At 38.5% G+C, this 70,250-nt stretch overlaps 6 protein-coding genes and 2 long non-coding RNA genes across 13 annotated transcripts; 5 read left to right on the top strand and 3 right to left on the bottom strand.

The window, feature by feature from the left end:
• The first annotated feature begins 17 nt into the window (after positions 1-17).
• On the top strand, positions 18-16,586 carry frmd5b (FERM domain containing 5b). Its single transcript, XM_060885773.1, has 14 exons — positions 18-479; positions 5,376-5,480; positions 5,881-5,923; positions 6,110-6,188; positions 7,301-7,398; positions 8,247-8,370; positions 8,597-8,684; positions 8,829-8,917; positions 9,003-9,066; positions 9,873-9,964; positions 11,487-11,561; positions 12,109-12,177; positions 12,329-12,435; positions 13,649-16,586. Exons 1-14 carry the CDS (start codon positions 378-380, stop codon positions 14,215-14,217), a joined length of 1,704 nt encoding a protein of 567 aa, XP_060741756.1. The 5' UTR covers positions 18-377; the 3' UTR covers positions 14,218-16,586.
• Positions 16,587-18,434: 1,848 nt separating this feature from the next.
• Positions 18,435-20,398, top strand: serf2b (small EDRK-rich factor 2b). Its single transcript, XM_060885763.1, has 3 exons — positions 18,435-18,593; positions 19,608-19,713; positions 19,807-20,398. Exons 1-3 carry the CDS (start codon positions 18,587-18,589, stop codon positions 19,871-19,873), a joined length of 180 nt encoding a protein of 59 aa, XP_060741746.1. The 5' UTR covers positions 18,435-18,586; the 3' UTR covers positions 19,874-20,398.
• Positions 20,399-30,806: 10,408 nt separating this feature from the next.
• On the bottom strand, positions 30,807-31,778 carry LOC132842518 (uncharacterized). Its single transcript, XR_009648038.1, has 3 exons — positions 31,690-31,778; positions 31,147-31,197; positions 30,807-30,932 (listed from the first exon to the last, which is right to left on the bottom strand). It is a non-coding gene; the product is annotated as an uncharacterized LOC132842518 (long non-coding RNA).
• Positions 31,779-31,812: 34 nt separating this feature from the next.
• LOC132855102 (serine/threonine-protein kinase pim-1-like) lies at positions 31,813-35,870 on the bottom strand. The gene is made up of 14 exons (XM_060883877.1): positions 35,736-35,870; positions 35,501-35,563; positions 35,235-35,346; positions 35,017-35,119; positions 34,834-34,936; positions 34,588-34,728; positions 34,327-34,498; positions 33,765-33,859; positions 33,590-33,640; positions 32,999-33,377; positions 32,732-32,908; positions 32,470-32,579; positions 31,915-31,954; positions 31,813-31,817 (listed from the first exon to the last, which is right to left on the bottom strand). Exons 1-14 carry the CDS (start codon positions 35,847-35,849, stop codon positions 31,813-31,815), a joined length of 1,665 nt encoding a protein of 554 aa, XP_060739860.1. The 5' UTR covers positions 35,850-35,870.
• A 13,517-nt stretch (positions 35,871-49,387) lies between these two features.
• On the top strand, positions 49,388-51,261 carry LOC132855017 (protein transport protein Sec16B-like). The gene is made up of 8 exons (XM_060883758.1): positions 49,388-49,676; positions 49,817-49,955; positions 50,128-50,190; positions 50,345-50,456; positions 50,572-50,674; positions 50,755-50,857; positions 50,980-51,120; positions 51,217-51,261. Exons 1-8 carry the CDS (start codon positions 49,582-49,584, stop codon positions 51,259-51,261), a joined length of 801 nt encoding a protein of 266 aa, XP_060739741.1. The 5' UTR covers positions 49,388-49,581.
• On the top strand, positions 51,208-54,890 carry LOC132856228 (serine/threonine-protein kinase pim-1-like). Its single transcript, XM_060885741.1, has 10 exons — positions 51,208-51,381; positions 51,789-51,883; positions 52,008-52,058; positions 52,276-52,654; positions 52,744-52,920; positions 53,073-53,182; positions 53,692-53,731; positions 53,862-53,956; positions 54,449-54,499; positions 54,714-54,890. Exons 1-10 carry the CDS (start codon positions 51,294-51,296, stop codon positions 54,807-54,809), a joined length of 1,182 nt encoding a protein of 393 aa, XP_060741724.1. The 5' UTR covers positions 51,208-51,293; the 3' UTR covers positions 54,810-54,890.
• On the bottom strand, positions 54,333-57,609 carry LOC132856237 (uncharacterized). 2 transcript variants are annotated; one of them, XR_009649406.1, is made up of 3 exons: positions 57,475-57,609; positions 55,737-55,849; positions 54,333-55,494 (listed from the first exon to the last, which is right to left on the bottom strand). It is a non-coding gene; the product is annotated as an uncharacterized LOC132856237 (long non-coding RNA). The 2 variants fall into 2 exon arrangements; XR_009649405.1 differs by having other exon boundaries at positions 54,333-55,849.
• Positions 57,610-57,846: 237 nt separating this feature from the next.
• Positions 57,847-67,235, top strand: LOC132856203 (NACHT, LRR and PYD domains-containing protein 3-like). Of its 5 annotated transcripts, none has more exons than XM_060885722.1 (11): positions 57,847-57,974; positions 58,279-58,359; positions 59,082-59,198; positions 59,356-59,472; positions 60,029-60,077; positions 60,301-60,499; positions 60,725-62,498; positions 64,343-64,516; positions 65,434-65,607; positions 65,817-65,993; positions 66,150-67,235. In XM_060885722.1, the coding sequence occupies exons 3-11, from the start codon at positions 59,083-59,085 to the stop codon at positions 66,283-66,285; spliced, it is 2,916 nt and encodes a 971-aa protein (XP_060741705.1). In that variant the 5' UTR covers positions 57,847-57,974; positions 58,279-58,359; position 59,082; the 3' UTR covers positions 66,286-67,235. The 5 variants fall into 5 exon arrangements, with proteins under 5 accessions (XP_060741705.1, XP_060741713.1, XP_060741687.1 ...); XM_060885704.1 differs by having other exon boundaries at positions 57,858-57,974; positions 58,274-58,359; XM_060885696.1 differs by having other exon boundaries at positions 57,859-57,974; positions 58,270-58,359.
• The last annotated feature ends 3,015 nt before the right edge of the window (positions 67,236-70,250 follow it).

Raw genomic sequence — 70,250 nt, 5'->3', positions numbered from 1 at the left:
GTGACGCGTGACGCACACTGGAGAGCGCTGCGAAGCAGACGGAGGAACACTTACCCTGCAACGTCGTTAAACGTTTGTTGTTTTGTTTTATTTGGTCCAATAATCTCAATACATTAGACGTATTTTCATGCACTGCTTTTTGATGTGCTTATAGTACCAATAGTCTCAAAGCAGTCTCAAGGAATTACCCTCTCGTATAAATATGAACAGGCTGCGTTTGCGTGTCCTGTGTGTGCAACCATCAGCGTCACATCGCGGCTACTCCAAACGCTTTGTGTCACGCAGCAGGTTGACCAGAGAGATGCGATACTGATCCGTATCCACTGACATGTTGCGTCCAGCTTAATGTTTGCTCCAGCATCCAGTGAGAGGGCAGGATGTTGAGTCGAGTGTTGAGCGGCAGTGTTCGGAGTCTGGACAGAGAATTCAACTGCACTGTCCGGCTGCTGGACGACACGGAATACACCTGCACGGTACAGGTCAGTTTCGACATGTTTTCATGACGCCACACGTGTTTGACACGCTGCTGGCTTGTTTCCTGATGTTGCGCATCAAACGATGCGAAATCCCTGCACTTGCTTGTGCGCGTGCATGTAGATGATTTGTCAAGCGGTTCGAACGCACAGTCTGTCTGTCTGTCTGTCTGTCTGTCAGTCTGTTTTTCCGTGCATATCGTAGTCGTGCTTTGGCTACTTGCTCGAGGTGTGGTCAGGCAAACGCAAAGATCGTATTTAAAGTTCTTAAAGCTTAGATGCATCGACGCATGCAGCATTAGACTGAGATTTCTGTTCACACACGCACACACACACACACACACACACACACACACACGATGTCCCTGGGATATCTGGGATTCTGCTTTCTTCTTAAAAAAAACAATGAACAAAAGATTCACATCAGGATAGATTTTGGATCAGTTTTAGAGCTGAACCTGAACCTGAACCTGAGTTCATACTTGCTGTAATACCTGCAACTCATACTGATACTGGGTGTTACTATGTAATTGAGCAGGAGGTTTACATCAAGCCATTTTAGTTCTTAGACCAATTCACCCTTTGATGAAGGTGGAACTAGGGTTATGAGACCTTGGCTATGAAGCGCTGGAAACCATTCTATGGAAAACTGTATATCTTCCATGATCCAAATGTACCCTTGACGTACCCTTAACTATAAACATCTAGAGAATTGGGGAGAAAGGGCGACGGAGGTCCTTCTTGCGGAGGGTGGAGGGCAATATGCAGGGCTAAACATTGTTCCAAAGCCCTTGAAAGGTGCTATATTTCATTTTCATGTCATTTTCATGTTATTAATAATCATTATGGCTCTATATGCTTCTTATCTTATTTTGAATAAATTATTGTATCGTGCCTTTTCCTGACTCTCCATTTTCTTCCATTATCTATGAATATTCATAAGAAAAGACTCAATGTTGATGAATATTTATTACTAGACTTGGGATACTTCCAACATACTGATGCAGAATGTGAGGGAAAAGAGGAGCAGCAAGAAGTTTTAGAGTGGTAAGTTTTGGCTACAGTAAATGAGTAAATAGCTGATTTAACTGAAGGAGTTTAGAGTCACCAAATTGAGATTAGCGTACTCTGGTAAATTAGTTAGCACGGAGAAAATAAGTCAATCCACAGAAACATCAGAATTTGTTTATTCATGAAATTGATTTCAGCCATGCAAGTACTTATTGGAAGTTTTGTCTTTGGGAAGCAGGAAATTGAATTCATTTACATCCCATTTCACTTTACACATGTCATGATGAGGAAGAGTTAAAATGTTCTTAAGTGTCTATATTAGCATGAGCTACAAAACTGTGTGTATTTCAAAGATTTTAGGCTAGTGTACCAAACAATATGTTTGAAGAATAAGGAAGGATTTAAAAAAATAATAATTTGAGTAGCCTAAATCTTGCTTTGCTTCACGCTCACCACTTTATTATTAACACTTATACATTCTATGCAATTATTCCATTAACCAAATTTCTGAAATTATGCAGATACAGATGAAGAGATTTTAATGTTCACATCAAACAGCAGAATGGGGCAAAACATTTTATCTCAGTGACTGTAAGTGTGGCATGGGTTTTAGTGTCAGACATGCTACTTTGAGTGTTTCAGAATCTGCTGATTTTCTGGGATTTTCTCTCACAACAGTCTCTTGAGTTTACACAGAATGGTGTAAAAAAAACAAAACAAACAAACATTCAGTTCTGTGGGTAGAAATGACTTGTTTATTATAGAGACACCAGAGGAGAATAGCTAGTTCGGTTTGAGCTACGCTAACTCAATTAGCCACTCTTTACAACTATGGTGACCAGAAAAGCCTCTCAGAATACACAGCAACTCTGAGGCAGGTTGACTATAGCGGTAGATGTCCATAGCAGGTTCCATTCATGTCAGCCAAGCACATCAAATTTAAGCTAGAGACTTCACAGTTCTTCACACTTATTTCTTTTTGATTTTCTCTCCAGCCACATGATCGACTGATTTGATAATAATAAAAAAAAAAAAAAATGAGCATATGACCATACACTGAGTTAGAGACTGAACCTGATGATAACTTCTGAGAAATTTATATATGTGGCAAAAGGGAAATAAAATGTTTTGTTTGTTTCTAATAAAGATTTAGGTTCAATGGAAAATATTTGTAGGGAAATGGATCAGCTAAAGCTTTGTAGTGGCCTACAACTTACAAAATGTACTAGTGACTATTGTATTTGAATTGTGTTGTATGCTTTGTACTATGGTGCTGTGTTAGAGTGTTACTGTCAGATTCACTTAAAATATACAGTCTATTATGAAACAGCATCTAATGTGTGTTGTTCCCTCTACATTATCATTGGGCCTCTTTGTGTATGTTCTTTTATGCCATCACGTTCAGGTTCATACATACAAATCTATATATTTATATATGTTTTATTTCATTGTAATTTTATATGGAACAATCCAATAACTGCTGCTCATGCTGTGTCACACTCGGAGGAAAGCGCAGTCAGCCCTTATCCACATACACAAGCTCACGGATGCCTACAATTGACTAGTATGTACGTCACACCAATGCTTTGCCACATTTACTTGTACTTTACTTTGTTTCAAGACATTTAAGACAAAAAATGCAGTATTGACTGCATTTTCCAGTATCAAACAAATACACTGAACATCCAAGTGACATTTTTTATGGCACTGTTGAGTAAATGCGTCTGAGATGAATCAGTTTGAGTGCTTGTGCTTGCTGGTGACATCATATATTTGATGCTGTTGGGAATTCCATTCTCCAACCATGACATTCCACTGTCCTTGGAATTCAAGGTGAGCTTGTGGTCTCCATAGCAACAGACAGATTCCATCATCGGTCTCCAGCAGCTCCTGCTTTTCTCTGACTCAAAAAAAGTCATCTAGACATGGAGACATTTTGCTGAGGAAAGAGGGATTTGATGGAGAAAGCATGAGCATGGAGAGCAGAGATTTATATATATATATATATATATATATATATATATATATATATATATATATATATATATAAAAAAAATCACAGGGGGAGGTCTGTCCTCTGTTTTCCTCTCCTTTTCCTCTGTCCTCTGTTCTCCTCCACTCTTCATTCCCTCAAGCACTGTCCTGTCCTCATTAAGCTATTGAGGAGGTCAGAGAGGTGCAGCTAGACATAAAATGCTTATTAGTGTAAAGTGACACTTTTTCTTTTGAAGGATTGCTGACTGTATGTGGCTCCTGTCTGCACTGTTGGAAGGGATATCAATCCCTGTCTTTCAAAATGCGCCCACCCACACACACATACACGTATATATACACACACACACATGCTGAGACAGTCAAGTTGTCATTTAAAAAAAGCAGATAAACTATCATATATGAAATAATATATATTATTTGGATTCAACTCAAAACTACCTTTTATCACTTGCATAAGTCCCAGTGACTAATATCTAAAAAAATCAAAGTAGCTTTGTTTATTATAAGAAACTAGAAGGAGTTACATCTTTGCACAAAGTGTCCCACCGACATTTGGCTGATTTAGCATAAATTTAAGCATCGCACGCAAAGTCACAAGAGAAACAGGATGTTTCGGACAAAAGTCCTTCATCAACTGTGCAGGCAAGGTGCATATCTATATGTGTGTATATATATATACACTACCAAAGGGCCACATGCAATAAAAACACTATAGCTGACTCTCATTCAGTATGCTCCTATAAAATTTGTGTTGTGTTTGTTGTCAGTTTAAAATAAAAAATAAAAATAAGAACAGTGTAAATATATATAAAAAATGTTTTTATGCTGCATTAATCATTCTATATTTTTGCTGTTAAAATGTTTTACATAACAGTTGTGTGCGAATGTGTAATTGAACAGTTTCGAAAAAATGTAGCTTAAATGTCTGTGTGTTGTCAGAGCCTCAAGGGGATTATTGTGGTGTGTGTGTGTGTATGGTGGTGGTGGTGGTGGTGGGGGGTATTACAAAACATTGGTTAAGAGATTAAATAAATAGAGATCATGGTGGTTCATTCTAAAATGATGCTGCTGGACTGGCTAATGTAAATTGCCTCTGTATGTGTGTGTTTAGTACTGTAATGGACAGTGTTTTCTTGTCTTATACCCGTTGTTCCTGGGAAAGGTTCTGGATCCAGCACATGAAATAATCAAGTAATGCTTTAATGGAAAATCTGATACATTAAACACATTAACGTTTATATTGAAACATCTGACATGTGTGTAGTGATTCTTGTGTAAATCTGATGGTTTGTGTTGTACTTTCATAATTCTTGTGGGAAATAGGCGATTGTCTGCCTCACCTCTATAACAGAAAGTTGTAGGAGGAAAGGTTACAACTGATAACAGTCAGGTTTTTGCTGTTAGCTTTTAAAAACAAAAGCGTTGCTTTACTGACTCCAGCAATTATCCAGCAACATGTCACATTATATTAATAAGAAATTCAACCAGCAATATTTTAATTATGACCCAAAGTTTTAGAGGGTAGTGCAGCTATTTGATGCATGATTGAAGCTTTGGAAGCTGATCTAAGTGTACAGATGAGAGGTGAGAGAGTTGGACATACTAAAGGACTGAAGTGCCACTGCATTGCTCTCATTAGCTAGAGATGAAGTGAGGGCTAAATCCCACTGGTAATGTAGCAGCCCGTGGGTAATGTAGCAACCCATTAACCAAAGTGAAAATAGACCAACACGTCACAGTAAGAAGTTAAAAAAAAAAATACTCAGAATTTCATTACAAACTAAATCTTATACATCATCGATCTACATTTTATTTATGAAGAATAATGTGCAAATCATTCAAGGTACATTTTAATTCATTATACTCAAAACACCAATTGTTTTGTCCGTGTCACAGAGGGACGCAAAGGGTCGATGGCTTTTTGAGCAGATTTGTCGTCATTTGAGCCTGTTAGAGAAAGACTACTTTGGCATCAGATATGTCGACCCAGAGAAACAGAGGGTAAGTTACAGTGAAAGAAATGTCAATGCTACATTTTTTTTATTCATCATGTTTAAAGACATCACATTGTGTATAATAGAAATAAATTGATTCGTTTTCTTTGATTGTCATTCATGATTTAGTTTTCAGCTAAAATTACTAAAAAATATTTTATTAAGAAAGCAAATAAATAAAATGTGTGTATTTGACAAATAGTTTTGATTTACTGTGATAACATTCTGTCTATTGTTTATGCTGATTTTTTTGTGATTACACAACAAAATTGTTGGAATATGAAAAAACACATTAACTTCATGCTTACTGATTAAGTGCAAGAAATAAATGATAGCAAGGGTAAATCAATACTTTTCTACATTCAAACACGCAGTATGACTCATTTTATTTAACTTTGTCATTTCAGCATTGGCTAGAGTTAAACAAGCCAATTGCCAAACAGATGAGATGTAAGTTTTACTTTTCACTGTACTGTAATTTCCAAAGTTCTTCTACTTCCTGATATGTATTGGCCTTGCAGGACTGTGAAAGACAATATGTTAGTTCTGTGATATCAATTGTTCTGCAAAATCTGATCATGTCAGAAATTCTAGATATAACTCCGTTATTCAGTTTCGCTCTTTTTTGTACTCTAGCGCAACCACCGTTTATCATGTGTTTACGGGTGAAGTTCTATCCCCCTGATCCTGCTGCTCTCAAAGAGGAGATCACCAGGTGCTTCAGTCCACTGTGACCTAAATCATCATCATCATCATCATCAACATCATCATCATCATTAAAAACTCGATCCATATTTTCCATATTTGAAGTACTTTTTTTTTCACTTTTTTATTCCATTATATTAACATAAACATACAGCTTTACATTATGGTTGCCTTAACATAGTAAGGAGCAAACAACTTTGGGACATGCTGATATATGGAAAATAATCAGTGACGAGGATATAAAATAATGTGTCCCAACACAAAGCTTTGATGATTTTTACAATGATGGCATATTCTGGAGTATTTTATTCCTCTTATACCACAGCAGTATACCAACAATGGTGATTTATTTATGAATGTATTCAGTCTTAATTTGTAAATAATAAAAAAAAAAAAAAAGCCTTGTCGAGAAGAAAACAAAGTGGAAAACTCACCGATTCAAAGCACTGACACTGGAGATTCCTTCCTTCTTTGAAATATAAATCCCCAGAAACCTTCATATATATTTCTTTAACAAGTTTATTATTATTATGCTTAGATTATCAGCAGTGTCTGTTACACAAGTCTCTGTGGTATAATATAAGCATATGTTTTAAATTATACTATTTAACCAATCACTTTAGAGAATTCAAGAGGACTGGGGTATAATTAACATCAGCAAGCCATGAACCTTAACGTTAGTGAAATTTAAATGATGTTTTAACATATTTAACATGAATTAATGTTTGTGTAAATGTTGAAGTTTAACTAAAAATCACACAAATAAGTAAAAATTCACTGGAAGGAATTCAAGTCTCCAGGCGTAATGATTAGAATTTTGCCCATTGATGGTATAAACGTTGGTTACTACAGACATTGATTATTTGTCTTATTTGGTTTATTTATTTTTTTTTAAGTGTTTGTGTTTCTATTGAACTTCATGGTTTGTTCATGTTAACTAGTGACAAATAATATCAGTTAAAGAAGCACTAACCTAACCCTAATGTAAAGTTGTTGCCAGCTGTTAGTATAAATCATGGCACAATCTCAGCTGAATGTAACATTTCTATAATAATTGGGACCAGAAGTACAGTATGTGCACTAAACTGATCTAACAATGTTTTTTATTGATGTTGTTTTCAGATATTTGGTCTTTTTACAGATTAAGCGAGATTTGTACCATGGCCGACTGCTATGCAAGAGCTCTGACGCTGCCCTGCTAGCTGCTCATATTCTACAAGGTAATGACATCCAGGGACAGGTTTTGAAGTTTGCTGTACTACCTGGGACATGTTGCTGGTGCTGAAATACCTTTCATAAAAGACCTGGGTATAAAAGAATACATCTATTAAGTACATGTGTATAAATGTATTAATTTAGTATTCTGGATTTTGTGATGAAGAAAAGGTGATATTCACAATTCGACTTTGAATTTGACTTGGGGTTTATTCTACACTAACATGGTTTAACAAACGTGAATTGCAAGAACCTTAATTAAAAACACAAAGATATAGAAGGATATCTCTAATTACAATGGTTTAAAATTCTTATTATGGGTCTCTAAGTACTGATTTTGGGGATCTGTCCATTAATTATACTCCATGTACAGGGAAATTAACACTTTTTAGCAAAATGTCACAGATTCTGTCTGTCTATATGTCTATCTATATGTCTATGTCTGTCTGTCTGTTTGCCTGTTTGTCTGTCTGTCTGTCTGTCTATCTTTTTTGCCAGTTTGCCTTTAACAAATGAAACACATATTCAAATAATCAGGAAGTTTTCGCAATGTTGCATTCAAAGTGCAATTAAATGCTTAATGCATAACACCAGATGTGTTAATACAGGATCATCATGAGTGGGCGAGACAGCTCTGTGTATGTTTATAAAGAAACAGCCATAGTGTAGCGGATGTTTTATATGAAGTAATTTTTCTGCTAAAAAAGTGTTCATTTCCTTTATGTGGAGAGACTATTGGGAGACCCTGTAGTTTGCCAGAATATGTCATGGTCTGAGGTGGAAGCAAACAATACTGTGTAGAAATACTATGTATTAGTAGGAGATTTTTCTGAGGCTTTTCTTCCTCATCTAGCTGAAACTGGAGACTACACTCCAGAGAAGCATCCAGAAGGCTACAGCTCCAAATTCCAGTTCTTCCCCAAGCACTCTGAACGCCTTGAACGCCGCATTGCTGAAATTCACAAAACCGAGCTAATGTAAGAACATAATTATGGTTATAATTAAGCTCTATATTTGTCTTTTGATAAGCCCTGCTCATTAATAGAATGGTGTTCATAAAATAAAAGACTCCAGATGGTTCTCCAGAGACTAGTGTCTCGCTGAGGCAGTGCTATGAGGATGAATTTATTTTGCCACTTAAAATGTATGTCTTTTTTTTTTGGCTATATCTGATGTGAACATATCACTCTTTTCTTTTAATAGTGGCCAGACTCCTGAGATTTCTGAGATGAATTTCTTAAGGAAGGCTCAGACATTGGAGATGTACGGAGTTGATCCACACCCTTGTAAGGTCAATATCATGCACATTTTATCGGAAATGTTTCCTAACACACTCTCAAGTCTATCTTGGGAATAAACAGTTGCAGTTTGAAACACATAACAAAATAGTAACCCTCACTGAGTCTTTAGACTATTTTTCCTTTCTTTGATGCAGGATGTGTCGGGAAATGCTGCTTTTTTGGGTTTCACTCCGTCTGGCTTTGTGGTGCTTCAAGGGAACCGGCGAGTTCATTTCCTCAAATGGTCAGTTGGAGAAATATGTCATATTGCATTTACATGATCGGTGTGTGTGTGTCACTGTAGATAACTGTCCGCTGTTCATCAACAGGAATGAGGTCACCAAAATGAAGTTTGAGGGGAAGACCTTCCATATTTATGCAAACCAACAGGAAGTATGTACATATAAGAATGATAACATCATGTAAAAATCATATGATAAGAATTTCCATTTCCAAAATGTGATTTTCAGTTACATTTTTTCAATAGGAAGAATTAGCTACAGTCCTGCAGGCACAGAATCCATCACAGTTTAATGGTCTCACTGTATAATAAAAATCTAACTCAGCTTAATTACCAGGTTTAGTAGTTATTTAAATGTGAAAATCACCAAATTATGCCTGCCCTACTGGACTGAAGTACTAATGAACCTTTTTTATTTATGAGCTCATAATGTTTGCCATATAACAGGCAGGTCTAATCTTATCCACAATGGGCCGATGTGGCTGTGGGTGTTCATTTCAGCCAAATCGTATCCAAATAATAGCTGGTTATTACTGGTTCAGTCTAGTGTGGCTTCTGCTTGCTTGGATAAAAACCTTCAGACAAACTGCTTGTTTACAATCAGATGCCTTTGCCTTTTAATTTTCACTATAAGACACGTATATACGTCTACCAAGCCCACTTAATTGCAACCATAATTGCAGCCAATTCTAAAATACTAGTGTCTTCCTTTTAACTTGTGCACACTGTCAGTTGTCTGATGGAATACATGAGAGATGTGATGGCTGAAAGTCTTTTCTGGTGAAAAAAAAAGAAGATATTTCCCATGTTTAGTGTGTCAGTCCACATCATTTTATGCAGATAAAAAATGATTCAGAAATGTGTCACATCTGCTACAATCTGTCCAGAGTTTCAGTCCAAAATTGGAACGGTTCATCCCTATTCACGTCTTGATCTGTTTCCTTTTTCTTTCACTTAGGATCAGAAAATCATCCTGACCTACTTTGCACCAACGCCAGAAGCCTGTAAGCACCTGTGGAAGTGTGGCGTGGAGAACCAGGCTTTCTACCAGTGAGTCACCGCTGAGCATGGTCATCTTTCCAAAGACCTAAATTAAGCCTTTTGGCTTAAGATGTAAACACTAAATAATAAAAAATAAGGCTAACATGCAGCACTGTGCAAAAGTCTTGGCCACTCTATTTTTCCTTACAAATTTTGGCTATAGATGTTTATTAATCCTCCAAATATCTGACTTATTTCCAAACATTTCCTTTTGAAAAAACAAAGGAAAATGTACATCAGTGAAAAGCATGTGTACCCATGCAAGTCTTCAAAGCAGCCAACATCCTTATAAAACTTTACCTGAGACAACTGTTTATTAAAATCAAAGAGTTGTCTTTGATTAGTTTTTTTACTATTACCTTTTTTTTTTATTTTTTTTTTTTAGAATTTTATAATGTAGTAATATATATTTAATATTTTTTGAAGGAGTCTTTGCTTCATAGGATTCCTTTGCATTCTTTTAAGACTTTTATACATTTCTGTAAGTAGTTATATCCAAATTCATTATATCCACACTTGTAGAATGTATTTTTCATTTTTAGAATGCTTTTTCCAGTACAGCAATTTTTACAAATAATCTGTGCCTTAACCCTAAACAAGCAGGTTGTGATTGACAGCGGTGAGGAAATAAGATGGACCTTATGAGAAAAAACCTTTAGGAGGAATAGGACAGAGTGTATTTACAAACGATCGTCGTTAAACAGTTGTCAATCAGTCATAGAATATGTAGCAGGTGGTTGTAGTCACCACAATATAGTCAGAATATGTAGCAGGTGGTTGTAGTCACCACAATGTAGTCAGAATATGTAGCAGGTGGTTGTAGTCACCAGAATGTAGTCAGAATATGTAGCAGGTGGTTGTAGTCACCACAATGTAGTCAGAATATGTAGCAGGTGGTTGTAGTCACCACAATGGAAGACACCTGCAGAAAGCTAGTGTGGTTCTATGAACCTAAGTTAACCTCCAGGTGATGAGAAAACAGTGGGGTTTGCAGTGGGGTTTGGGTCAGACCTTTCTTGTTCTTCCACATCAGCCATGGCAAACCATGTCTTGATAGACACGGGGGCATTTTCATTATGAAACAGGTTTGGGCCTTTTAGAAGAAACCTTTATTTGTACCCTAAACATGACAATTCATTTCTTTGCAAATCCCAAAAATTGTTAGGAGGTTGGAGTGGGGCACAGGGTTAGCCATATAACATTGGTTGCTTAGCTTGAATCCTTGACCTTCTGATCTCTAACTTAACTGAGACACCTCTACGCTACCCTTTTACTGAAGGAAAATCATAAAGCTACAGCATACATAGAGATTCTTGACAATTGTTTGTGATAGTCTAGTGTCCACAAACCTTTGGCCGTATATTTTATATAGAGTTAATTGAAATACAGTTATATATGTAACTAGCAGTCTGTTTTGCCCCTCTTATCTCCCACCTATATAAGATACGCCAAGTATGTGTTGAGGAACAAGACTCGCCACAAATGATACTATAATCTGAACTAAACTGTATCCAACATGTTCTTTTTCTAGGTTTGAGAAATCCAGTCAAGTACGGACTGTGTCCAGCAGTAATCTCTTCTTTAAAGGGAGTCGTTTCAGATACAGGTAAATGATCTTCGGGTGATTTTATGTCTGTTACACTGCTTCAATACACTCCATTTGATGTGAACTGATATTAACTGCGTCCCAGAACCTACCATGACCTACAAACATAGACGCCCAAGAATACGCACCCAAACAACCACAGACTTTGTCATGTCCAGTCACCTGATTACTAATCATCCCACACAACAGTAGACAATCACCACACCCCATATACAGACCTTACAGTCTATTACTCACTGTGAAGTAATGCTCACTGTATCCCTACCTGAACTTATACAAGCAGTATTTCCTTGTGTATTGTTATTCTTTTGTTATAATGTGTATTTTTTATTTTTTGGAATACATTTTTAGACACTGTTTTGAAATTGTGTGTCAGTTTCTTCAATAAAACATTTTGCACTTGGATTCGTATCAGCAATCCTTACCTGTCACTGTGATAGACTTTCTCCTCTTCCTTCTGTCACATACTAAGAAATGTTTCTTATGTTCAGTTTAAATAAACCAATGTTAATTCAGTTATTTAGGTTCGAATTTTCTTCTCTCACAGTGGGAAGGTGGCTAAGGAGGTCATGGAGCAAAGTGCCAAAATCAGACGAGAGCCACCTGAAATCCACCGGTGGGTTCATACTGAAGGCTTGAGAGGTTTCTTGTATGTTTGCAGAAGTTTCTTTCTAAATTTGTAATCCCGTCTGATACATAGCCCCTAGGAATTCATTTTCATTTACACATTGCACAAGTGACAGATTAACACTGCTTGTGTTCCTCAGGGCTGGGATGGTCCCTAGCAGGAGTTGTCCTTCCATCGCTCACGGCCCAAGACAGAGTAGTGTTCCACGAACATGCAGAAGAGCAGTCCATATGTCTATAATGGAGGGTAAAGACAAACACAGTTTTTGAGTCTTTGAGAATGGAATGTTTCATATTTTTATAAATTGAAATGTTATCCGCATATGAGTTACACACCGTGTTTTCCTTGTAAAATAAATACATCCATTATACTATACAGATACAAATTATACAATAGTTCCATTCAGTCCACTAATTTGAACAGAGAAGCGGAATTCAGAGAGTGCTGATATTTAGTGTAGCAGCACTGGAACATTTCTCTGTTTGCATCGTTCTGCTTATCTGTGCTCGCTACATGAAATGTGAATACTAGCAATAGTTCATTACAATGAAACCGTTACTACACTCACTACAGGCTGTGAATCAGTCTGTGCGTTGGCATGGCAACACAAAGCCCTCTTTCCAACTGTGGCTTCTCTGGATATTCCTGTTGACAGAGCAAAAGTAAACAAGATATTGCCATTTTATGTCTGAGATGTAAGTTACATATTAATTAAGATTATATTAATTGCTGACTAATAAAGCTCTTATTAAGACAATATTATAATGTTATTAAATGTACTTGTGCCTACACCTGAATCAAAGCTATGCCAGTTTTTAATGTAACTGCACCCCTTTCTCGTAATGGTGCTTACGTATTTTAAGTCAAATTAAACAGACAACAGGATCGATGTTATAATTTAATATCTGTGCAGGCCAAAGGAATAAAATATAAACTAACAGGAGAACAACCCAGGCTTTATACAATGCAAAGAGAGGCATTTTTGCAGACACCCTTATCCAGAGCCCCTTAACTTTATCTCATTTATATATCTCTGAGCAATTGAGAGTTAAGGGCCATGCTCAGGGGCCCAGGCATGGCACTGAGATTTGAACTCACAACCTTCTGAGCTGTAGTCCAATGCCTTAACCACTACTCTCCCACTTTACCACTTTCAGAGTCAAACTGCAACTGCCCAGAAAGTGCATTACAAAAAATAAAACAATTACTACTGAAGCCAAATAAGTGTATGACCTTTAGCAGCCAGTTGTCTAACATACATCAAGCTGTAGCTGAACTCAGTCGCGCACTGGCTGACTCATTCACTCACCTGACTCAAACATTCAGCATGTATCTAACACTTTCAATTGAATGTGTTGTGTCACTGGGTGTTACATTTTTTGTGTATTTGCTTAATATGCAAAAAAAAAAAGGATTTTATTTTAACAAATCAGATAACAATGTTTAATGTTTGTTCCAGGTTTGGAGTCTTTACGTGACAGTGGCCACTCCACCCCAGTGCGGTCGATCGTTCATGGGGACTTACTGAAGTCCCATAGCAGTTGGGGCGAGGGTAGAAACGGGGCGTCGGAATTTTCGGAGGAATTGTATAGGCCGACTGACAGTGTGTTACCTACGCCTGTCTCCAGCAACTGTTCACTGGACCAGGCCTTGTCTCAGCAAATGAACAACCCTCCCAGTTTCCAAGAGGAGAAAAAAACAGAAGCAGGCATTCCAAAAAGTGGGAGTCTGGTTGTTGCTAAGTTTACAGAAAGAGTCTATCACCTGAGGAAAATCCAAACACCCACTGGTAGCATGGAGGTGAAGCAAGTAAGTAAGGTCATTGGAAGTTTGGCACGGCTCTTCTTGGTCACGCTCACGCTGCTCCTGGCTCTCCTCCTGCTTCTCATCGCTCTGACAGAGTCTGAACTTGACGTGGCCTTTTTGAGGGACATCCGACAAACAGCCGAGTTTCAGCAGTTTCACAATGAATACTTTTGCCCGCTGAGACGCTGGCTAGCCTACAAGTTGCGCTGGATGGGAGGCTAGCTCGTGAATAAATGAGAGACTGGGAATGTGTGACAGGCTTCTCCATTTTCTATCATTATTCTATTATGGCATCACGTACTTAGAACTTTCCAATCAAACCCAGGCCAAAGCCACAGACATCCCCAGTGCCATGCCACGAAGACTGTGTACATGTTTTGTTCTTCGTTATTGTAAAATTTTACTCATTAGTGTTACATTGGTCTAAGTAGAAAATGTTAGCAATTAGACCACAGTGCTGTTGACTTCTCAATTCTGATTGGTCAGAAGGTGTAGATTAATTTTCTATAAAAGCAGCTCTGACAGTAGTGCTGGCTATACTTCAAACGATAGGTTTATATTAATGCGCTCATTCTATCTAATATGTTGTTATTTCTATAGAAACAACGTATTCACAGGGACTTGTATGGCAGACATCATCAAAGGCTAATAATAAACCAATTTGCCGTTCTTTAACAACATGAATAAAACGTATAATCGCTGATATGATGAAGCTTTCTTTTTAGATGACTATTCGACTTGATAGAAGGAGTCTTGTTAGGCTGTTGAGGGAATGATTTTTATATCTGCTATATGGGGACTAACTTGTCTTGTAGACGTTCCACAAAATTTAACATAACTACAAACGGTTAAAACGCATGTGTCATTTTTTAACGAATTAAAAATTGCCATTGTTGGCAAATGGCAAATCACTGTGGTATACTGTAAAAGGAATAAAACATTTCTGGACATGCTGTTATAGGACGAAAATCTTTATGATGGGCTGTTTGACACCACCCAAGTGCTGATTCTTTTCCTATAACAGCACATCCAGTCATGTTTCATTCAATACTTCATCAATTTTGTCATCAACTTCTCTGTGGTTTTCACAATCTCAAATGGACTGATGAAATGCTTTCACCCCTTTTTCAATTTAAATATGTTTTATCCTCTTCTTTTGTCTGATTCTCTGTGCATGACTCTTTACCTTTGCCCTGTACTTGTGGTTTTTTTTGGGGTTTTTTTTGTATTTCTTCCCTCAACACCATTATACATTTACTGTGTGACAAGTGACCGAATACTGCAGATAATGATTCTTTTTTAAATTTTAATTTATGCTGGAAAATATATAGAATAATAAGATGCACAGAGATGTTCTGACAGGAGATTAATTGGTTGATGGATTTGAGAGCCCAACAGACATTGTCCCATGTGATTATTAGTTTGCTTTTCAGTCATGTGTCGTTAATATTCTCTGTGGAGGGTAATGACAAAGGCTTACTATGTTTGACGCGGCTATATCTTTTTTTTTGGAATGATACAAAAATCTATGACGTGGTTTCCCTCTTGCCTTAATTATGCACCATTGAACATTTTATTTTAATGTTTTATATTTTTTTTTGTAGAGTGATTGCAAGTCAGTCGTCCTTGTCAAAGGAAAATAGTACTTCCATGTGTAGAACGTTGCTGAGCCTATTGGAGCAATATTTATTGGTTTATTGAAATATCTATGTATTTACAAAATAACAGAAAATGGAACTGTATCAGTGAATGAAGTAAAGTGTCACACCGAGTGTTTTTTCATAATTTGTCTAAGGATGGTGCTGAAAATAAGCAGGACATTTTTCCAGAATTGACAATAATTTTTATATGAAATATGTAGCACATTTTTTCCACATGCCCTTCTTATCCCTTCTTATACATCTTGGGTATTACACCAAGCAATGATCACAGGCATTGAAACATTTCAGCCCCTGTTATGCATTTATACACTCACCAGCCACTTCAGTGGAATCTCCACTACACCTGCTCATTTATGCAATTATCTGAAATCAGTGCAAGGCATAATAACATCATACAGATCGAGAGCTTCAGTTAATGCTCAAATTTGAATGAAGAGAAAATTTTTATTTTGTGAGGTTTCTTGAGACACAACAGTCTCTAAACTTTTCACAGAATGTTGCAAAAAAAAAAAAAACAACCCAAAAACCCCCAAACATCCAGTTCAAGCCAACAATAAGGCTACGGTATCTCAAACAACCACTCTTTTCAGCCGCAGTGAACAGTAAAGCATATCAGTTATGCATATCACATAACACACTACACCTTGAGGAAGATTGACTACAACAGCAACAGGAAGACCACATCCTGTTCTACTCCTTTCAGCCCAGAACAGGATCCGGAGGCTACACCTCTTGGCTGCATGGTTATACACATTACGCTGCTGCCACACTATTGGCTGATTGGATAATTACATGAATGTTCAGGTGCACTGGTATTCCTTTACTGACTGTAAATTTTTACTGATATAATAAAACAAAACTGTCTCTTTAAGGCATATACTGTACAAAATGTACATGCTTTTCTCTTGAAATAACCTAAAGTGGCATGTTGGCCCCTTTATAAAACAAAAGTATATTGTGATGTATAAAAAAAGTCCTGAAATATTAAAATAAAGGGTAATAAACAGATTTTATCTAGATTTATTTATCATACAAAACGTTCTATTTTGCATTCACTTTATTCCTAAATAATATATTACTTACGTAAAGGCTATGGCTTTAATATAGATTGTTTCCATATACCATAGTTGAGGAAATTACAAAATGTAAAAAAAAATGTTAAAATGGTGAAATCTGTGAAAGTTTTTATGGAGATTTGTTTAAAATAAAAAGCAGATCTTTTGATTTAGGACACGTTTCTTAATTTAATGAAATATATTAGTAAACTACTACTCAGTTTGAACTTCTTTTGTCTTTATTGGTATAAAGGAAATCTATCTTATACAAATCTATCTCATAATATATTTACATATGTCAGAGTATGATTAATTATAAGAGGTTTAATCTGTTTGACTTGTGCACATGTTGTGTTGTCAGTCATCAGCTAGAACTACACCTGTATATAAACATGATAAAAGTACATTTTGGTTTGTGATTGAGTAAGTGAGTTTTCGTTGGTTGGATGGATGGATGGATGGATGGATGGATGGATGGTTTCCTTTGTCCGGAACTCCCTAGGATATTTTTTTTGAAAATATTTTGTAGTTTTAGCAGGCAAAGAAGGGTTCAACAAATATACTCATCTATGTATAAGAAACTTGTATTCAATCCCACTGGCAAAATCAACCAGCAGTTTTCAAATTAATTTAAGACTACATGACCCTTTGATGGACAATCATCAGGTAATGGACAATGTATTAGGGATGGCTTAAATGTAAACTAACGAATTTATGTGTGCCTACTATAAATAAATTATATAACTATTCTATAATTATAATTTATAGTTAATAGTTTCAAATGTTAAGGTCTGCACTTATCCTTTTCACCAGCAGATGTCAGGAGCGTGCACTGTAATGCAAAGCGTGGTATAGTGCACTATTGTTCCGAAATACTTGGAAAGTAGCAATTAACCTACGATCATGCATTTCGCGTAATGTTTAAATGATTTCTCCTGTTAAAGAAATTCAGTCAGGAGAGTCATGACTGTAGGAGCCAAGTGCTAAATACGTGAGACGATTCGTGAGTCACGTGATTATTCCATAAGCTTCGGCTCACTGATTCACTGATTCACCGATTCACAAAAAAACAAAAATAAAAAAAGCACCATAGTCGAGCAGCAATATTCATTTCCACCACTGTAAGCTTGAACATGCTGTTATTTTGTTAATTTGTTTTGTTTTTCTTTTTCTCTGTCATCCATACTACTACTACTACTACTACTACTACTACTACTACTACTACTAATAATAATAATAATAATAATAATAATAAAAACAATGATAATAACAACAACAATACTACTACTACTACTACTACTAATAATAATAATAATAAAAACAATGATAATAACAACAACAATACTACTACTACTACTACTACTAATAATAATAATAATAATAAACAATGATAATAACAACAACAATACTACTACTACTACTACTACTACTACTACTAATAATAATAATAATAATAATAATAATAAAAAACTGATAATAACAACAACAATACTACTACTACTACTACTACTAATAATAATAATAATAATAATAATAATAATAATAATAATAATAATAACATATTAGATCTGACTGTAGTTAAGTAACCTATATTACATCTAATCAAACAAATTATACAAACAAATGAATACATCTTTCTGCACTTCCGGTGTTTGTTTATGTTATAAACAGAAAGAAGAGCCATGTTATTTCATGTAGTGGTTGGAGTGCGTGCGCAGTCCTTGTAAGCTGATTGGCTAACACACAGAACATGGAGGTGGGACACACAGGCGCACTCAGCTCGTTCAACCAGGAAAGCAATTAGCGCTTCGTTGCTAAAGGAAAAAAAGAAGGGTTAGGCTTCGCTTTGTCCGGACTTAAAAAGCACCTAAAGTCATGACCAGTAGGTATTTGTTTTATGTATTTATTTATGTATTATTGCTTATCAAAATTTCCATATTTTAAGTACTTACTTTAATATAAATACCGAAATGTTATGAATTTACGCTAGCTAATGCTAGCTTAGATGAAGCTAGCTAGCAAGATGACGTGACCGCCGTTGGGCGAGTAAATACTTTTAAAATAGACAAAATAAATGTGTTAATTGTTCATTAAGCGTCCAGAATAACGATTCACCTACACAAAAATCGTTTCGACGGAGTTACTTTTGCCACGATCATGTTGTCTTATCGTCTCCTTGTAACGTCACTAGTCTTAGCTAGTAGTAAAGCGTAACAATTATTTATTTGTTTTCATGACGAGTATAATAGATGGCTGCTTGTCACACGGATATCGAAATATTTGTACATTTCTTAGTAATCTAGGCCAGATGTTAATTTGTTTTAATAGTACACGCATGCTTTTGTGTTAGGAATTCGTGTTGCCACGTTGGCATATGATATTTATATAATTAATACATCTGCAGATATGGAAAAGCGTATTTGGTGAAGAGAATGAGCCTGATACATAAAGGTTATTAACGTTATTAATGGATGTAAACAAATTTATCTATTTATGTTTACATAACGGTATCCCTGCTGAAAAATCCAGTTTGATCTGACCGGCTATCAGCTTCCAAAACACAATCCGAGCTGGTCAAACTGGTAGAACATCTTTACTAGCTGGTAAGTTACTTTCCAGCTTCATTATTGCTTGACTAAATAGACCATTTAAATATGTGAGGGTTATTTGTGTAGCTGCACTACAATTGTGTTATTTTCCTAAAATTACATTTCTTAAAATCTACCAGCACATTACCAGCTGTTTAAAGATGGTTTACTGGTTTGTCTAGCTGGTCAGATCAAGCTGTATTTTTCAGCACTAAATTAAGATGAGCAGGATGTGTGTTTCAGATCGATGTAAAATCAAAATCCTAATGAACTGGTGGTGGTGGTGGATGTGACCTTGTCTCTTGCAGGAGGAAACCAGCGTGAACTTGCCCGACAAAAGCACGCCAAGAAACAAAATGAGCAGGGCAAAGGCAGGAAGGATGATGGTCTTTCTGCTGCTGCTCGCAAGCAGAGGTAACGTCTTTCACAGCTTTTCCCAGTGATGGTAATGAACGTCTACAATGGATATTAATTAATGAATTCTAACACAAACGGTTTTCCTTTCAGGGATGCAGAGATAATGCAGCAGAAACAGAAGAAAGCCAGTGAGAAAGGGGACCCTAAATCAAAATAACCAGCGGGGCACGTTGGGACTAACACGCATTTTGGCAGAGGTTCCCATTCGTCAACAGCTTGTCGCTCACAAAGTTGTAACCATATAGACAGCTAAAAAAATACAATAACTGTTTTTGGTAATCAGTTGAAGAAAATAGTCTACAATGTGGCTTCAGAAAGATCTCAATTATGAGGGAAAATCTTTTAAGTTAAGTAATGATTCATCCATTGTACCAAATACAATCAGTAAACACAATAATTAAATTGATATAAATGGTTTCCATCATATTTTTAACTGGTTAAAAATATTGACGTTCCATGTTAAAAGCTGTGTTACTGATCATTATTGGTTCAAATGTCATGAGATTGCATCTTAATCTTCCATCTTGTGTCTCCTTTTGAATTCACATCAACTTCAAGTGTGTTCTAGATATGGAGCAGACCATTTTAAAGAGGGAGACTGCCAGTCAACATATGAATTGACTTTCGAGTTTCTGTATTTTTGTATTAAACACCCTTAATAAAGTGTACATTTTTAAACTGATTTTTTTGCACAACTGGATTGTTTTCAGTTTTAATTTATGAAAGTTGTACATTTAAAAGCTCTTGTGGTTTATAACATCGCTATTCACTGAATGTTTGCTGAAATTAACCTTAACTCATATAGGAGATAAATTTGTCAGCTTGAAGCCTTGAAGGTAGGGGTGTAATGCTGTGCCTCTATATGTATCTGCTTATGCTCCACATACTGTGAGCTCTGTCTGTATTTTGATTTAAACTACAAGTGGGTGTGGTGTATGCCATTGGAATACAAGTATGTGTTCTTTTGTTTTTGCCCCCCCCCCCCCTTTCACAATTTATAACTTTTTGCAGAATTTATTCAAATACTCATTGTACAGCTCTACAACCCCTGCTACTGCACTACATGTCTCATAATAGGAGTTTGTAATGCATTATATGGGGCAAATGTTTGTGAATGCCATCCATATGGAATGCATACAATTGTTTAGATTGTTTGTAAGCTGTAGCATTACAGTTTCTTTTCATTGGAACTACAGTGCCAAAACCTGTTCCCGTATGACCATGCACCTTTGCACAAAGTGAGCTCTATTTACCTCAGTGAAAACCTCTCGCATGAAGTGCCATGTGCAGGCTGGGCCTCATCACGCAACATTAGAGCTTGATCTCATTAATGCTCTTGAGGCATAAAGAGCATAAATTCTCAGAGAAACCCTCCAAAATCTAGTGGCAAGCCTTCACATAAGAATGGAGGTTATTATAACAGCCAGGGGAAACGGGCTCAATCAGGCACTGTGGTACTTTCTGACAACTTGCAAAGTGGAACTACACATATTTCACATTAAACTTTAATGACATCCCATTCTTAATCTGTAGGGTTTAATATTACATGGGGCCCACCCTTTGCAGTTATAACAGCTTTAACTATTCTAAGAAGGCCTTCCACAAGGTTTAGAAGCGTGTTTATGGTAATTATTAACCATTCTTCTAGAAGGACCTTGCTTTGTGCACTGGTGTACAGCCATGTTGGAACAGCTGTTCCCAGAAAGTTGGGAGCATGAAATTGTTCAAAATGTCTTTGTATGCTGAAGCATTAAGGGAACATTCAGGGAAAGGATATTGAGAGAGTGGACTCATAAGTACCTGGGTGTTCATCTGAACAGCAAACTAGACTGGACAGACAATACAGTTGCAAATTATAAGAAAGGGCAGGGCAGACTCTTTCTGTTGAGGAGACTAAGGTCTTTTGGAGTGCAGGGAACACTACTGAAGACCCTTTTTGACCCTGTGGTGGCCTCAGCCATCTTCTATGCAGTGGTCTGCTGCATTTCTACTGTAGACAGGAAGAGACTGGACAAGCTGATAAGGAAGGCCAGCTCAGACCTGGGGATTCCCCTGGACACTGTACAGGAGGTAGGAGAAAGGAGGATGGTAGCTAAGCTACCATCATTGATGAAGAATGTTTCTCACACCCTGTACAAAAGAGTTTCCTCTTTGAGCATCTTCTTCAGTGACAGATTAGAGTTACATCCTAAGTGTCTAAAGGAGCTATACTGAAGATCTTTTCTTCCTGCTGCTATTAGACTGTATAATCAGAGCTGCTCCCTTTAAACCAGTCACCATAATGCACACTGTTATTACTTTTTTTTGTGCAACTGTGCAATAACAATAACTTACATTTTTGTGCAACAGCAACTGTGCAATAACAATTTTTAAACTGCAAAATTACCTAGTGCAATTTGTTAGAAAATGTATCTACCTATTGTTTGCATTTATACATTGTACTGTATATATTGATATTTGTACTATGTTTTTATATTATATTTGCACATTTTTTCTTTGCTGTTGTAACAGAAATTTCCCCACTGTGGGATGAATAAAGGCTTATCTTATCTTATCTTATCTTATCTTTCACTGGAACTAAAGGGTCAAGCCCAACCCCTGAAAAACAGTAAGGTAAGTATCATTCTCCTGGCAACTGCCGAAACTAGACTCATCCATTGTATTGCCAGAGAGAGAAGAGTGATTATTCACTTCATAATTTGTAAGATTGTTTTCTTCTCTGGCAACGAGGTGGTGGAATGAATGGATGGCCTCTTCAAACGGCAGTTGAAGACCTCTTCCTGAAACACTACAACACTTCCTGAAGCACTTTTTTCCCTCTTTGTTGTTTGTGTGTATTTTATATATATGAATATATATATATATATATATATATATATATATATATATATATATATATATATATATATATATATATATATAAAAACCTGAACAGAGTTTTGTTTCTGTGCAGGATAAACCCTGATTGGTTCCTGAGGTTCACCTGGTGCCATGCCCTGCTGGTCAGCTGACTCCCTGTGGCCTATAAAAGCCTCCACCACCACTTCCTGTTTAGCTTTTTGGCTCATTTGCTGTGGTTATTTGTTTGCTGTTAACTAGTTTTGTGAATTGGTCGTTATATTTGTATGCTTAGCATTTCCTGTTATTACTGACTCCTGCCTGTTCTTTTGACTTTGATTCTGGATTGCCCTTGTTTGGACTTGTCTGCTTATCTGTATATAGTTGTACATAGTATTCTTGGGGTGGTAGGGAGACCGATGCCATTTTGTTTGTACCTTTTTCTGACTGTGTTTTTGTTCAGGGAGTTAGGGAAGTGATTTGTATTTTGTTTAGTGGGGAAGTTTAAAGGGTGAAATAATTAGCTGTTTTGTTTGTTATTTTGGCCTTGTCGGCTCCTGAAGACACACCCCCACCTGTACACTGGGTTCTCATTAAACTATTGTTCTTTCAGTTACCCCTGGTTTCTCATTCCCTTTCATGTTTCGCCTTCACCCCTAGACGGGGCGTAACAGTCGATTGTATCCTAAGTCTGTAACCAAGTGAACCAGTGTTAATGTATTCATCAATAGAGACTTGTACATCGCTCTGGTTAAAGGCGTCTGCCAAATACCATAAATGTAAGGCTTAATTGCAGCTGCCCTGCCATGGGACCCTAGTCCATGAAGCTTCCAGAGTTTGGAGGTCTATAGCTATTGACTATGCAGAAAGTTGGTGACTTCAGAATGAACTGACCCTGTTCTGTGATTTTATGTGGCCTACCACTTTGTGGCTGAGTTGCTGTTGTTCTCAATTGCTTCCAATTTGTAATAATACTACTAACAGTTGAACATAGAATATTTAGTAGGAAATGTACTTAATGTACTCACCAATGGACTTATTGTAAAGGTGGCAAACCATGCTTGAATTCACTGAGCTATGTGCTTGATTTTATAAACCTGTGGCCATGGAAGAGATTAGAACACCTGAATTCAATGATTTGGATTTCTCTACTGAACCCCCCGACTTCACCTGCTTCATCCTCCCTGACTGCAGAAGACTTTTTACCATGAGAAGATTGAGAAAATTTGCAGGACCTTTACTACTGCCCCGACTACATCTCACAGTCAGGATTCCCCCACTCCTTCACTGTCGCATTTCTCAACTGTAGCAGCAGAAGATATTTTACAACTCATCCGGTCTTGCAATCCTACCACCTGCCCATTGGATCCACTCCCTTCCATTATGCTCCATACCATCTCACAAGACCTTCTGCCCTTCATCACCACGATCGTTAATGGATCCCTAACATTTGATCATGTACCAAGTACCTTCAAGAGAGCAAGGGTTATTCCCATCCTGAATAAACCTGTTCTGGATCCATCAGATATCAGTAACTACAGATCACTTTTCTAATTTTTAAAAAAGATTCTTTAACACATTGTCTACGATCAACTGTCTGTCTATCTCTCACATAACAACCTCCAAGATCCCAACCAATCTGGCTTTAAAGCAGCACATTCGACAGAGACAGGTGTCCCACAGGGCTCAGTACTTGGTCCTCTCCTTTTCTCCTCAATCTCTTGGCAAAGTTATTTCCTCACATGGGTTCTCTTACCACTGCTATGCTGATGATACTCAACATATCTTCTCTTTCCCGCCCTTAGAGCTTCTGTTTGGAACTCAGCATGTCTGGCAGACATATCATTGTGGATGACGGCTCAACAGTTGAAGTTCAATCCTAGCAAAACTGAACTGCCGATCATCCCAGGTGATTCAACCCCAGGTCATGATCTTGCAATATCCCTGCATAATGATCTGATCTTCCTCTTACCTCAAAGCCCTCATCACTCCTCGCACTGCACCTCGCACCCTCAGAGCTACCAGCACTGCTCGACTGGTCCCACCATCTCTCAGGGTAAGAGGTAAGTATACTGTACAACAAGACACTTTACTGTTCTGGCACTGAAGTGATGGAATAAACTTCACTTTGGGTCCAGCCAAGTCAATGGCTATCTTCAAATGACAGTCGAAGACTTACTTCTTCATGAAATACTTTAACTAGCACTTTCTCCACTGTTTGTTGTGTTTATTACATCATCATCATAATAATAATAATAATAATAATAATAATAATAATAATTAATAGAACAGTGTTTTAGACTCATGGTATCTTTAGTCTTTAACCTAGTGAACCAGATTTCACAGAGACTTAAAAGCACTTTTGTACTTTTGCCAAATGCTGTAAATGTAAATTTGGAGGGGTGTTCCAAAACATTTGGCAATATAACGTGTATCTTTCAAAACAACATCCTTCTCAAGTCAAGGAACTGTTAAAAGATAGATTTTAAAAAGATAGACTAATTTTGTTTATCGGAAAGGTTTGCTGCAGATAAAAGGTGATTGTTTGCTTTATTAATGCCCATATGGTTTCCTAGGAAAATAAAGAAGTATACACACTGAACATACAAGTTAATCATACTGTATATTTTGATTTATAAAATGATTAGTTTTTGAGACCCCTTTAGAGATATAAGGCTTATATAGGAAAGATTAAAAGAAAAGAAAAATATTTCCCTTTCTAGTTGTGACTGTCTTCTACTAAAGCAATCCAGTGATTAATAGACAAGGAAAAATGCTCTTCATATTTATATGATGATAACAGGGCTCTCAAGTTTTGAAGACAGGTAAGAGTGACATATTTTAAATGTGCTGCATATTAAATATATGATAACTAGTTTTTCTGCATAAGAAATACAAGAGGTGGGAGAGCGTGACAAAAGACCCAAATGAGTGATTGTCACGCTCAATGCATGATACTTGATAGCCCTGTGTTAATTAATATGGTTGGTGTCTCTTCGAGCAGGAGGCCGGCCCACAAGACTTCTTTGTTGCATCCAGCAGGATCCCCAGGGATGTTTCTTGGATATAAAAAGCCTCACGATACAACTGCATGCTTACTGCTTCAACTCTCTGCCACTCTGCCTCCTAAATTAACTTCAACTTGAACTTTATTCATTTATATAACACATTTTACTGCAATTTCAATTGCCCAAAGTGCTGCACAACATTACAAAGACATAAAGCAATATATATCAGACCAATAAATACAAAGAAAATTAAAACGTAAAAATAATATACATAAAAGCAAAACAGATAAAAAATAAAATGAAATAAAATATAAACGCATCAATAAACTCTAAACAAGGTCTATTCTCAACGAACGCTAAATGAAAAAGATAAGTTTTTAACTGAGACTTAAAACCTTCTAAAGTTGAGGCCTGCCGAATGTGCAAAGGGGGGATGTTCCACAGTTTAGGGGCAATGACCATGAAAACTCTATCGCTCCTAGATTTTTTTTGAGGAATGGGCAACTGCCAGTAGAAGTTTATCTCCTGATCTCAGAGACCTGACTGGAGTACTGTATGGTCCTTTAAGAGGTCGGTGATATAACTTGGAGCGATGTTGTGAAATGCTTTAAAAACCATCAATAAAATTTTTAAATCAATTCTATACTGGACTGGAAGCCAGTGAAGAGTAGATAATACTGGAGTTGTGTTCTCAAATTTTTGTGCCTGTTAAAAATCCTAGCTGCTGCATTCTGCAATAATTGCAGAGGAGATGGATTGTGTTTGCTTATCTCAACATACAGAGAGTTGCAATAGTCCAGTCTTGAAGTGATAAAAGCATGCACTATGACCTGTAGGTCTTTAGTATTAAGGATGGGTTTCAGCCTGGAGATCAGTCTAAGTTGATAAAAACTACTCTTTACTATTGACTTAATCTGGTTGTCAAAGCTGAGGGAAGAGTCGATAATTACACCAAGATTCCTAACAGTATTTTTTATAGGTATATCCAGTGGGGCAATAGCACTAGACACAGCTTCCTTAAGTTTCAATGGACCAAAGATAATTATCTCAGATTTTTTTCTCATTTAATTGAAGAAAATTGTACGATAACCAGACTTCATCCAGGCAGAGTACTAAAGGCTGTAGCGAGTTCAAATTTCAAACTTTAAATGGCAAATATAACTGAGTGTCGTCAGCATACAAGTGATAGGAAATGTCATGACGATGGCAAATTGAGCCAAGAGGGCTCATATACAAAGAAAATAAAATGGGCCCCAAAATAGAACCCTGAGGAAGACCATATTTTAAAGATGCCAACGAAGAAGAGTTATTTGCAAAATTCACAAAGAATGTTCTTTCATGCAAATATGACAAACCATTTTAAAGCAGTCCCCTTGTTACCTACTTCATCCTCCAGGCGTTTCAAAAGAATTGAATGATCTACCGTGTCGAAGGCGACACTGAGATCGAGCATAATTAAAACAACACCCAACCCATCGTCGACTGACATTAGTAGATCATTTACTACTTTAACTAATGCAGTCTCTGTACTGTGGAAGTTATCTAAAATGTCATCTTCAATTAGAAAAGGAGTAATTTGAGAAAAAACAACTTTTTCCAATACTTTTATGAGACATGGTAATTTGGAAATTGGTCGATAATTATTCAGCTCTGTAGGGTTACAGCCAGATTTTTTGAGTAAAGGAGAGACCACTGCTTGCTTAAGACAGGGAGGCACCATTCCATTTCTCAGAGAGCTATTTACAATAGATAGAATGCTAGGGCCCAAAATATCAAAACGATCTTTTAGAAAGCGAGGAGGTATAGGATCTAGGAGAGTATATGATAGTTTCATGTGTCTAATAATATCCTCCAGAGCTGGAAGAGAGATTGTGTCAAAATGATCAAATATACAGGAGATTGGGGTGGAAGCTGCTAGAACACAATATGAAGGTGTGATATCTTCTCTGATTAATTCAATCTTCCTTTGGAAAAAAGTCAAAAAGTCCTCACAAGTGTAAAGAGAGGAATCAGTAGAAGTAGATGGATTAAGTACTGAATTTATTGTACTAAAAGTTTTGGGGCAGTGAGGAGATCTATTTATTAACTCTGAAACATATTTTGTTCTAGCAGCTTTAACAGCAAACTGATATTTCTTAAGGGATACCTGTAATATTTCAAAAGAAATCTGTAATTTATCACTCTTCCATCTACGTTCAGCTTGTCTGCAAACCTGTCTAAGAGCCCTTGTATTAACATTAATCCAAGGCTCAGGCAAAGATTTAGGCTTTTTTTTCTTAATTGGAGCGATATCGTTTATAAAATCCAAACAGACAGAATTAAAAGCAACAGTCAATTTATCCGTGTCCATCAAAGGTCCAGCAGTTTCTAGTAATGATGAGAGAGGGCTATTTGCATACGCCTCTGCGAAATGATTTGCCGTTAACTCATGAGTCATCGAACGAAAATAAACATCTCTAAATGATCTCTTTGACCCTGTTCACACTGCAGGTAAAAGTGGCCCAAATCTGATTTTTTTTGGGGTCAAGTGACCAGGTCAGACTTCTTCAGCAGTAGTGTGAACACTTAAATCTTGCCCAGATCTGATTTTTTCAAATCAGATTTAGACCACTTCCATATGTGGTCCTGAATCAGACCCAAATCTGAATTTGACCCAAATCAAAATGATTTTTTCCAATGTGGCCGCAGTGTGAACAACCAAGGCGGATTTGATGTGACTTTTACGTCAATCTACATCGACATTCATCACAATTATGCGCTGGCGAGTACGCACACAAACGTGACTACGCCTACAAACATCACATTCCCACTACTCCTGGCTTCGACCTGGAGACCTCTGTAGTGAATTTGCAGCCATAACCCCACAAAAGGCCAAAATAGCTAATTTTGCGCTCTTTCTATTCATTCTTCTCGTCCTCAGCACCTGCTCTTTAATGTTATGGCTGCCATTACACAAACATTTTGAAAGAAATGTGAACATGCTTACTTCCTCCATAACCTCGCCAACCTTTTAGCGCAAGGGCGTGCTGCGTGTGACATCATTGTTATTGTTCGTTTGCGCATGCGGGTCAGTTCAAAACAGTTCACACTGGTATCCGATATAGGCCACATTTTAAAAGGTAATGTGAACAGCCAAACAAAAAAATCAGATCTGAGCAAAATATCCGAATTGAGCATTAAGACTTGCAGTATGAACGGGGTCAATGGTGAGGCAGCGGCTAGATCAAGTCTAAAAAAGACTGGTCTATGGTCCGATATGAAATTGTCCTCTGTAGCCACATCCTTAATAGGTAACCCCATGGATAAAACCAGATCGAGAGTATGCCCATGACTGTGTGTGGCTTCGAGAACATTTTGTGTTAGATTAAAAGAGTCAATGAGATCAGAGAACTGCTGCCCTAGAGGGTTTGACGAGCAGCACACATGAATATTAAAGTCCCCAAAGATTAAGAGGTTGTCCGTAATGGGTATGATGTGTGAGAGAAAGTCAGCGAAGTCCTGAGTGAAGTCCTTGTTATATTTAGGAGGACGATAAATGAGAGCGCAGTAGAGGGTCTGAGCCAGGTTTAGTTTAAACAGCTGTACCTCAAATGAAGATTATTCCCCTGCTGATACAACAGAGCATTTGAAATGGTCTTTAAACAGCGTAGCCACCCCCCCCACCTCGACCAGACAGTCTCGGGGAGTTTAAAACATTATAGTTCGCAGGTAACAGCTCTGGAAGAAAACAGCTGTCTGTCGGTTCAAGCCATGTCTCAGTTAAAAACAGGAAATCCAAGTCTTTAGAGACCATGAAGTCTTGGATGGTGCCAGCATGCAGCATGATGCATTTTCTATGTTCTATTGTGAATGTATGAGATTTGCAAATGATTGCATTCAGGTTTTTTTTTACATTTTACTGTGTCAATTGTTTTTGAAACTGGTTTGTACATTATAAATGGCAATAAAATCTTCTATCACCTGGAAGAACAAACTAAATGATTCAAATGAAATACATTCACAAAAAAAAAAACAGGGGTTACAAAGCCATAGGGGTTACAGCATTGTAAATGTGCAGAGAGACACGATTTATGGCTGAAACTAACATTAATTCCAGGATGGTAGGGGGTTGGGGGGTGTTACAGTTTGTGGGATCCAGCCATCCTTCTAGATTTGATTCATTTTAACATAATCATAAGCTATGTTTAATGATGTTTGTTTTAAGCACATACTTTGTGTTTATTCTTCCCTGATGATGAACTCACTTCAAATGAATTCTGTTTTTATTTGTTTTTAATTTGTATGCAGGATCACAGCCGAAGCGACGCCACTCAATACATCCTCAAGATCCTTGTGGTCCATGGTGCCGATGGAGAGGATCCTGTGGATGTATCCAGCCTTCTTTAAGGCAAAGAGACCTTGTAAGGATGTGGCCGTACTGCTAAAGCTTGCATGCTGCTAATGGGGCTTTGCAATAGCAACATTATGCTACACTTTTGAGGCGTTAGAAACTTTATAGAAAATCTAGGCTGCTGATGCTCCCCAACTCATGTCTCATCTTAAAAATAACTCACATACAGCAGCTTGTCTTTATATGTCCACTGTCCAGGCAAACAGACATGTAGCGGCCTTCTTCAGTTTTGATTCTCAAAAACTTGAGGATGTTGACATATATGGACAGAACCTGCCGACATTTGTCGAAATGTTTTTTTGTTTTGTGTCAAATTAGACACCTGATCTTTGTGTCATTCTTTTTTTTTAATTTTTTTTTTATAACCGTCAGAGTCCTTTATTGTATGTTTTTTCTCTTTCTTTCATGCTACTATTACATTTGTTGCTGACCTGCTCCAACTACAACATTAAGTGAGAAAATATCCTTTCATAAAGCTATTCCCCATCAAATTGTGTGCCACATTGTACATGGATGATGGATTCAGGTTTTACTGAATGCACACTAAATACTGTACCAGGTAGCTATACAAAAGCTAGTGAGTCATTACTTTTTAATGTGGGCAAAATAAACACTTTAATATTTTTGTGTGTATGAGATTTGTAATAACAGTAGATTACGTTCATAGAGAAAGTGATTACATTTATTTAGTAACATTTATGATAAAAGAAAATCTACATAATTGTAAATGTCAAACAAAAAAAATATAATACATCTTAAATAAAATACTAGACATATAAGATTGACTTAATAATATGTTGATTTTACTGTCTGTACAAAAACATTAATTGACTGTCAGTGAGAGATGTTTTGGCGCTACTGTGGAATCATTAGTAACGCTGATGTTATTTCTGGACGTCCATGCAGGGACGCGGTCGCTCCAGGACCGAGATGTAGCAGTTGGACATCTCAAACCAATCAAGGCTGCGTGTCTCTCCAAACTGAAATACCAACAGATACAGTTAGCCCTCAATTGGAATGAATTCTTCTACACTACTGGAATATGGATGATACAATACGGTTTCACTGGTAATGATTCAGATAGGTTTTGGAATATTTTAGCAGAACCAAATCATTTGGTTCATCAGATGGATGTTAATTGAACTCTATGACGTTTCTGCAATTTAAGAATCTTAGAAGTAGAAGTTTACTTACAATGGTGATGAAGTCATCGTCCGGACTTTTTCTCACGTATTTAATTGCAACCTGCACATATATACAAAACATTTATATTGTTATTGTAATACATGAAAAAAGAACAAATCATAATTTGTACACAGTTGCGATCAGAAATAAACAGAAACTTTCACATTGGGGAATAAGGTATCGGACTCACTTAGCCTTGTACTCAAATTTTACCAACATTTTGCTACAAGTCTGACTTTGCAGACGACTGGCAACAACTAATACAATTTATTCATGTTGACTGGACACACAAATGGATTAAGCAATTGATGAAGATTAAACAATCAAATGAATTGCAGTGGTTTCAATTACATTGTTCAGTTAGTAAGCTGTTTCCTAAAAAATATGATTTTTCATTCTGCTCTTTTTCTTTGCCCCAGACAATCAGGCAAGTGCTATTATTTAACCCTGTGATTGTACCACAGGGACATAGATAATATTTAATGCTTTCTGATTTCTGCATTCTGATGCTTAGTGTAAATTAACTGTAGATGTCGTGTGCAGTTAAATGACCTGCTTGCCATCCGCATTACGATATCCTGCACAGACTGTCCCGTAGCCTCCTTCACCCAACATATCTCCAGGAGTGTACAGTGACTCAAACACCTCTGTTAAACACACAGACAATAATTCAAATCAAGCTGAAATAAGAAAATCCACAGTAACTTTTTACTGAGTTATACGTTCACTAGGAACACATTACAGCTACATTTCTGGAAATGCTAGATTTTAACATACCCCATGGTGTAATTTGGCTCTCCAGAAGAGGACGCTGGTCCTAGACAAAGAAAATAGCATTGTACATAATAAATTCAAGTGTGATAAATATGATTAGTATAAAATAGTATCATATTGGATGTGCCTAATATTTGACTGCATGCAATGCAAGCACTTGATTACTAACAGATGACATCAGATGACAGAAATTAATTAAATATAAACAGCCTTCACTTTATTATAGATACTGCAAAAAGGTCTACAAGTATTAAATTAACGAGTTCTACATATTTGTTAGTATTACTTTGAGCTTATTATTTATATATTTGTGTTAATAGGTTTAGTAGGTCATTAGTTAGTAGGTCATTTTTGCTCAGATTATTTCCTTGAAAACTATTTCATAATCGATAAAAACTGAATTTTTATTTTTAATCTCTATGTAATTGTATTTGTGTAATCTAATATAATTAATGCCCAGCAATCTCTGTTACAGAGCAGTACAAGTCATGTGATCTGGACTATTATAGCATGTTTTCACTCGATATTTTCAGGTCTATTTTCTTCTCACTGTCTCACCTTGACTTCCTTCTGAAGTTCCTCAAACCATTCGTGGCTGAGGATTTCCTCGAACGTGGGACGAACGTAAGGATGTCGGTGTAGACACCACAAGATCAGATCACGGCAACCTGTGTGTAGTGATGAGAGAGATCTTTAGTTAGAAATTGTAGATGAAAGATTTTTATTCTGAAAATCAGTCGATATGATTCATTTATTGTGTAACGCAGGTTTACCAGCGTTACTATACACGTCTAAACTTGATGGGTTTTGACTTTCTCACCTTGAGACAAGCCGGGAGCGATTCGCATGTTCCGATCAATGATGTCATCCTCACAACCGAAGGGCAGGTGTCCACACACCATGTCAAACAGAACAACTCCCAGGCTCCAGATGGTAGCAGGAACACCCAAATATAGTCCCTCACATAACCACTCAGGTGGGCAGTACGCCCAAGTTCCTGAGTAAAAAAGAGAGTAGGAGCACCGTCAGCAACGTGACAAAAATGGTTCTCCATTGCATTTCTATCCAATACCTGTTACATGCTTACCTGCATAACATTTGTAGGGGGTGTCCTGCAGCAAACACCCACAGCCAAAGTCTATCAGCTTTATCTCCAGCGTTTCTGTGTTTATGAGAATATTCTCTGCCTTGATGTCACGGTGCAGGACACCATGGTCATTGCAATGGCGAGCAGCCTGAACCAACTGACGCAGGATTTGTTTCGCCAGAGGTTCTGACAGTCGACAATTGTGACCATTCAGGAATTGACGGAGGTCTTTGCAGGGGCTGGGTCGCTCCAAGACCAAGATGTAGCTGTCTGACATGTCGAACCACTCGTACAGCTCCAACACGTTCTCACACCGAGATGGCTTGGACACCATTTCCATCAGTGCAACCTCTCGAGGAAGGCTGTGTGTCTCTCCAGGCTGAAATATGAACAGATACACTTAGCATGAGTGTACCGTGATTATCCCTAAATTATAGCAAACAGAAATATACAGAAGAAAGGCTTGGATTAGAACTGACTCAGGTATCTATAATAGATCATTCATTATTATGTTACCAGAAACAATTTAATTTACACATAATTCTATACATAATTCTGTGCAATATCTAATAAAGAAATTAAGTTACTCACAATGGTGATGAAAACGTCATTCTTCGTCTTGCCCACATGTTTAATGGCAACCTGTTCACATATACAATATATAATTACATTTGTATAAAAACCTTAAAAAGACATATACAGTCCACAAGTTGTGATGCATTGTGTTGATTAGTGTAAATTGGCTGTAGACGTGCAGTCCTGTTACCTGTTTACCGTCTGCCTTACGGACTCCTGCACGGACACTCCCGTAGCCTCCTTCACCCAGCAGCTCTCCAGTAGAGTACTGGGACTCAAACACCGCTGTTAAACAAATACACAAGCATTCAGTAACAAATAAGAAGTGTGTTGTCATGTCAATGTCCCAGAGTACAGTAAGGTACCTTATAGATGAGTACCTGCAAAAAAAACATTTTATCCACCCACAGGTCTTAACAAGAGAAACAAATTTACAACTTTCACATTTAAGCTTGCAAACATTGCATAATTACTGTCTCTTAACCTTTCAGAGGTTTTGAAAAATCAATCTGAATCTTTTCAGCTCTGATCTCTTCTGTCTTTTACCCAAAAACTAATGTAGGTTTTATGTAAACATGACCATATTAGATTCAAACTTTTTAATAAACCATTACATGGTGCAAATATATAAAAAGATTAGACTATTTTAACCTATTAAAGATCTGACAGATTTGTGCTCCAAATCATTACTGTACATTCCTTGCTGTTTAATGCTGTTTAAGGGTTTTGGTCCAAATGGTAGATGAACATACCCCATTGTGTATCATGGCGTTCCTCACGTGGATGCTGGAGATTGAACACCACACTATACATTAGGCTACCTTCTGGGGTCATCAGCATAAACACTTTATCTGCGTACAGTTGACGAAGATTTAGCAGCCACTCTGGTTCTTTTCCCTTCCCTTGGTGTAGTGTCTCTGAAAGCTAAAAGGCAATCAGGGGAAGTAAACTGGCTAAATATTTTGCATATAATAACTTGGAACTACTTCACAAATATTGATAATTATATTTACCGCAATGGTCAGTTTCATCGTGGTCTTTGAGATTTCTTGTGGAAAGGAAGCAATTGCTGTAGCGATGGTCTTGCAGTACTCAAAGGCTTGGTCGAAAAGGCCAAACTCATATAGCCTGATGGCGTGATAGGACTTGAAGCTCTACGATAGACAGACAGAGTTATTCTTTCTTTGTAAAAAGGTTCATGCTTAAATTTATACAATATAAAAAGAATACAACAAAATTGTAAGTAGAGAAAGTCCAACCTGGAAGTTTGGCTGGGCGAACCCCGTGGTCAGCCAACATACGTATTCGTATACCTCAGTTTTTTCAATTGCTTCCCTCATGGCTGATTGGCTGATTGGCAGTCTGCACAACGACAAAGGTTTTTCAGTAGCAAGTCAAAAATTAATCATACACACGCTCTCACACAAGCACACACCCAATACCTGTCACAGCCGATGAGCTCGAAGCTGGATCCCTCTAAAATCTGCAGCTCCTCCATTGCAACCATGTAACACAGCTGTGCAGCATGGGTCAGTCCTTTGGAGTCTGCAGATGAAAGACCAAACATACATGTAAGGATTTGGGTTCATGGAACATTCCAGAATTCATGAAATAATTACAACATGTGAAGTTAATAAAATATTGTTACTGTCGTCCATACCAAGGTCTTGTCCCATTTGAATCACATCATCCAGTATCTGGTCTTTTGGGTTGTCGGAGCATAAAAGTTTTGCCAGCGGAAGACACCAGCTATCTTCATTGTTAACCCCTAGCTGAAACAGGAATTGGCACATTAGTGAGCAAAATATAAAGCAAAAACAATTACAGTATAAAAAAACTGACAGATAGTGATGTTGATGCATTAATAAACAAAGGTATAACTAATATAGTTACAAGACTTAAAAAAGAAGATTAAAAAAATGATACCCGTTTCCTCAGAAGTCTGTAGTTCTTAAACAGGAGCACAGCGACTTCAGCCAGCAGTGTGTTCTGTAGAAGAAACATCTTTAAGTTCCATACCTACTCTAGGTACAGTATAATTATTCATTCATCTGCTTACAATTCAGACCAATTTTGAGTTTTTGCAGATAAAATCTCTTGCTGTTTTTATCATGAATAATTTTGATTAAAAAGTCAAGACACAAGCAAATAAAACACTTACTCCATTTTGGTTGCAACGCAGCTCCATAAGCTTCCAGAAGAAATAAGCTTCCTTTTGGTTGGGTTCCTCCACATGCTGTAGGCACTCCTGGGATTTTCTCTGGATAAAACTCATCACGTCCTTTTTCTGGGTCTTACTGCTGTAATAGATGGATATGGATTACTGTATGGATCCAGCGGTATGGATTACTGAACCAAAAAGCGAAACGAGCCGGATTGTCGTTGTGGATTTTACTCAAGATTAAATCGTCATTTAGGATGAGAAAACATTTAGGACTAATGTAATATCGTTGGATTTCTATTTTTCTACTCATTTTCCTGAAGGTTTTACACTTTAGGATGAAGAAACAGGACAAATCAGTGTAGACATGTCGCAGTTACACACTATTTCCAGATACAGAATATACTGAATATACTTATAGACTTCTTACCTTAGCGGACGGAGTTTCCAGCTCTTTTACAACTTACCGATAACTTGATCGGTTTCTCTGCTCAAGTCGCAAAACGCCAAAAGATCGCTTTGAAATGTAGAGTTGATGCTCAGAGAACTTCTTCTTCTACCAGATGTTCAAATAATAACATCAGCGTTACTATAGATTCCACAGTAGAGCCAAAACGTCTCTCACTGACGTCACTGACGTCACGTTTTAAAAGTAAACATCCCAGTGAACTGAGCGTAACCCAGACCGTATTAATGCGCACACGCGCTTGTATTCAAAGTAAACTTCATTATGTACACACATTTTTACTAATCAGTGGCGTGCAGTGGGGTTTCAGTCAGGGCCTTCAGTAAGCATGTAAACCACATACATACTCATCTGTTACAGCTAACGCAGTCATATGCAAATAATGCGCATATTCGGCTGCACATACAGGCACTCAGCAACATGACAGCTGATCAACAATTAGCCTAAAACAGTATGCTAGGTAATGGTGGGTTGAATTCAGACTAAATTTCCCTGCATGTATCAATAAATGTAATCCCCCTCTGCACACTGTGTGCATAGTGTCACATTCACATCCACATGCCACAGTAGGCTACTGTCAATGCAACACGTACCACTCAATAACAATGTGCATAAGCCATTAATAATGCTTATTATCAGATGCGAACCACAATCTGCATGATACAATACTCGTCAAATAGTAAAGCACTCACCCGTCACTTGGAAATAAAATCCATGCGTCTGTCTTTTTTAACAAAGCGTTCAATAACGTCATCGTGCAGTTGTCCTTTTTGCTTCAGCTGATTGAGTAATTCTTTCTCAATGGAGAGAGAGACCAAAGAAGACAGCCTTGATTGTCCAGTTGTGCTCCTTGTGTAGGTTTTAATCCGTTTGAGAGCCGAAAACGAGCGTTCCACAGAGGCTGTAGACACTGGTATTGTTAGGATCAGGCATGTGAGTGTGTAAAGTTCTGTCATACTGTCTGCAAGGCCTGTCGTCCTCAGAAAATTCAGGAGATCGCTTATACTTTTACCGCGAAAGTTTGACATGCTATACATGACTTTGAGCTGAGCTTTGAGCCTGTACAGGTCAAACTGTGCACCGTAGTTCTCCATCAGACTCCTGAGCTCTGCCTCTGGAAATGTCTGTCCACACTGTCAAAGCCACAATCATTCCATGTCCCTTTACTCGTATTAAAAAGTAAACACGGCCAACAAAATAACTTCTTGTGCTGGGTGCTAGCTGTTAGCCACTCATAGCGCTCATAATTGCAATCTTTAAAATGGCGCACAAAACCTTTGCCGTCCTTTGTTAGTGAATCCAGTTTGGGTGTAGGTCTTCCTTTCTCAACTATTTCTCTTTCGTCTGCAAAAGTGCGCCTTGAAAAAGGCGTTGTAAGTAGATCGGCAACAAGATCGGGTGTATCTGCAACAGCGGATGTCATTTTCTTTGAAATTCATTATAGATATATACACTAGATGTCGCCTTGGGTACTGCAGTTCATTGGAACGAATGCGTCAATAGAGCCGCCATCTTGGAGCGCCATCATGTAGGCAAAGGTCTAACGGAAATAAAATCACCATAAATAGTCATGATTGGGATTTTCTATTATTTTTTTTTTGGTTCGTTCCAACGGTCAGACATGTATTTATCATTGAGTCCAGAGAAAATTTAAGGTTTTGATATTAAGATAATCTACTTTTTCAAAATATAATGCATAGTGCTAGAAGGTCTATGTTTATTAGTTAGACTTTTGCTCTGCAGTTGCAGAGTATGAACCTTTGCGACATGGTGTTGTCTCAATTTATGAAAGGTACAAACAACCAGTGAAATTAAACTAAAGTTACGCTAGGTGTAGATATTTATGGAAATTCACGAAACTGAATTTCACGTTCATACGTTGGAAATTTACGACAGACGTTAGGGGTAGCGCTGGGCACGTCGCTAGACCCAGAGGACGTGCTGTCAATAAACGTCAAAATTTGATTGGTTGATTTTTCTGTCACTAATGCTTGTAACAAATCAGATGTGTTGTCCTTCAACAAAAGCCTATAGCAATATCTGTAGAGCTGGTCCCAGTTGTGTAAGCTGATTTTTAGTGACTTTTTGAGGGTACTCCAGTTCAACCTTAACAAAACTAACGAATTTTGCAATTTTGCAGACATTACATGAAATAAATAAATAAGGCATACTAAAGAAAAACATTTAACACTTTTTAAAAAATTATTTTTATAGGGCCAGCAGAGAAAGCCCTGCTGGTCCTGACGGCCCACCACTGACCTGCACTCACCCCAGCCATTTACAGATAAGGTTGGACACCCTGGTGTAAAAGACTGTGTCAGAGATGCACTACTGCAGGCTGAACTACAGTGTCTGTTCTAATGTTAAATTCATCACATCACTATGCCACCTAGTGGCTAATTTATGCTGTTAAAAAAGCATAATGTTGTAACATGTTATAAACAGCCAGTAATTTAAGTTCAGGGTCAAACTCACACTTTTGTGACATTTGATGAATTGCTAAATGTTTGCTATATAAACATCAACTTATGGAGAAAAGGCATCTTTATTGTGCAGTCAATTTACTGTCTAGTGCATAGAAGTAACAGTAAACAAGATAAAGCCCCAGTTCTGCTATGAGTCCATACAACAAACCATATTGTATTTCTACTATCTAGTACTACCTTGTTGAATAAAACATGGAAATCTCCGGAGGTCATACGCAACTTGTTAGATAAAAATTATTAATTGGATAGCATTATACACACTGCTACATGACCAAACTGCATATTGTATTCAACAAATTAATGGTTTAATAAATTAAACATATGGTCTTCTCATTAAAAAAATGAATACAATACGTACACTCACAAACTGAGAGAGAAAGAAAGATGTAACACCCACTTATTGTTGCAGACAAAACAAAATATACTTCTATAACCAAGTTAAAAATAAATGTATATGTACATTTATATGTATATGTACATATGTATAAATGTACTTCCAGTTTGCAGGCATTTCATTATGGGGCCAATGTGAGCACCATAGTGGCTTTAAGTATGGGTTTGATCATGAACTTTTTAAGTCCTTAGACGTCGGAATATTGTTTTGGTTTCAGAAATATCCACAGGCTTATTTACTTGTTGGAGGAGACTTTAATATCACTCTTAATGATGTAGTTGATAGATGGCCTCCTAAGCAGTCAATCTCTTCAAATGCCATTTATCCGATATTTGGAGAGAGACTCACCCTGATCAAACTGCTTATACGTGAAGTAATGCAAGTGGCACATAACAGTCTCAAATAGATTTCTGGTTAATCTCTGTGAGTGTCTTAAAAGAGAATGTGTCAGCTGAAATACTTGTTACTCCCCTAAACGACCATAAGGCACTCACTCATTCATTTCCTACCGCTTATCCGAACTACCTCGGGTCACGGGGAGCCTGTACCTATCTCGGGCATCATCGGGCATCAAGGCAGGATACACCCTGGATGGAGTGCCAACCCATCGCAGGGCACATACACTCATTCACTCACGCAATCACACACTACGGACAATTTTCCAGAGATGCCAATCAACCTACCATGCATGTCTTTGGACCGGGGTACCCAGTACCCAGAGGAAACCCACGAGGCACGGGGAGAACATGCAAACTCCATACACACACGTGGAGGAGGCGGGAATCGAATCCCCAACCCTGGAGGTGTGAGGCGAACGTGCTAACCACTAAGCCGCCGTGCCCCCTCTCATTTAAGACATGTTAAACTGGAACAAGGAAATATAATTTATTCTCACAATGATTAAGATAAAGAATGCTGTGATGAGGATGTACTCCTGGAAGAGGTTTTAGATGCTATGAAATTTTTGAAGTATAATAAATCACCTGGTAATGAGGTGATTGAGAGTATTCCCACGGGTGAGAGAGTGGTGATAGGAGCGGATTTTAATGGACATGTTGGTGAGGGGAACACAGGTGATGAGGAGGTGATGGGCAAGTTTGGAGTTAAGGAAAGGAACCTTGAAGGACAGATGGTAGTAGACTTTGCTAAGAGGATCAAGTCAAGTCAAGTCAAGTCAAGAAGCTTTTATTGTCATTTCAACCATATATAGCTGTTGCAGTACATAGTGAAATGAGACAACGTTTCTCCAGGATCAAGGTGCTACATAGAAACAAAGACAGGGCTAAAGACTTGTAAGTAGTCTTAGCCACATAAAGTGCAACTGTGCAACCTGGTGCAAACAGTGCAGGACAAGACAAACAAGACAGACAAGACAGTGCAGGACAAAAGACAGTGCAGGACTAAAGACAGTGCAGGACCAGACAGTGCAGGACAAGACAGTGCAGGACAATGACAGTGCAGACACAAGTTACAAGACAATACAAAAAGTACAAAAATGCAGTACACAAAAGACAATAAAAAGTAAACAGTGACAGAAACAGCGCCGACCGACCAGTGTTAATACTGTATGTGTTAATATAGTATGTGCGAAATGGCTGAGATATTGTACAGTATGTGCAAAAACGGCTGAAATGTTGGGACAGTTTGTGCAAAAAACAGCAGACAAGGTGTGCAAAACAGCATGTAAACAGTTTGCTGGATTGTAAGCAGCATGTAAACAGTATGTTGTGTCAGTGTGTGTGTTTTGTGAGGGTCTATGCAGTCCATACAGATGATGTGTGTGTATGTTGTGCTCAGTACAGTACATTTCAGTTGTTGAGAAGTCTGATGGCTTGTGGGAAGAAACTGTTACACAGTCTGGTCGTGAGGGCCCGAATGCTTCGGTACCTTTTTCCAGATGGCAGGAGGGTGAAGAGTGTGTGTGAGGGGTGTGTGGGGTCATCCACAATGCTGTTGGCTTTGCGGATGCAGCGTGTGGTGTAAGTGTCTGTGATAGAGGGAAGAGAGACCCCAATGATCTTCTCCGCTGTCCTCACAATCCGCTGCAGGGTCTTGCGTTCTGAGATGGTGCAGTTCCCGAACCAGACAGTGATGCAGCTGCTCAGGATGCTCTCAATGGTCCCTCTGTAGAACATGGTCAGGATGGGGGGAGGGAGATGTGCCTTCCTCAGCCTTCGTAGGAAGTAGAGACGCTGCTGGGCTTTCCTGGTGATGGCGCTGGTGTGGAGTGACCAGGTGAGGTTCTCCGCTAGATGAACACCAAGAAATTTGGTGCTCTTGACGATCTCCACAGATGATCCGTCGATGTTCAGCGGAGAGTAGTCACTCCGTGCTCTCCTGAAGTCCACAACCATCTCTTTAGTTTTATCCACATTCAGAGAAAGGTTGTTGGCTCTACACCAGGCAGTTAGTTGTTGCACCTCCTCCCTGTATGCTGACTCGTCGTTCTTGTTGATGAGACCCACCACGGTCGTGTCATCGGCGAACTTGATAATATGATTCGATCTGTGCGTTGCTGCACAGTCGTGAGTCAGCAGAGTGAACAGCAGCGGACTGAGCACACAGCCTTGAGGAGCTCCAGTGTTCAGTGTGGTGGTGCTGGAGATGCTGTTCCCGATCCGGACTGACTGAGGTCTCCCAGTCAGGAAGTCCAGGATCCAGTTGCAGAGGGAGGTGTTTAGTCCCAGCAGGCTCAGCTTCCCAATCAGGTGCTGAGGGATGATTGTATTGAATGCTGAACTAAAGTCTATGAACAGCATTCGTACATAAGTGTCTTTATTGTCCAGGTGGGTGAGGGCTAAGTGGAGAGCTGTGGCAATGGCATCGTCTGTGGAGCGGTTTGGACGATACGCGAACTGTAGGGGGTCCAGTGAGGGTGGTAGCTGCGTCTTGATGTGCCTCATGACGAGCTTCTCGAAGCACTTCATAACTATGGGTGTGAGTGCAACGGGACGATAGTCATTGAGGCAGGACACTGTAGACTTCTTTGGGACAGGAACGATGGTGGTAGTTTTGAGGCACGTAGGAACAACGGCGCTGCTCAGGGAAATGTTGAAGATGTCCGTAAAGACATCCGCTAGCTGTTCTGCACATTCTCTGAGCACCCTGCCAGGAATGTTGTCTGGTCCAGCAGCCTTCCGTGGGTTAACTCTGCATAGAGATCTCCTCACGTCGGCCGTGGATAGACAGAGTACCTGGTCGTCGGGGGGAGGGATGGACTTCCTCTGCGTTACGTTGTTCTGTACCTCGAACCGAGCGTAGAAATTGTTCAACGCATCTGGGAGGGAGGCGTCGCTATCACAAGCAGGTGAAGCTGTCTTGTAGTTTGTGATCACCTGTATGCCCTGCCACATGCGCCGGGTGTCTCCGCTGTCCTGGAAGTGGCTGTGGATAGTCTGGGCGTGTGCGCACTTTGCCTCTCTGATGGCTCGGGACAGTTTGGCCCTTGCTGTTCTTAGGGCCGCCCTGTCCCCTGTTCTGAAGGCTAGGTCTCTAGTCCTCAGCAGAGCACGCACATTAGCAGTCATCCACGGCTTCTGGTTGGAGCGTGTAGTAATGGTCTTGGAGATGGTCACGTCATCAATGCACTTGCCGATGTAACTGGTCACTGATGACGCGTACTCCTCCAAGTTGACAGAGTCACCGTTGGTTGCAGCCTCCCTGAAGATATTCCAGTCAGTGCAATCAAAGCAGTCCTGAAGAGCAGAGGTGGCACCTGCTGGCCAGGTTTTCACTTGCTTCATAACCGGTTTTGAGCGTCTGACGAGTGGTCTGTATGCTGGAATTAGCATAACAGTGATGTGGTCTGAGTAGCCGAGATGGGGGCGGGGCTCCGCACGGTATGCGCCGGGAATGTTTGTGTAAACAAGATCCAGCGTGTTTTCACCTCTCGTAGCAAAGTCCACATGTTGATGGAATTTAGGGAGCACTGACTTGAGATTTGCATGGTTGAAATCTCCGGCGATGATAAAAAGTCCGTCGGGGTGAACATTCTGTAGGTCGCTAATAGCTCCGTATAGCTCACTTAGCGCCTCTTTAGCATTAGCGCTAGGAGGAATGTAAACTCTGACAATGTAAACAGTAGTGAATTCCCGTGGTAAATAAAATGGTCTGCATCTAACAGTCACAAACTCCACTGACGATGAGCAGTAACTAGAAACAAGCACAGAGTTCTTGCACCAATCCGTGTTGATATAAACACACACACCACCACCGCGAGTCTTACCGCACAGAGCTGCATTTCTGTCGGCTCTAAATGAAGTTAGCCCGTCCAGTTGAATGGCGGCTGTGGATGGACATGGCTGTGGTTAACACGTATTTTCAAAAGAGGGAGGAACATAGAGTGACTTACAAGAGTGGAGGTAGGAGAACACAGGTAGACTACATCCTTTGTAGAAGAGGCAATCTGAAAGAGATTAGTGACTGTAAAGTGGTAGTGGGAGAGAGTGTAGCCAGACAGCATAGGTGTGTAGGATGACTCTGATGGTCTGTAAGAGGAAGAGGTCAAAGATAGAGAAGAAAACTAAGTGGTGGAAGCTGAAAAAGGAGGAATGTTGTGAGGAATTTAGACAGAAGTTGAGGCAGGCTCTGGGTGGTCAGGTAGTGCTGCCGGATGACTGGGAAACTACAGCAGAAGTGATCAGGGAGACAGGGAGAAAGGTGCTGGGTGTGTCATCTGGAAGGAGGAAAGAAGATAAGGAGACTTGGTGGTGGAATGAGGAAGTTCAGGATAGTATCCAGAGGAAGAGATTAGCCAAGAAGAAGTGGGATATGGACAGGACTGAAGAGAATAGACAGGAATACAAGGAGTTACAGCGCAGAGTGAAGAGCGAGGTGTCTAAGGCCAAGCAGAAGGCATATGAAGAGTTGTACACTAGGTTAGACACTAGAGAAGGAGAGAAGGACTTGTACAGGTTAGCTAGACAGAGGGATCGAGATGGGAAGGATGTGCAGCAAGTTAGAATTATTAAGGATAGAGATGGAAGGGTGCTCACAAGTGAGGAGAGTGTACAGAGGAGATGGAAGGAATACTTTGAGGAGCTGATGAATGAGGAAAATCAGAGGGAAAAAAGAGTAGAAGGGGTGAACTCTGTGGAACAGGAAGTAGATAAGATTAGAAAGTATGAAGTCAGGAAGGCTTTGAAGAGGATGAAAAGTGGAAAGGCAGTTGGTCCTGACGACATCCCGGTAGAGGTCTGGAAGTGTCTAGGAGAGGCAGCAGTGGAATTTTTAACTAGTTTGTTCAACAGGGTATTAGAAAGTGAGAGGATGCCTGAGGAATGGAGAAGGAGTGTGTTAGTGCCGATCTTTAAGAATAAGGGTGACGTGCAGAGTTGCAGCAACTATAGGGGGATAAAGTTGATGAGCCATACAATGAAGTTGTGGGAAAGAGTAGTGGAAGCTAGGTTAAGGAAGGTGGTGGAAATTTGTGAGCAGCAGTATGGCTTCATGCCCAGAAAGAGCACAACAGATGCAATTTTTGCTCTGAGAATGTTGATGGAGAAGTATAGGGATGGTCAGAGGGAGTTGCACTGTGTGTTTGTAGACTTAGAGAAAGCGTATGACAGGGTGCCAAGAGAAGAGCTGTGGTACTGTATGAGGAAGTCAGGAGTAGCAGAGAAGTATGTCAGAGTGGTGCAGGACATGTATGAGAGGAGCAGGACAGTGGTGAGGTGTGCTGTAGGTCAGACAGAGGAGTTCACAGTGGAGGTGGGACTGCATCAGGGATCGGCTCTGAGCCCCTTCCTGTTTGCTATAGTGATGGACCAGTTGTCAGAGGAGGTCAGACAGGAGTCTCCTTGGACGATGATGTTTGCAGATGACATTGTGATCTGTAGTGAGAGCAGGGAGCAGGTGGAGGAAAACCTGGAGAGGTGGAGGTTTGCGCTGGAGAGAAGAGGAATGAAAGTCAGTCGTAGTAAGACTGAGTACATGTGTGTGAATGAAAGGGAGGGAAGTGGAATAGTAAGGTTACAGGGTGAAGAGGTGAAGAAGGTACAGGAGTTTATGTACTTGGGGTCAACAGTCCAGAGTAATGGAGAGAGTGGGAAAGAAGTAAAGAAGCGAGTGCAGGCAGGTTGGAGTGGGTGGAGAAAGGTGTCAGGAGTTCTGTGTGATAGGAAAATATCAGAAAGAATCAAGGGGAAGGTGAACAGGACAGTGGTGAGACCGGCCGTGCTGTATGGTTTAGAGACAGTGACACTGAAGAAGAGACAGGAGTCAGAGCTTGAGGTAGCCGAACTGAAGATGTTGAGGTTCTCTTTGGGTGTGACAAGATTGGACAGGATTAGGAACGAGTACATCAGAGGGACAGCCCATGTTGGACGTTTGGGGGACAAAGTTAGGGAGGCGAGATTAAGATGGTTTGGACATGTTCAGAGGAGGGAGAGTGAGTATATTGGTAGGAGAATGTTGGACATGGAGCTGCCAGGCAGGAGGCAAAGAGGAAGGCCAAAGAGGAGGTATATGGATGTAATTAATGAGGATTTGAAGCTAGTGGGTGCAAGTGTTGAGGATGCAGAAGATAGGGTTAGGTGGAGAGAGATGATTCGCTGTGGCGACCCCTGAAGGGAAAAGCCGAAAGAAGAAGACGAAGTATGCTATTTATTTATTACATTTATTTATTTCATGTAATGTCCACACAATAGCAAAAAAAGGTTGAACTGGAGTACCCTCAAAAAGTCACTAAAAATCAGCTTACACAACTGGGACCAGCTCTACAGATATTTGTTGTGAACAATCTGTGACCCAGGAATGCCCCAAAAGTAAAGTAATATGCCTTAAAAGGATTATAATTGGTGTCATAAGACACATGGAAATAGACCCCAGATGTTGTAATAATTTTACGGTAATATATAACTAGTGCATACCTGAGTCAGAGGGTAAACAAAGGAGAAGAGTTTATTGTAATTATAAAACTTAGTAAAAGTAATTAGGCCCAGTACTATCAGACCCTGAGGTTGAGGATCTAAGGGGGAACGGGAGTAACTTAGTAGAAATATAGAGAAACTAAAGCTTAAAGTATGCATGAGCAAGCCCAGTCTGAGAAGTAACAGACTGAGATCATAATGAGGTTATAAGTTCAATAAAGCTTAAGGAGCTAACATAGAACTTCATTTATATTTAAAGCAACATTATAGCAGCAAACGTTTAGCAATAGTAGCAATACAATATAATCAAATATAAGTAAGAACGTTTAACATAATTCAAACTCATATAACATATAATCAGTAGAAATCATATACAGTATAAAATAGCAAGAGAAGAAATGAGAAAAACTTACTCATTGTAGCTGAAAGGAGGATTAATCCACAAGATGTCTGGCATGAAAGACTGAGCGACAAATTTGATACAAACAAGGAAATAAAGCTCTCTCGAGCACATTTTTTAATAACAATGACGAAGAAGGTTGGAAATAATAGGAAATTAACAAGGACAGGAAAATCCATATACAGAAAAATCCAAGGGAAGACCTTGAGTCTGGGAAATAAGGAATCAGAAAAACAGAACATTACAGTAGGCCATTTAGGAGGCGAATGAGGTAATTCTGGAAAATAAGGGGAATTCGGAGAAGTCATGTAAATGATTAGGCAGGGCTTTGAGGGCAACTTTGAGAAATAATGGGAAATTGCCTGAAGGTATGTAAATTAAAAGAGGAGGCACCTAGAGGCGCAAGAGTATATATTGAGGGGATTTTCTTGGGGAAGTGGGATCTTTTTTGGGTTGCAGGTGAACGCTCTTTTGGCTTTTTATTTGTTACTTTTAACTTAGAAATTTTTCTTTGAGCTCAATGGAATGGTTGGCTGCAATAAAGAAGTTTGCTCATTCTCATCCAGGTCTGAAGAGTCTTCTCATTGTTTTATTTGTATTAATGTTAGTGCTATCAGTGAAGTTTAATTAAAATAGTTGATATTTGGCTAAAAGTCTATAAGTGCAGATCACCCTGTGATATGTCCACCTGGAGGCGGGCCCTAAGTTCCGACATATTGCTATAGGCTTTTGTTGAAGGACAACACATATGATTTGTTAAAAGCATTAGTGACAGAAAAATCAACCAATGAAATTTTGACGTTTAATGACAGCACGTCCTCTGGGTCTAGCGACGTGCCCAGCGCTACCCCTAACGTCTGTCGTAAATTTCCAACGTATGAACGTGAAATTCAGTTTCGTGAATTTCCATAAATATCTACACCTAGCTTAACTTTAGTTTAATTTCACTGGTTGTTTGTACCTTTCATAAGTTGAGACAACACCATGTCGCAAAGGTTCATACTCTGCAACTGCAGAGCAAAAGTCTAACTAATAAACATAGACCTACTAGCACTATGCATTATATTTTGAAAAAGTAGATTATCTTAATATCAAAACCTTAAATTTTCTCTGGACTCAATGATAAATACATGTCTGACCGTTGGAACGAACCAAAAAAAAATAGAAAATCGCATTCATGACGATTTATGGTGATTTTATTTCCGTTAGACCTTTGCCTACATTATGGCGCTCCAAGATGGCGGCTCTATTGACGCATTCGTTCCAATGAACTGCAGTACCCAAGGCGACATCTAGTGTATATATCTATAATGAATTTCAAAGAAAATGACATCCACTGTTGCAGATACACCCGATCTTGTTGACGATCTACTTACAACACCTTTTTCAAGGCGCACTTTTGCAGACGAAAGAGAAATAGTTGAGAAAGGAAGACCTACACCCAAACTGGATTCACTAACAAAGGACGGCAAAGGTTTTGTGCGCCATTTTAAAGATTGCAATTATGAGCGCTTTGAGTGGCTAACAGCTAGCACCCAGCACAAGAAGTTATTTTGTTGGCCGTGTTTACTTTTTAATACGAGTAAAGGGACATGGAATGATTGTGGCTTTGACAGTGTGGACAGACATTTCCAGAGGCAGAGCTCAGGAGTCTGATGGAGAACTACGGTGCACAGTTTGACCTGTACAGGCTCAAAGCTCAGCTCAAAGTCATGTATAGCATGTCAAACTTTCGCGGTAAAAGTATAAGCGATCTCCTGAATTTTCTGAGGACGACAGGCCTTGCAGACAGTATGACAGAACTTTACACACTCACATGCCTGATCCTAACAATACCAGTGTCTACAGCCTCTGTGGAACGCTCGTTTTCGGCTCTCAAACGGATTAAAACTTACACAAGGAGCACAACTGGACAATCAAGGCTGTCTTCTTTGGTCTCTCTCTCCATTGAGAAAGAATTACTCAATCAGCTGAAGCAAAAAGGACAACTGCACGATGACGTTATTGAACGCTTTGTTACAAAAGACAGAGGCATGGATTTTATTTCCAAGTGACGGGTGAGTGCTTTACTATTTGACGAGTATTGTATCATGCAGATTGTGGTTCGCATCTGATAATAAGCATTATTAATGGCTTATGCACATTGTTATTGAGTGGTACGTGTTGCATTGACAGTAGCCTACTGTGGCATGTGGATGTGAATGTGACACTATGCACACAGTGTGCAGAGGGGGATTACATTTATTGATACATGCAGGGAAATTTAGTCTGAATTCAACCCACCATTACCTAGCATACTGTTTTAGGCTAATTGTTGATCAGCTGTCATGTTGCTGAGTGCCTGTATGTGCAGCCGAATATGCGCATTATTTGCATATGACTGCGTTAGCTGTAACAGATGAGTATGTATGTGGTTTACATGCTTACTGAAGGCCCTGACTGAAACCCCACTGCACGCCACTGATTAGTAAAAATGTGTGTACATAATGAAGTTTACTTTGAATACAAGCGCGTGTGCGCATTAATACGGTCTGGGTTACGCTCAGTTCACTGGGATGTTTACTTTTAAAACGTGACGTCAGTGACGTCAGTGAGAGACGTTTTGGCTCTACTGTGGAATCTATAGTAACGCTGATGTTATTATTTGAACATCTGGTAGAAGAAGAAGTTCTCTGAGCATCAACTCTACATTTCAAAGCGATCTTTTGACGTTTTGCGACTTGAGCAGAGAAACCGATCAAGTTATCGGTAAGTTGTAAAAGAGCTGGAAACTCCGTCCGCTAAGGTAAGAAGTCTATAAGTATATTCAGTATATTCTGTATCTGGAAATAGTGTGTAACTGCGACATGTCTACACTGATTTGTCCTGTTTCTTCATCCTAAAGTGTAAAACCTTCAGGAAAATGAGTAGAAAAATAGAAATACAACGATATTACATTAGTCCTAAATGTTTTCTCATCCTAAATGACGATTTAATCTTGAGTAAAATCCACAACGACAATCCGGCTCGTTTCGCTTTTTGGTTCCGCCTCATATGTATTTATTATGGACACTGGTGTACATCATGTGCAGAGGAGAAGGGAAAAAAGCTGAAAAAGTCTCAGATTTATGCAAATCACAAGTGAATATCGTCTACGAGGCTGAACAAAATAATTTAAACACAACATTAACCATATAAAAACAGCAAATAAATCAACAAACAAATATATTTATTCCACAGTTTACATCAAAAATGAGAAGAACTTCTCTGGAGCGTTTGTCACCAGAGGATAGAGGCAACTACCTGCCTGAAGGGGTAAACATCTCTTTTCCTGGCCCTCTGATGAGGTGAGTCCTTTTTTTCTCCTTTCAGATTTTACACACACACACACACACACACACACACACACACACACACACAGACACATACACACATGTCATAAGTTGGTCAAAGTCTATGTACAGTAATCCATATCCATCTATTACAGCAGTAAGACCCAGAAAAAGGACGTGATGAGTTTTATCCAGAGAAAATCCCAGGAGTGCCTACAGCATGTGGAGGAACCCAACCAAAAGGAAGCTTATTTCTTCTGGAAGCTTATGGAGCTGCGTTGCAACCAAAATGGAGTAAGTGTTTTATTTGCTTGTGTCTTGACTTTTTAATCAAAATTATTCATGACAAAAGCAGCAAGAGATTTTATCTGCAAAAACTCAAAATTGGTCTGAATTGTAAGCAGATGAATGAATAATTATACTGTACCTAGAGTAGGTATGGAACTTAAAGATGTTTCTTCTACAGAACACACTGCTGGCTGAAGTCGCTGTGCTCCTGTTTAAGAACTACAGACTTCTGAGGAAACGGGTATCATTGTTTTAATCTTCTTTTTTAAGTCTTGTAACTATATTAGTTATACCTTTGTTTATTAATGCATCAACATCACTATCTGTCAGTTTTTTTATACTGTAATTGTTTTTGCTTTATATTTTGCTCACTAATGTGCCAATTCCTGTTTCAGCTAGGGGTTAACAATGAAGATAGCTGGTGTCTTCCGCTGGCAAAACTTTTATGCTCCGACAACCCAAAAGACCAGATACTGGATGATGTGATTCAAATGGGACAAGACCTTGGTATGGACGACAGTAACAACATTTTATTAACTTCACATGTTGTAATTATTTCATGATCTCTGGACTGTTCCATGAACCCAAATCCTTACATGTATGTTTGGTCTTTCATCTGCAGACTCCAAAGGACTGACCCATGCTGCACAGCTGTGTTACATGGTTGCAATGGAGGAGCTGCAGATTTTAGAGGGATCCAGCTTCGAGCTCATCGGCTGTGACAGGTATTGGGTGTGTGCTTGTGTGAGAGCGTGTGTATGATTAATTTTTGACTTGCTACTGAAAAACCTTTGTCGTTGTGCAGACAGCCAATCAGCCAATCAGCCATGAGGGAAGCAATTGAAAAAACTGAGGTATACGAATACGTATGTTGGCTGACCACGGGGTTCGCCCAGCCAAACTTCCAGGTTGGACTTTCTCTATTTATTTCTTAATATTTCTTACAATTTTGTTATATTCTTTTTATACTGTACAAATTTAAGCATGAACCTTTTTACAAAGAAAGAATAACTCTGTCTGTCTATCGTAGAGCTTCAAGTCCTATCACGCCATCAGGCTATATGAGTTTGGCCTTTTCGACCAAGCCTTTGAGTACTGCAAGACCATCGCTACAGCAATTGCTTCCTTTCCACAAGAAATCTCAAAGACCACGATGAAACTGACCATTGCAGTAAATATAATTATCAATATTTGTGAAGTAGTTCCAAGTTATTATATGCAAAATATTTAGCCAGTTTACTTCCCCTGATTGCCTTTTAGCTTTCAGAGACACTACACCAAGGGAAGGGAAAAGAACCAGAGTGGCTGCTAAATCTTCGTCAACTGTACGCAGATAAAGTGTTTATGCTGATGACCCCAGAAGGTAGCCTAATGTATAGTGTGGTGTTCAATCTCCAGCATCCACGTGAGGAACGCCATGATACACAATGGGGTATGTTCATCTACTGTCAGATCTTTAATAGGTTAAAATAGTCTAATCGTTTTATATATTTGCACCATGTAATGGTTTATTAAAAAGTTTGAATCTAATATGGTCATGTTTACATAAAACCTACATTAGTTTTTGGGTAAAAGACAGAAGAGATCAGAGCTGAAAAGATTCAGATTGATTTTTCAAAACCTCTGAAAGGTTAAGAGACAGTAATTATGCAATGTTTGCAAGCTTAAATGTGAAAGTTGTAAATTTGTTATTTGAGAGTTCTCTTGTTAAGACCTGTGGGTGGATAAAATGTTTTTTTTGCAGGTACTCATCTATAAGGTACCTTACTGTACTCTGGGACATTGACATGACAACACACTTCTTATTTGTTACTGAATGCTTGTGTATTTGTTTAACAGCGGTGTTTAAGTCCCAGTACTCTACTGGAGAGCTGCTGGGTGAAGGAGGCTACGGGAGTGTCCGTGCAGGAGTCCGTAAGGCAGACGGTAAACAGGTAACAGGACTGCACGTCTACAGCCAATTTACACTAATCAACACAATGCATCACAACTTGTGGACTGTATATGTCTTTTTAAGGTTTTTATACAAATGTAATTATATATTGTATATGTGAACAGGTTGCCATTAAACATGTGGGCAAGACGATGAATGACGTTTTCATCACCATTGTAAGTAACTTAATTTCTTTCTTAGATATTGCACAGAATTATGTATAGAATTATGTGTAAATTAAATTGTTTCTGGTAACATAATAATGAATTATCCATAATACAGTAGATACCTGAGACAGTTATAATCCAAGCCTTTCTTCTGTATATTTCTGTTTGCTATAATTTAGGGATAATCACGGTACACTCATGCTAAGTGTATCTGTTCATATTTCAGCCTGGAGAGACACACAGCCTTCCTCGAGAGGTTGCACTGATGAAAATGGTGTCCAAGCCATCACGGTGTGAGAACGTGTTGGAGCTGTACGAGTGGTTCGACATGTCAGACAGCTACATCTTGGTCTTGGAGCGACCCAGCCCCTGCAAAGACCTCCATGATTTCCAGAATGATCACAAAGGTCGACTGTCAGAACCTCTGGCGAAACAAATCATGCGTCAGTTGGTTCAGGCTGCTCGCCATTGCAATGACCATGGTGTCCTGCACCGTGACATCAAGGCAGAGAATATTCTCATAAACACAGAAACGCTGGAGCTAAAGCTGATAGACTTTGGCTGTGGGTATTTGCTGCAGGACACCCCCTACAAATGTTATGCAGGTAAGCATGTAACAGGTATTGGATAGAAATGCAATGGAGAACCATTTTTGTCACGTTGCTGACGGTTGCTTACTCTCTTTTTTACTCAGGAACTTGGGCGTACTGCCCACCTGAGTGGTTATGTGAGGGACTATATTTGGGTGTTCCTGCTACCATCTGGAGCCTGGGAGTTGTTCTGTTTGACATGGTGTGTGGACACCTGCCCTTCGGTTGTGAGGATGACATCATTGATCGGAACATGCGAATCGCTCCCGGCTTGTCTCAAGGTGAGAAAGTCAAAACCCATCAAGTTTAGACGTGTATAGTAACGCTGGTAAACCTGCGTTACACAATAAATGAATCATATCGACTGATTTTCAGAATAAAAATCTTTCATCTACAATTTCTAACTAAAGATCTCTCTCATCACTACACACAGGTTGCCGTGATCTGATCTTGTGGTGTCTACACCGACATCCTTACGTTCGTCCCACGTTCGAGGAAATCCTCAGCCACGAATGGTTTGAGGAACTTCAGAAGGAAGTCAAGGTGAGACAGTGAGAAGAAAATAGACCTGAAAATATCTGAGTGAAAACATGCTATAATAGTCCAGATCACATGACTTGTACTGCTCTGTAACAGAGATTGCTGTGCATTAATTATATTAGATTACACAAATACAATTACATAGAGATTAAAAATAAAAAATTCAGTGTTTATCTATTATGAAATAGTTTTCAAGTAAATAATCTGAGTAAAAATTAAAACCCATTAACACAAAGAAATTTGTGGTTATACAAATAATAAGCTCAAAGTAATACTAACAAATATGTAGAACTCGTTAATTGAATACTTGTAGACCTTTTTGCAGTATCTATAATAAAGTGAAGGCTGTTTATATTTAATTAATTTCTGTCATCTGATGTCATCTGTTAGTAATCAAGTGCTTGCATTGCATGCAGTCAAATATTAGGCACATCCAATATGATACTATTTTATACTAATCATATTTATCACACTTGAATTTATTATGTACAATGCTATTTTTTTTTGTCTAGGACCAGCATCCTCTTCTGGAGAGCCAAATTACACCATGGGGTATGTTAAAATCTAGCATTTCCAGAAATGTAGCTGTAATGTGTTCCTAGTGAACGTATAACTCAGTAAAAAGTTACTGTGGATTTTCTTATTTCAGCTTGATTTGAATTATTGTCTGTGTGTTTAACAGAGGTGTTTGAGTCACTGTACACTCCTGGAGATATGTTGGGTGAAGGAGGCTACGGGACAGTCTGTGCAGGATATCGTAATGCGGATGGCAAGCAGGTCATTTAACTGCACACGACATCTACAGTTAATTTACACTAAGCATCAGAATGCAGGAATCAGAAAGCATTAAATATTATCTATGTCCCTGTGGTACAATCACAGGGTTAAATAATAGCACTTGCCTGATTGTCTGGGGCAAAGAAAAAGAGCAGAATGAAAAATCATATTTTTTAGGAAACAGCTTACTAACTGAACAATGTAATTGAAACCACTGCAATTCATTTGATTGTTTAATCTTCATCAATTGCTTAATCCATTTGTGTGTCCAGTCAACATGAACAAATTGTATTAGTTGTTGCCAGTCGTCTGCAAAGTCAGACTTGTAGCAAAATGTTGGTAAAATTTGAGTACAAGGCTAAGCGAGTCCGATACCTTATTCCCCAATGTGAAAGTTTCTGTTTATTTCTGATCGCGACTGTGTACAAATTATGATTTGTTCTTTTTTCATGTTTTACAATAACAATATAAATGTTTTGTATATATGTGCAGGTTGCAATTAAATACGTGAGAAAAAGTCCGGACGATGACTTCATCACCATTGTAAGTAAACTTCTACTTCTAAGATTCTTAAATTGCAGAAACGTCATAGAGTTCAATTAACATCCATCTGATGAACCAAATGATTTGGTCCTGCTAAAATATTCCAAAACCTATCTGAATCATTACCAGTGAAACCGTATTGTATCATCCATATTCCAGAAGTTTAGAAGAATTCATTCCAATTGAGGGCTAACTGTATCTGTTGGTATTTCAGTTTGGAGAGACACGCAGCCTTGATTGGTTTGAGATGTCCAACTGCTACATCTCGGTCCTGGAGCGACCGCGTCCCTGCATGGACGTCCAGAAATAACATCAGCGTTACTAATGATTCCACAGTAGCGCCAAAACATCTCTCACTGACAAAGTCAATTAATGTTTTTGTACAGACAGTAAAATCAAAATATTATAAAGTTAATCTTTTTATGCCTAGTATTTTATTTAAGGAGATGTATTATATTTTTTCTGTTTGACATTTACAATTATGTAGATTTTCTTTTTTCATAAATGTTACCAAATAAATGTAATCACTTTCTCTATGAACGTAATCTACTTTTATTACAAATCTCATACACACAAAAAAATTAAACTGTTTATTTTGCCCACATTAAAAAGTAATGACTCACTAGCTTTTGTATAGCTACCTGGTACAGTATTTAGTGTGCATTCAGTAAAACCTCCAAATGTTTTACTGAATGCACAATTCAGTACAATTTGATGGGGAATAGCTTTATGAAAGGATATTTTCTCACTTAATGTTGTAGTTGGAGCAGGTCAGCAACAAATGTAATAGTAGCATGAAAGAAAGAGAAAAAACAAATACAATAAAGGACTCTGACAGTTATATATAAAAAAAAGAATGACACAAAGATCAGGTGCCTAATTTGACACAAAACAAAAAAACATTTCAACAAATGTCAGCAGGTTCTGTCCATATATGTCAACATCAAGTTTTTCGGAGAATCAAAACTGAAGAAGGCCGCTACATGTCTGTTTTCCTGGACAGTGGACATATAAAGACAAGATGCTGTATGTGAGTTATTTTTAAGATGAGACATGAGTTGGGGAGCATCAGCAGCCTAGATTGTACTCTGCATGGCAACCTTTAAGGCTTTATGGACAGTTTAATCTAATCCAATTCTAGAAAAACTTTCTAACACCTCAAAAGTGTAGCATAATGTTGCTATTGCAAAGCCCCATTAGCAGCATGCAAGCTTTAGCAGTATGGCCACATCCTTACAAGGTCTCTTTGCCTTAAAGAAGGCTGGATACATCCACAGGATCCTCTCCATCGGCACCATGGACCACAAGGATCTTGAGGATGTATTGAGTGGCGTCGCTTCGGCTGTGATCCTGCATACAAATTAAAAACAAATAAACACAGAATTCATTTGAAGTGAGTTCATCATCGGCGCAGAATAAGAACAATGTATGTGCTTAAAACAAACATCATTAAACATAGCTTATAATTATGTTAAAATGAGTCAAATATAATAGGATGGCTGGATCCCACAGATTGTAACACCCCACAACCCCCCACCATCCTGGAATTAATGTTGCTTTCAGCCATAAATTGCGTCTCTGCACATTTACAATGCTGTAACCCCTATGGCTTTGTAACCCCATTTTTTTTTATTATTATTATTTTTATGAATGTATTTCATTTATTCATTTTGTTTGTTCTTCCAGGTGATAGAAGATTTTTTTTGCCATTTACAGTACAATGTACAAACCAGTTCTAAAAACATACACTGCACAAGACAAACGGACACGACTGTCTTATTTCGCCCCCTAGTGACAGTCGCACGTAATGTGCAATATGATCGTGCAAACGTCAACATGGGAGAGAAGCGTGATTCTCGCGGTCTCCGAACACCCGTTACTTTATGATCCAACTCTTGAATCATACAGAGATGCTTACAGGAAAAATGAAGCATGGAAGCGTGTTGCCGAGATTGTCGGTCTTTCAGGTGTGTTGTATTTGCAAAATGTGCTAAATGTTTGCAAACTTAATTAGCCTGTATTCTCCCTCCATTTATCATGGTGAATGAAGTTAGGAGTACAAACAATCAATGCAATCCAGAAAGACCGGATTTTTGAGGAAACATGGGAACAACATTAAAAATAATACAATATAAATATTAATAATTTTACAATATAAAAATTAATAATTTATTACTTTTTTATCAATCACAATGTATTTAAAACAAAAAGATTGTTTTTGATAAAGTTTAAAAAGTACTAAAGTTTATATTAATACTTTTTAATAATCCTTATCACCTCGCGCACACGAACCTGATTGGACAACATTAGAATACATCACATCCGCTCGGCATATCGGATGAGGTGTAGTCGCACAAGTTCAATTCTTTTAACGGATCCAACGCTTAAGCCGCCTTCACACTGCACACGACAAACGGACACGACTGTCGGATTTCGCCCCCTAGTGACAGTCGCACGGAATATGCAATATGATCGTGTAGACGTCAACATGGGAGATAAGTTCATTCTCGCAGTCTCGGAAAACCCATTACTAGATGATCGTGACAAAAATCTTCTCCATTAAGGCGCAACTCGTGCACTAAACGCTGATACTCGCCGAGACTTTTTCTCCGAGTCAGGTAGTGTTTTATACACACTGATTTGCAATGTTTTCTTTGGCGTCTCCAGTAAAAGAGAGTAAAAGGAAGAGCCTGTATTCTCCCTCCATTTATCATGGTGAATGAAGGAATTAATTAATGAAGGAGTAAATACAAACAATCAATGCAACAATAAATCCAGAAAGACCGTGAATAAATTTTGAGGAAACATGGACACAACATTAAAAAAATACAATATAAATATTAATAATTTATTACTTTTTTTTTTATCAATAACAATGTATTTAAAACAAAAAGATTGTTTTTGGTAAAGTTTAAAAATGACTAAAGTTCATATTAATACTTTTCAATAATTCTTATCACCTCGCGCACACGAACCTGATAGGACAACATTGGAATACATCACATCCGGTCGGCATATCGGATGAGGTATAGTCGCACAAGTTCAATTTTTTTAACGGATCCAATTCTCAAAACGGATCCGAAAATTACGGATCCGCAGGTGATCGTCACCTCACGCAGCGACCTTGCGACTCTCCATAGGAAATGAATGACTTCCGGTTTATCTGCGGTCGTTTGTCGTGTGCAGTGTGAAGGCGGCTTAAATAAATTATTAATATTTATATTGCATTATTTTTAATGAGTCCTTGGGCTCAAATTCAGCAAGTGTGGCTTCTGTGGTAATCAAGGCCTGGAAAATAGAGCTGAATCCCCGCCTTAAGGAGAAGTAGACATCGTGTGTGTGTGTGTGTGTGTGTGTGTGTGTGTGTGTGTGTGTGTGTGTGTGTGTGTGTGTCAGCGTCAGCTCAGCCCTTCCCTTCCTGCAGAAGTCAGCAGCTCCATTTTGTGACCACTGAAAAATTTCAGGAGTAAAAACAGTGAGTATATTTTTCCCTTTCAGTCACCTGACTGGACTATTTATACTTTTTTCTCTATTTTTTAAGGAACAGACTTTAAAACAAGGACAACAACAACAAATAAAATGGCTACTAAGGACTTTTTTCCGAACTGTAAATTATTATTATTATTATTATTATTAGAAAATATTCATTAAATTCCAAATGTAATTGATTGTAGGTTCGAAACTTTGATCTCATTTACTGAAAGTGTGTGTGTGTGTGTGTGTGTGTGCGCGCGCGCGCGTGTGTGTCTGCGTCTCTGCCCCCCCCCCAGCCAGCGCAGTATGAACTGTAATGAAAGTAAAAGTCAGCAGCTCCATTTTGTGACGACTAAAAAATAAAAGATTTCAGGAGTAAAAACACAGTGAGTATCTAAAGCTCTAATATCTAAACTCACACTGAAGTGATACTAGATACAAAAGTGTTTTGTGGGTTTGTACTGAAGTTTTAATGTACATAGTTTGTTTTATAACTTGATAGCGTGACTATTTCCTGTAAGTGAACTCTGTGCTGATTCAGGATTTAATTTAACACACCGACGTTGGAGTGAAGTAAAAGTGTGTCCTGCTGTAATCTGGAGAAAGAGACATGACCTTCAACATGAGTGTGTCTGGAAAACAGGACTTAAAGAAAGACGAGATGTGACTTACTTTTACATTCACCAGCAATAAATACACACCGTCTCATGGGAACAGATCTGTATCTCTAAACACTCACTAGTTAACAGAGGAACTCAACTTTGTTTTAAGGTGTTTAGTAGCAGTGAATATATCACTGATCTGATCTAAGAACAGTTTAGAGAAATCATTCACTGAGAGAAGAGTAAAAAGGACTGTGTAATGTGGAGCATAAGAGCAGAATAGCTTTGTGTCAGTGAACTCTACAGGCTTTAAGACCCAGCTTCGTCAGTTAGTGTAATATCAATGTAATTCCTGAGTTATGAGGCCTGTTTCCTGTTTGAATAAGTGTACAGACTGGATATGAATTAAAAAGATGGAATCATTGGTGTTTAATGATGAACACATTGTTTAAAGTGCTGAGACAGCAGAGCATTAATTATTGCTGATATTTTTGTTGTAATTCTAGAATGATGGAGGGAAAGAGACCAGACTCGCCAGAACCCAGCTGTGCGTCCATAAAGAGTGACCGGTCAATGGGACATCCATTTAACTTCAGAGACAGAAACAGTTCTACTGATGTGAGGTCAGTATAATGAGGTGTTTTACAGCAGTGTTCCACCTGATCAAACTCACTCGTCTCATTATGAAGCCCTTCATGAGCTTCATCAGGTGTTGAAGCAGTTAACAGTGCTGAGACAGCAGAGTATTAATTATTGCTGATATTTCTATTGTAATTCTAGAATGACGGAGGGAAAGAGACCAGACTCGCCAGAACCCAGCTGTGTGTCCATGAAGAGTGACCGGTCAATGGGACATCCATTTAACTTCAGAGACAGAGACAGTTCTACTGATGTGAGGTCAGTATAGTGGGGTGTTTTACAGCAGTGTTCCACCTGATCAAACTCACTCATCTCATTATGAAGCCCTTCATGAGCTTTATCAGGTGTTGAAGCAGTAAAACACTAAACTGGGCAGTGCTGCAGCTCTCAGACTGGCAGTGAGGAAAAGGGACGGTGATTCTTTGTGAGATAGACCACAGACGCTGTACTACATTTAACAATTATTTATTTAACACTAAATATAAATTTAAATAACATATAATAATAAATAAGAAAGTGCAAAACATTTTATCAACTGGCTAGTTATCCTCCAGACAGTGATGGACCACGTCTTTCTCTCATTTCGGCCGTGTGGCGCGCCTGCCCGCTTGCGGTGTGAAGCGTGTCCGGTTTATTCTCCGACATGCACTCGACAGCCTTTTGTGCAGCGGAATTATTATTTTTTGGACGACCTAGTTAAGGCTGTAGGGTTTCCCAGCTTAGGCGGGCCGCCCGAACTGCAAAGTGCTGCGGGACACCCTGAGCTATGAATACATATAGTCCATATTACATGATGTGTTTTGTTTGTTTACAGACCAAAAAAAACAAACATCAGCAGAAATCAGCTGGACTCCATATTCAAGGTGTGTGTGTTGTTTTAAATTGTGTAATGTGTGAGTTGTGATCCCTTGTTATGTCTTGATGCACAGCAGTTAAGGGGTATCAGTTGTATGAGTAATCAGAATTTCAGTTTTTAGTTTTAACTGTAATAATAAAAAAAGATTTTACTTCTTTTCATAAAATAAAAGTATCTCTCACTGTGTAACATGATAATATTTAGATCTGTTCCTGTGTGTTTCTAACCAGGAGCTGGAACACAAAGTTATCTCTCTGATAAAGAATGAGCTGAAGAGGTTTAAGAAGCTCCTGAGTCCAGATTACCCAGCATGCACAGCAATGGAGGATGAGGAGGATCTGCACAGTGTCAGAGAGGGAGTGCTGAAGATCACATTGCATGCCCTGAAGAACATGAACCACACAGATCTCGCTAACACACTGCACAACAGTAAGAGCTCTGAGTCATGACTTTATTCCATCGGGTACACTTTAGAGAGAGGAAATAGTTTTAGATATGAAAACTTTTAGTTTTAAATTAATTTGTGGTTATTCTGTCCAATTGTCTTGTTCCTTCAATAATATTTAGTACGTCAATTATTAAGGAACAGCAATAACTGAAAGATTTTGCATTAAAACAATTTATTACTAAACTAGTTATTACTTTGTTTATTAGAGTCTGTAGGTTCTGTGTATCAGACAAAGTTGAAGTCAAAGCTGAGAGAGAAGTTTAAAAGAATTAATGAAGGAATCTCACAGCATGGAAGCTCAGTACTTCTGAATGAGATCTTCACAGAGCTTTACATCACAGAGGGTTGGAGTGGAGACGTCAATAATGAACATGAGGTGAGACAGATTGAGACAGCATCCAGGAGACCAGCAACACAGGAGAAAACCATCAAATGTAATGACATCTTTAAAGACAAGTCCATCAGAACTGTGCTGACTAAAGGAGTTGATGGAATTGGAAAAACAGTCTCTGTGCAGAAATTCATTCTGGACTGGGCTGAAGGAAAAGCAAATCAGGACGTCACCTTCATGTTTCCACTTCCCATTACAGAGCTGAATCTGATGAAGCAGCAAAATCTTAGTCTGATGAATCTTCTTCATCACTTTTTCCCAGAAATAAGAAAACTAGAATCAATACACTGTGACTCCTACAAAGTGGTGATGATCTTTGATGGTCTGGATGAGTGTCGACTTCCTCTAAATTTCCAGCAGAATGAGATATTGTGTGATGTGACGGAGTCGGCCTCAGTGGATGTGCTGCTGACGAATCTCATCAAGGGGAATCTGCTTCCTTCTGCTCTCCTCTGGATAACCACAAGACCAGGAGCAGCCAATCAGATCCCTCCTGAGTGTATAGACCAAGTAACAGAGGTACGAGGCTTTAGTAATCCTCAGAAAGAAGAGTACTTCAGAAAGAGGATCAGTGATCAGAGCCTGGCTAATAAAATCATCACACACCTGAAGTCTTCAAGAAGCCTCTACATCATGTGCCACATCCCAGTCTTCTGCTGGATCTCAGCCACTGTTCTAGAGAGAATGTTGGATGAAGCAGAGGGTGGAGAGATCCCCAAGACTCTGACTCAAATGTTCACACACTTCCTGATCTTTCAGGTCAAACACAAGGACCGAAAATATCATCAGAAATGTGACCCTGATCCTCAGCAGACCAGAGAGAGTATCCTGGCACTGGGAAAACTGGCTTTCCACCAACTGGAGAAAGGAAACCTGATCTTCTATGAGGAAGACCTGAGAGAGTGTGGCATTGATATCAGAGAAGTGTCAGTGTACTCAGGAGTGTGTACCCAGATGTTCAGAGAGGAGTTTGGGCTTCACCTGGGGAAGGTGTTCAGCTTTGTACATCTGAGTGTTCAGGAGTTTCTGGCTGCTTTATACACGTTTCTCTCCTTCATCAGCGGAAATGTAACAGAACATCAAACCTCTGATCTGTCTGATCTTTTCAGGAAGTCAAACATGTCTGATCTCCTCAGGACTGCAGTGGACAAGGCCTTACAGAGTGAGAATGGACACCTGGACCTGTTCCTTCGCTTCCTTCTGGGTCTCTCATTGGAATCCAATCAGACTCTCTTACGAGGCTTAATGCCACAGACAGGAAGCAGATCTCACAGCAAACAGGAAATAGTGGACTACATCAAGGAGCAGATCACAAAGAATCCATCTCCAGAGAAATCCATCAATCTGTTCCACTGTCTGAATGAACTGAATGATCATTCTCTAGTGCAGGAAGTACAAACTTACCTGAACAGGGGAGGTAACAGATGTCTCAGAGGAACCAGACTCTCTCCTGCTCAGTGGTCAGCTCTGGTGTTTGTGTTAATGAACTCAGAAAAGGAGCTGGATGAGTTTAATTTGTGGAAATATGATCCATCAGATGACTGTCTTCTGAGGCTGCTGCCAGTGGTCAAAGCCTCCAGAAAAGCTGTGTGAGTATTTTTATTTATAAATGTATTACTGCATGGTTTGTTATTTTAATGCAACACTGTTTGGATTAATGGGGGCACGGTGGCTTAGTGGTTAGCACGTTCGCCTCACACCTCCAGGGTTGGGGGTTCGATTCCCGCCTCCACCTTGTGTGTGTGGAGTTTGCATGTTCTCCCCGTGCCTCGGGGGTTTCCTCCGGGTACTCCGGTTTCCTCCCCCGGTCCAAAGACATGCATGGTAGGTTGATTGGCATCTCTGGAAAATTGTCTGTAGTGTGTGATTGTGTGAGTGAATGAGAGTGTGTGTGCGCCCTGCGATGGGTTGGCACTCCTTCCAGGGTGTATCCTGCCTTGATGCCCGATGACGCCTGAGATAGTAGTTCGGAATAAGCAGTAGAAAATGAATGAATGAATGAATGTTTGGATTAATGTTTGTTAATAGTTGCTCTAATCATCTTTAAACAAACCTCTGGTACTTTTACAGAAGATTGTTTCACTTTTTACACTAACATGTTATATCTGAACTGAGGGCTGGGCCACATGGACAAAATCTTATAACATGATATGAGTCATTTTATATCTTTTATATATGAATCATGAAAAATGAAGTGTTCTCTAAAATTTATGAAAAACAGTCTATACAAAATACCTGCACGCATTTAAGAGCTAAAGACATTTCTGAACTAAACACCAGTGAAAGACTTTTTCTTTTCTGTTTATATTGAAAGTGACATTTAACAGAACTCTCACAGATGAAATACATAAGACTGACAAAATGGGATCAATATGGATAGAAAATATAAAAAGTAAATATTAAAACACTCTAATGTCCTTCAAGTATCTGTTTACAGTAGGTTCAAGTTCATCATCTTTAGTTCTGTGTGACAGTGTTGTGGGGAGATTCACTCTGTCATGTCTTTCCTCAATTGTTCTTTCTAATAAAAATAAAACATAAATGCTTTTTAAAAATTTAACCCAATACGAAGAAAAAAACAAAAGTCTCCTTTAGTCTGCACTACTCCTAAACTTTACTAAGGACTGAGCTTGTGGTACATAAAACATCAATCATCATTTTGGACCTCGACACATTTGACAGACGAAGTGGGAAAATGTTCACCTTTATCTTCTTATTTTGTCAGAAACAAGCTAGGCAACTAACTCATATGAGTGATGAATATTTTCTTTCTCAAACAGTGAAATGTATGTAGAAGATGTGAATTTTTAAAGCAAGATTTTTATTTTGATGGGGTTCTGTGATGTACAAACAGGTAAAAAGAGAGAGGATAAATAATGTGTCACAGGTGAGTGTAGTGTCATGACTGCTGTTATAAAAAGTCCTGTTTTGTTCTACTTGGAGCTCGACAAAGACACCAAACTGTTAATGACCAATTCTTGTTGTTGGATGGTAAAATCAGAGGTCTGGAGGTCACCGCTTTGTACTTGTATGAGCACAGGGAACAACACACACCAACTGTTTTAGCGTCTTTGTAAAATCCAACATATAACTGACTGTAAAGTATGACTAGTATTGTCATGTTATTAAGTGGTAGTTTACAGCTCTATAATTCTTTATTTTCTGTAATAAAATGCGCTGTATCTGCAGTGTTGTTTGTAGAAACTTTAACACAGATCAGAGTGTAGTGTTTGTAGGCTGCTCGCTCTCACATGTGTGTGTGTTATGTTCATGACCTAATGGTCTTATAATAAATGGTCTTATAATAAATTGTAGCTGAGAGATTGTGGAGTGCAGAAAGACGTAACTTTTGTTACATCTTCAACTTTAGCTGAATTATAGCTGTTTGTGTGTTTGAGATCAGTGTTCTGATATTTCTTCATTTCTCTTCCAGGCTGTGTAACTGTAATCTGACAGAGGAAAGCTGTAGAGTTCTGTCCTCAGTTCTCAGCTCAAACTCCTCCAGTCTGAGAGAACTGGACCTGAGTGACAATAAACTGCAGGATTCAGGAGTGAAGCTGCTATCTGATGGACTGAAGAATCCACACTGTACACTGGAGAAACTGAGGTACACACACACACACACACACACACACACATAACTATAAAAACTGATTTCATGTGTTTAAATTAGTCGAACAAGAGACATCATATTGTCTTGATGAGTGACTTTCCAATTTACCCTTAAACTGTCTACCACACAAGTATGATCTGAACCAAAAGCTTCACTCGGGTCAAGAAGAACAAGAATGGAAATGTGATCAGAAATGGAACTTAGTTACAGATGATTTAAAACCCTGAGCAAATGCTGCACAAGCACAGAACTTTTGTATTTAGTCACACTAAAACTCTATAAAAGGTAAATGGGAGTTATTGTGACTTATTAATGTGACAGCATCTGAAGACTAAAATCTAGAAACAGTTTACAGGAAAGGTGAATTAGGTGTGAATGTGGTGAAGGGAAAGAAAACGGTTGGAAGGAGAGAAAAAGATCTACACTGTACCCAGGTGATCATGATCACTGTAATGAGGAGTCGGCAAAATCCATTTGAAGACGTTTTAATGAAGAAAAGATAAGAAAAACAATCCAAAAACAGTAAGCAAAGGCAGGGTCAAAAAATAGGCGCAGTCTGAAATAACTGTAACAAACAGTCCATGAGGAGAACAAATCACATGCACAAGTCTGAAGATCCAAAGAGCAAAAACAGGTTCATAGGGACCTACAGACCTACACACTGAACACAGAGTGTTTGTTCAGAGTGACCTCTATCTTCTTTCAGAAAGTTAAATAAATCGTCTCATATGAGCTGAGACACCTGTATCTGTCCAAGAGCAGTCCAAGTTTATACACAGACTGTTCATTTTATATTTTTTATCCTGACATTAGAACCTTGTGTTCAGGTAGACACTTTATTTCTCACTGAGGGAAACACCTCAATTCACTATCAGAGAAATAAATCAAACACTTCATCATTTCTCTTCCAGGCTGTGTAACTGTAATCTGACAGAGGAAAGCTGTAGAGTTCTGTCCTCAGTTCTCAGCTCAAACTCCTCCAGTCTGAGAGAACTGGACATGAGTAACAATAAACTGCAGGATTCAGGAGTGAAGCTGCTATCTGATGGACTGAAGGATCCACACTGTACACTGGAGAAACTGAGGTACACACACACACACACACACACACACTTTTAATAAACTCTTCAACATCCACTTCTCCTCTGTGGTAACTAATTGTAGTGATCTGATATATTTTCATTGTTGTGTGTGTGAGATGGAGAGTAAATGTATATAAAGATTTTGTGTAGTTCATGTTTTCAATACTAATACTAATACTGTGTTAAGTGTGAGAAGGTTTTCTTTCTTGCAGGATGTGTGACTGCAGTATTACAGATGAAGGTTTTACTGCTCTGGCTTCAGCTCTAAGGTCAAACTCCTCATCACACCTGAGAGAACTGGATCTGTTCAATAATAAACCAGGAGAATCAGGAGTGAAGCTGCTCTCTGATCTACTGAAGGATCCACACTGTAAACTGGAGACACTAATGTGAGTTACTGACTTACTGTCTCTTTACTGTATGATATTGAGTAATATTCACTGTGTGCTGTAAAATGTCACATCTAATCTGTGTATTTATGCTTCTGTTCTTCATAAGCAATGTGTTTAAATTTGTCTGTAATTCTGTCCTCTTGTGTTTTTCAGCATTAAGGATGAGAAATTCACCAGGTCTGGTGTATTAAAGGGGTCTCTCATCAGACCTTCTCCCAGGATACAGTATATCCGTTATGGTGGTGAAGCGCTAGAACACGTCCCACATTTCCAGCAGTTTTGGAGCTGAATCTTTCATATTCAATTGTAGACGTTCCATAACAGTAGCTGTGACTGATCACATCCTTTTATTCTCTCAGCTACAACTTCACACTTTAACACATTTTACAATCAAGAGTCACATCCTTTAGCATCTACACACAACACAAAGATATCATCACATCATCACACTGATAACACTAAAACACATAGATGTGTATTAGTGTTATCAGTGTGATGATTGGGAACATCATCCACATTGGGAACTTCCTCAGGAGTATTTGGATGATGTCACATGCTTGTCTCCGCTTACCTCCAAATGTTTTAGCAACCTAGCTTTCTGTCCACTTGCCTCCAAAGGCAACACTAATCCTTATGTCCACTTGCCTCCAAAAAGCACTATCCGTTGTGAATACTTGCATCGTCAAAGCCAACATCAAAGTTTGTCGCGACAAACTTTACAAATCTAGTTATTTCTTAATTTCCTTATGACATTTTTTATCTTGGTTGCATCTTGTTTTTATATAATTTAACTTCTTTTTTTTCCCTTTTTCCACAATATATTTTGCTTTATTTCTTCATCTTGCCCCCTCGAGTTCTGTTTTCAAAAACTTTCTTCACTTTCTCCTCTATATATCCCAGTTCTTCTACTATTTCTTTTATCTTTTTTTTTTATATTTTTGTTCTCTTTGCCCAGTTCTTTCTCCCATTCTACAATATTTAATTTAAAATGTAACATTATCTTCCTCATTCATTTCCTTTCCTTTTGCTTTTTCTATAATTTCTCTAATCTTAAAAACAGTAGTTTTTCTTTAAACTTTCTGTATTTAGAATCCATACATCTTGTTCCCTTTCTACATTATTCCAATATTAAAAAATAAAAACTTATGATCACTCAAACTTCTTTCCTTATATCTGATTTTGTCTATAAAGTTTTCTACATTTCTTGTACATAAAATAAATACAATCCTTGTTCTACAAGTTTTTCACTATATTCCTTCTTTTCTTCCTCTGTTTCTCCACACGTCTATCACGTTGTTTTCACTCATTAGATCCTTTAGTTCTTTTTTCTCTGTATCTGATTTAAAAACCATCCACCATATCGAGTTTACTGAAAACAGTCACTGCAAGTCCCATCATTATTATTTCTCTATGCTTCTTCAAAATTCTAACCCAAGGATTAAAGGATTCTTTCTTTTCTTTTTTATCTCTTGGGCCATGTACATTTACTAAACTGACAAAAAGGAGAGCTGAATCTTCACTGTATAGAGGCAAATTCTAGTGTTTCAGCTCTGCTATTTGCACCCCCGGGGTGTGTGTGTTGGTGTGTGTGTCTTCATGCATCCTCCCTGGTTACGGAAGATGTATCACTTTGAGTCATCACCTCAGCAAGGCCACATTCTATTTTCATTTCTTATTGAGCACCTGCACACAAACTAAAGTTCCCATTTTTCTAGCATGTACAAATTTAACGCCTGGTCCTTCCTGTTCTTTCTCCCTAGTCATTCACACAGAATTTAATGTAATATCACAAAAATTATATAAAAACACATTTAAAATTTCCTCTACACCAGCCTCCAGATTGCTTTAAGCTGCAGTCAGGTAGTTTTCAAAAAAAAAAAGAGAGAAAGAAAAAAACCAAAGAAAAAACAAACTGAAAAGGAGGAGAGCTGTTGTTACAGAATTCAAACAGTAAAGTTAATGAATGCCTTTGTCAAAAGTTTACAGCACCTGGTATTCCCAGGCAGTCGCCAATCCAAGTACTAACCAGGCCCGACTCTGCTTAGCTTCCGTGATCAGAAGAAATCAAGCATTCACATGTTAGTATGGCTGTAACAAAACAGTTAATCAGCTTAATTAGTTAGACATGTAATTTTCAATCAATCAACCTTTATTTAAAAAAGCACTTTTAAAAACAGCCGAGGCTGACCAAAGTGCTGTACATCAAATAAAAACAAATCATAAAAACATAAAACAAACATAAAAACATTAAAAAAAAACAACATGCTAGGAAGACAACAGCTCTTAAACAATAAAATAAAAATCAGGGAGTGTTAAAATATAAGGAAAAGAAATATGTTTTCAAGGATGACTTGAATGTGGCAATAGAACGGGCTAACCTGATATATAAAGGTAGACTATTCCATAATTTGGGTCCCACAACTGCAAAGGCCGATCACCTCATTTTTTAAGGCAAGATTGTAAGGCAAGTAAGCCTTGGTCACACGATCTTAAGTTTCTTGACGGGGAATGACGGGAGAGTAGACTGGTCAAATACTCAGGGGCCAGATTATTTAGTGCTTTGGAAAGGTAAAGTAAAATTTTAAGATTGACTCTAAATTTGACAGGAAGCCAGTGTAAGGCTGATAAGATGGGATTAACCGACTCGCGCGTCTTAGTGAGAAGTCTAGCTGCTGAATTTTGAACCAACTGTAATCGAGAGAGAGATGATTGGGAGACACCATAATAAAGAGAGTTGCAGTAGTCTAGACATGATGTGTCTGTAGTGTGGGTTGTATCATTTTCATAATATAGAAATCTTTACACTGATGATACGATTCCATATTTCTGATAACCAGTACAATAAAGATTAAAGGATCGGCTCAATCCTCATAGCAGTGTTCAACAATATACTAACACTCTTTTGTTGGAAACTTTGTGTGTCTGTCATTCCTTGTCCTATTAAATATATAAAGTCCTTGAATCCTGAACTGATTACTCTGTGAAATCTAACCCTAGTCTGGCTCTTAACGCTGTACATCTGTGTAACTCATTTCATGATCAACCTTTTTAACCCAGGAATACTGGACATGTGACAAGACTCCACCATGGATGAGATACATCACATTGAAGCATATTATAGTAGATAAGTAAACTTTGTTATGTCTGTCTAGCTCCTAGGGATGTAACTGAACACTAATACATCATTTGGATTAAACAGACACATTGACAGAGAGCATCACTACCAGAGATATTATGTGACGATGGCTGGGGGAGTTTGTCCTCTGTGGCAAAAAGTGATTAGGCTTCACAGCTGACATTAGTGATGATAGTGGAGAAATAAGCTGACCTGTAGGGCTGAGGAGAAAAAATCAATTCACCTAACTATTGCAATTCTTTTTAACATAATTTTAAAATCGATTGTTTTATCCAAGAATTGATTTATATTTACTTATTTTACTTTTCATAATAGTTGGTGGAGAGAAGTTACCAATTTTATTCTAGCAGAGGGCACAATGCATTTGTTGTTATGACGTCACGTTTTAAGCTGGTGTGAGAAGTAAAACAATGCTGGAGGTGGAGAGTCAAACCTCTTCGAAGATTCATGCTGCACCTTCACGGTTTAACTCTCAAGTTTGAAAACACTTTGGATTTTACACACTGCTGAAAAAACAGCACTAGACATGACTAATACTGTATGTAAACTCTGTCATATACTGATTGTATATTGTGACAATACGACCACCTGCTTGTGGCCACTTTGCTCATCACCATCCAGAGTTGAATGTCGAGCTGAACACCAAACTACCTGCAGCAAAAGTAAAAGTTAAAAGATATTGTCAGCTTTAACTCTTTAATATCTTTGAATTGTCAGGTTTGTCTCTACACTTTTCTGATGACATTGTGGAGTCTTGAATTTCAAGATCTCAGAGCATCCCTACAGGTGGCATAATTCTCAATTGATCACAATGTACAGGCTATTTGGGGAATTTATAGACAATCAGGAGTACAAATAGACAGAGTCAGCACTTTTCACACACTTTCCTGACACTGTTCAATAAATTAGGCTGTCCTAATTATAGTACTGTGCTTTAATCCAGTGTTTACATTGATGCCATTATGCACTGACCAGTCATGATGGTTTCAGTTGGATGTTTTTAGGTTTGTCGGAATTCATCAGATTCAGAAATCATAATGTTCCACTAAGCCAGTGTCAACAGTTGGCAAATTTGGGTCTTGCCCACCCTAGCCACAGTCATGTGGATGCTGTAACTT

This window comes from Tachysurus vachellii, chromosome 1 (assembly GCF_030014155.1).
Source record: "Tachysurus vachellii isolate PV-2020 chromosome 1, HZAU_Pvac_v1, whole genome shotgun sequence".
NCBI lineage: Eukaryota > Metazoa > Chordata > Actinopteri > Siluriformes > Bagridae > Tachysurus > Tachysurus vachellii.
The sequence above is the reverse complement of the archived record's forward strand: the minus strand, read 5'-3'. Positions and strand labels throughout refer to the sequence as shown.

Excerpts from the sequence above, each read along its gene's own strand:
- LOC132855017 (XM_060883758.1), top strand. The coding sequence starts at position 49,582 with ATGAGAAGAACTTCTCTGGAGCGTTTGTCACCAGAGGATAGAGGCAAC. Across the intron at positions 49,956-50,127 it reads TGCGTTGCAACCAAAATGGA|AACACACTGCTGGCTGAAGT; the intron begins GTAAGTGTTTTA and ends TTTCTTCTACAG. Across the intron at positions 50,858-50,979 it reads TCGCCCAGCCAAACTTCCAG|AGCTTCAAGTCCTATCACGC; the intron begins GTTGGACTTTCT and ends TGTCTATCGTAG.
- LOC132855102 (XM_060883877.1), bottom strand. The coding sequence starts at position 35,849 with ATGAGTTTTATCCAGAGAAAATCCCAGGAGTGCCTACAGCATGTGGAG. Across the intron at positions 35,347-35,500 it reads ACAGACTTCTGAGGAAACGG|CTAGGGGTTAACAATGAAGA; the intron begins GTATCATTTTTT and ends TTCCTGTTTCAG. Across the intron at positions 33,378-33,589 it reads ATGACGTTTTCATCACCATT|CCTGGAGAGACACACAGCCT; the intron begins GTGAGTAACTTA and ends TTCATATTTCAG.
- LOC132856228 (XM_060885741.1), top strand. The coding sequence starts at position 51,294 with ATGCTGATGACCCCAGAAGGTAGCCTAATGTATAGTGTGGTGTTCAAT. Across the intron at positions 51,382-51,788 it reads ACGCCATGATACACAATGGG|CGGTGTTTAAGTCCCAGTAC; the intron begins GTATGTTCATCT and ends TTTGTTTAACAG. Across the intron at positions 53,957-54,448 it reads GTAATGCGGATGGCAAGCAG|GTTGCAATTAAATACGTGAG; the intron begins GTCATTTAACTG and ends ATATATGTGCAG.
- frmd5b (XM_060885773.1), top strand. The coding sequence starts at position 378 with ATGTTGAGTCGAGTGTTGAGCGGCAGTGTTCGGAGTCTGGACAGAGAA. Across the intron at positions 6,189-7,300 it reads CTCAAAGAGGAGATCACCAG|ATATTTGGTCTTTTTACAGA; the intron begins GTGCTTCAGTCC and ends TGTTGTTTTCAG. Across the intron at positions 9,067-9,872 it reads TTTATGCAAACCAACAGGAA|GATCAGAAAATCATCCTGAC; the intron begins GTATGTACATAT and ends TCTTTCACTTAG.
- LOC132856203 (XM_060885722.1), top strand. The coding sequence starts at position 59,083 with ATGATGGAGGGAAAGAGACCAGACTCGCCAGAACCCAGCTGTGCGTCC. Across the intron at positions 59,199-59,355 it reads AACAGTTCTACTGATGTGAG|AATGACGGAGGGAAAGAGAC; the intron begins GTCAGTATAATG and ends TTGTAATTCTAG. Across the intron at positions 65,994-66,149 it reads TGTAAACTGGAGACACTAAT|CATTAAGGATGAGAAATTCA; the intron begins GTGAGTTACTGA and ends TGTGTTTTTCAG.
- serf2b (XM_060885763.1), top strand. Across the intron at positions 19,714-19,806 it reads GCTGCTGCTCGCAAGCAGAG|GGATGCAGAGATAATGCAGC; the intron begins GTAACGTCTTTC and ends TTTTCCTTTCAG.